The sequence below is a fragment of the Euphorbia lathyris genome, chromosome 7, assembly GCF_963576675.1.
Source record: "Euphorbia lathyris chromosome 7, ddEupLath1.1, whole genome shotgun sequence".
NCBI lineage: Eukaryota > Viridiplantae > Streptophyta > Magnoliopsida > Malpighiales > Euphorbiaceae > Euphorbia > Euphorbia lathyris.
This window is the reverse complement of record NC_088916.1, coordinates 7,576,981-7,649,069: the sequence shown is the minus strand read 5'-3', so window position 1 is coordinate 7,649,069 and position 72,089 is coordinate 7,576,981. Positions and strand designations below refer to the sequence as shown.

Sequence of the window (72,089 nt, the reverse complement as noted above, 5' to 3'; positions counted from 1 at the left end):
ACCAATGATAACTTGCTGGATCCGATTTGATGATCTCCGCCGTAGTTACCTGCAAAACAGAACCGGAGACAGGATCTCCGGGAAAACTCTCCGACGATCAAGTCAGTTTTTGTAGGAGGGTTGGTAAATTGACAATAGTATTGTGGGAAAAATGTGAATGTACCTTTCCCCCTTTGGCCTTAGGGCTTTTTATAAGTGTTCTTAAGTAACCGCCGAGGGCGGTTACCCCTTCCAGGCCATGTTCCGAGGGCGGTTACTCCTTTTTAGGTCATGCCCCCTCTCGTGGCTTTCGTGGCAACAAACGTGGTATCGTTTGTCCTGAGTGGGAGTTTTAGTGCTCCATTTAGGAATTCGGGGCGGTTACTCACTTCACCCGCTTCCTCTATTCGGGTCCCATCCCATCTTAGACCATGGATCTAAGTATGGGCTGGGCCCGTGTAATGAAATCGGCCCGGTTTGGCTTCGCGGGTCATCACAGCCATACTCGCAGATTTCACTTATTTGACTTCATTAATATTTTCTAATAATTATATATTCTTGAATTTTGTAAGTAAGAAAAACAAACAAAAGAATTGAAAAAAAAATGAAGGGACGAAAAAAATAATTAGGAGAGAACCATCTTCCTCTCGGGGTTTTTTTTTTTTTTGAAAATAAGAGAGAATGTCGAGACATAAGCGTATAAAGAGGAGAGTAAAAATATTTTTTGCCCATTAATTAAATATTTTATTTTTTCTTAATAAAGTATTAAGTCCATAAATTAATTTTAGTTAAATAGAATTAAATCACAATTGTAACGATAGAAGGAGGCGATGGCGATGGCGAAAAAAGGAGATAGAAATGACAGAACCGAGGGGGCGAGATCTAGGGTTAGGGATGCGGGCGGCGGTCGTGCGGCGCTGGGGATTAGGTGTCGGCCGGTTGGCGCGGCCAAGGGAGGCGAGTCCGGTCGTGGTGGTTGCCTGGCGGTGGAAGAAAGGGACGCGGCGGATCTGGACGGCGACAGGCGTAGGGAGCGATCCCTAGATCGCGGTCGGCCGGCCATTGAGGAGGAAGCGGAGCAGATTTTGGTGCCGGGCTCAGGGTGCGACGGGGAAGGGAAGTCTTCGAATTCCCGAGAGTGGTGGGAGGTAGATGATGATATCCGTGGGGCAGGGGATGGATCGGGGCAGACGTGCGGGATGCCGGGTTCTGTTTCAGGTGAATTGGCGGTTTGTTTGGGGGATGGGGCTGAGAGGCGGCCTCCTACGGAAGGCGATGCGGGCCGCTCTGAGCAGAATAGTGTGCAGATTGAATCTGCGGCAGTGGGGGGTGCTGTGGATTCAATACATCCATCCAGGGCTATTGTTCAACCAATATTGTTGGATTCTGTACAAAACCCTAGAGTTGTTTGTGAGGCGAGTTTGATCCCGGAACCTGTTCCTTTAACTCAAAGGACTATGGACCTAAACATATTAAAATCTAATGCTATTACTAATCCTAGTAAACTGAGTACTGTAGTGAATAATTTTAATGTGGAAAGTGAGATAAGTAAAATTTCCTGGAGGGATAAGGTGGTAGGGGTTGTTGAGGAGGAACCAATGCTGGAGGATGGTTCGAGTGAGGATGGATCGGAGGAGTTTTTCTCCGACTCTGATGAGGAAGATGGAGATCTTGATGATCCGCTGTGCCCAGTAATCCGTTTGTCCTCTGAGGATAAGCGATTTCTCAGATCAAAGTGGAAGTTAGCCTTGATTGTCACAGTCCTTGGTAAAAGGATTGGTTTCAATTACTTTGCCCAGAGGATTCATGCTCAATGGGGAAAGCAAGGAAAAGTTTCCATTACAGACCTTGAAAATGATTACTATGTAATCAAATTTACTAGTGCTGAGGATTACAACACTGTTGTTAATGGAGGACCTTATATTATATCCAATCATATGTTGGCTTTGAGGCCATAGGTCCCGAACTTCAATCCTCATGATTGCTCTGTGAAAAGGATCCTTACCTGGGTTAGATTTCCATGCCTTCCCATTGAGTACTATAATGAAAGATTCTTAAATAAGATTGGTGGCCTGGTTGGGTTGGTTCACCATGTTGATAAAACTACCATTGGGGCAGTAAGAGGCAAGTTTGCCAGGGTGTGTATTGACATTGATCTCGCTAAACCTCTTCTGTCCAAGTTCTGTGTTAAAAATAAAGTCTTTCACATTGAATATGAAGGCCTACACAATATCTGCTACGAATGTGGCTTATTTGGCCATACCTATGATGGATGCCCACAATTGAAGAAAGTGGTGGAAGAAAGGGATGTTCCTTCCACAAGTAGAGGTGTAGATAATCAAGGTGAGGAAAGGAATTTTGGCCCTTGGATGCTTGCCAAAAGATCTAATAGAAGGAAACCTCAAGCTAACATTGTTAGGAGTCACTCTCCAGATATCAATAAAGAATTGTCCTCTCTCCATATTGATTTTGAGTCAAAGGACAAGGCTCCTGTGAGCAAAATGGGTGGTGGTGCGGGAAAAGGTTCAGATGCTGGCTCAGGGTCTAGGTTTGGGGTCTTGTCTATGGAGGAGGGACAGGAGGTGAATCCTGCTGTTGGACATAAGGAGTCAAGTATGCCAAGTCTAGTGTCAACCGAGCCCGCTTCCATTCTAGGTAAATCTATTAACCCCCTATTTGTTTCTAAAGTTGATTCTAAAGGGATTCTCCAGGCTAGCCCCTCTTTAGGGAAAGTGTTGGTTAAAGAGGTTAGTAGTTTGAATCCTCTTATTGATGTTCCTATTGGGAAGGCTATGGGATTTAAGAAGTTTAATATTAAGAAACCCAAAGCTAAACCTAAAAAGAACCAGAATCTGTTGGATTCTTGGGATAAAAGGGGACCTTCAGGTTCCTCTTCTAGGCTCTCCGGAGCCCCGAGTAAATACCTAATCTAGGGTTTTGGTCTCGTTTCAGTAGTCTTCCTTTCTGATGGATTTCTTCGTTTGGAATGTTAGAGGGGCGGCTAGCAAGGCTATCCGCATCCATGTTAATGATCTTATTAGGCAATTTAATCCTTCTTGCTTTGCTCTTCTGGAAACCAAAGTCAGTGGTTCCAAAGCAGATGAAGTGGTTAGAAAATTCAAAAACTGGAGTTGTGTCAGATCGGAGGCTACTGGTTGAGCTGGGGGGGATTTGGCTTTTTTGGAAGCCAGGTCAAGTTAATATTGATATTATCAATATGGATAAACAGTTCATCCATTGTAAGGTTGGTTGCCCTGGGAACAGTCCTTTTTTTTATACCTTTGTGTATGTCGACCCTGTGTCGTATAACCGGAAAAGGCTTTGGGAGTTCCTTTATTCTATCAGTACTAGTATGAGGGAAGCTTGGATGGTGGCAGGGGACTTTAATGGCATTGCCCTTATGAGTGACCAAAGAGGAGGGGGAAATCATTATATGAACCGGTGCCTAAATCACAAGCAGAGTATGGACTTATGCGGGCTTTCTGACCTGGGGGCCGCTGGTCATAAGTTTACCTGGAAAAGGAACAACGTGTTTGTTCGTCTGGATAAGGTTTATGCTAATACTGCTGCAATCTATAGATTCCCTGAGGTTTATGTGCTCAATCTCCCTTTTCGTCATTCTGACCACTGTCATATCCTTGTTAAGCCGGTTAAAAGCAATCGGATTAAAGGTAATAGACCTTTCAGGTATCTTGTTGCTTGGGACTCCCATCCTGAGTTTAAGAACTTTGTCAAAAATAATTGGCATCCTCACTCTGATGTTCTCCGTGCTGCTGAGGGGTTCAGGAGGAATGTGGAAAGGTGGAATAAAAACACCTTTGGCCACATTATCAGAAGGAAGAATAATCTTTTGAGAAGGATGGAAGGTACTCAACGTTGTTTGGAGATCCGCTTTGTCCACAGTCTGAGCTGCCATCTCAAATCTCTTCAAAATGAGTTGGAAGCTGTTCTTAGACAGGAAGAGCTCCTTTGGTTCCATAAATATAGGAAAGCTTAGATTAAGGATGGGGACCGGAATACCAGATTCTTCCACCTTTCAACGATTATCAGAAGACAGAGAAATAGGATCGATGCCATTAAAGACTCCAATGGTGTTTGGACTTTTGAGGATCAAGATATTCGGCGAATTGCCCTCGACTTCTATAAAGATCTCTTTAAAGAGGATGAGGTGGACTTGAGGTGTGCCCAATCTGGGATTTCCTTTCCTAGGTTGGGGGAGGAAGTTATTAAGGATGCTTTCCAGCCTATTAACCTGAAAGAGATTGATCTGGCTTTCTCCAGTATCGGTTCGACTAAAGCTCCAGGGATCGATGGCATCCCTGCTAGTTTCTACCATAAACACTGGGATGTTGTAAAGGAAGGCATTTACAACTTTGTGTTAGGTGTTTTTGGTGGATCCATTGATATTAGGCTGGTTAATAAAACTCTCCTAGTTCTTATCCCGAAAGTTGAAAAACCTTCATCCTTTCTTCAGATGAGACCTATCAGCCTTTGTAATGTGCTTTATAAGGCGATCACTAAAATTGTGGCTAATAGATTACGGTGGATTCTTCCGGATATTATTAGCCAGAATCAAGGGAGTTTTGTTCCGGGCAGGCAAATGATGGATAATGTCGTTATTGCCCAGGAGATGGTCCATTCTATGAAGGTTAAGAAAGGTAGAAAAGGGATTGTGGCTCTCAAACTGGACTTGGAGAAAGCCTATGATCGCTTAAACTGGAGCTTTCTTCTGGATAGTCTGATTAAAGCTGGTATCCCTGAAAACTGGAGGAAGTTAATAGAGAATTGTATTTCCTCTCCTGTCTTCCAGGTTATGATTAATGGAGATATGTCGGATGAGTTCTCCCCCTCCAGGGGAATTCATCAAGGAGATCCGATGAGCCCCTTTCTGTTTGTTATTGCTATGGAAAGATTGTCTCACCTGATCCTGGAGGCAGTGAGCAAGGGTCTTCTCCACCCTGTTTCCATCAATAAGCATTGCCCTCCCATCACCCACTTATTCTTTGCAGATGATGTGTTGCTGTTCGTTGAAGGTACTGAGGCTCAAATTAACGTGGTGATGGATATCCTTAAGTGCTTCTGTTCAGCGTCTGGCCAGAAGATAAATATTCAAAAATCTCGGATGCTTTGTTCTAAAAACATGGACAATGGTATGTGCAGAAGACTTAGTGATCTCTTTGGTATCCCCCTTACTCAGTCCTTGGGTAAATATTTAGGGGTGCCTCTTCATAGCGACAGAGTTTCTAAAGCTTCTTTTAAAGATACTCTGGATAAAGCTAACGGTTTGTGTGCTAGTTGGAAAGCTAATTCTCTTTCGCTTGCCGGCCGTCTTACTTTAATCCAGTCCGTCAACTGTGCGGCTCCGAACCATATCATGCAAGCCTGTAGGCTCCCTGAGCTGGTTCTCAAAGAGCTTGACAAGATTAACCGGCGTTTTCTTTGGGGAGAGGCTGAGAATGGGAGGAAGGTTCACCTGGTCCCTTGGAAGGAGGTCTGCCAGCCGAAGAGCTTTGGGGGCCTTGGTATCAGGCAAGCTAGAGATAACAATAAAGTCCTTTTGATGAAACTCCTCTGGAGAATGTGGCAATTCCCTTCCTCTCTTTGGGCTCGTCTCCTCTGTGGTAAATATCGAAAAGATAAAAATTTTGGAGGCCCTAAGGAGAGAGTTGTCAGTTGTTCTTTCCTCTGGAAAGGGCTTAGTACTGTTTTTGCAGAGTTCTGCACAGGAGTTGGCCTTGAGGTGGGAAATGGTCGTTCCATCAGTTTCTGGTATGACACTTGGTTAGGGGATAAACCGCTTATTGAGGTGTGTAACTCCCCTCCGCCGAGTTACATCCGCTGCTGGAAAATTGCCGATGTGGTAAACTCGGAGGGTGACTGGATCTGGTCTAAGTTTGATACCTTCTTTAACCTGGAGACCCTCTTGAAAATTAGAGGAGTGAAAATTAGTAATCAAGAGGAAGATAAGGACAAGCACTGCTGGGCCCTGACCAATAATGGTGCTTATTCTTGTAAATCTGCCTATGAAGCCTTTATTCCTAACAGGGATGATCCTCCATCGGATATCTGGAAGTCTATTTGGGCCCTTAAAATCCCTTACCGTATTAGGAGTTTCCTTTGGCTGGGAGTAAAGAATAGGTTGCTTACTAATTCGGAGAAGGCACTTGGCGGTTTCGGGAGCCTGTACTAGATGTAGAGACCATGTTGAAACCTTGTGTCATGCTCTTAGGGATTGCCCCAAAAGTAAAGAGGTGTGGAGTAAGGTTCTGCCCCACCACGTTCTCCCTTCCTTTATGGTTCATTCTGAGGCTGACTGGTTCTCGGAAGGAGCTAGTGGGAAGTTATTGGCAAACATGGACAATGGTGATATTTTCTTTGCTATAATCTGTCACCAAATTTGGAAGTGGAGAAATGAGGAGATCTTTGCTGAGAAAACTGTCTTTATTCCGGATTTATTTGATTTCTTCTCTAAAAAGCTCTCTATCATAACTGAGAGCTTTAAAGGGGATCCCCTGGTTGGAGCTACCCAGAAGAGAGAGGTCCATCTTGTTGGTTGGAGTAAACCTTGTGAAAGGGTTGTCAAGCTGAATACAGATGGCTCCTGCCTTAACAATGGGAAGATTGCTGCAGTAGGTGTTCTTCGTGATGCAGGTGGTGCCTGGCTGGCAGGCTTCACTCATAACCTAGGGTTGGGTTCCTCCTACTTTGCGGAACTTTGGGGTATCCTCTCTGGTATCAAGTTCGCCATTAGCCTGGGGGTTAGGAGGCTTTCTATTGAATCTGATAACTTGGAGGCGATCAACAGGATTTCAGATAACCGGGCTATTTGTCTTAAAAGCCAGAATCTTATCAAAGCCATTTTAAGGCTTCTCCCTTCCTTCGAGTTCTGGAAGTTCTCCCACATCTACAGGGAGCAGAACCGGGTTGCGGATCGCTTGGCGGAAGCTGGCCATGAGGGGATGTTAGGTGTTTCTACCCTTTCAGACCCTCCCCTCTTTCTCACTTCCCTGCTTCTTGAGGACAGGATTGGGGTCAGCCTTCCTAGGTTGATCCCGGGTTAGGTTTCTTTGTTTGTTGTTTTTCTTTCTTTACCTACCAAAAAAAAAAATCGCAATTGTAACCACTCAGTACAAAAAAAACGTTTTATAATTAATATGTGAAATTAATTATATTAATTAGAATCATTATGCTCAACATTTGAGAATTTGAAGAGATTCAAATAATAATATTTTCTTAATTAATATTTTTCAATAATTTGTTCTATGATCATATTTCATTTTCATCTGTTAAAAACTCTTGAAATACTAACAAATTTGTATGAACCATAATATAATAGTTAAAAATTATATAAGCCAATGTTGCAAAAGCAATTATCTCAATATCCATAATTAATGTACATTTTTAGGATTTTGAGCATCAAAATTTATTTTTATTTACCTTGATTTTGAATTCGTATCTAGCATAATCCACATTCTTCAAAAATAAACATCTTATCAAGCGTATTAGACGCTTACAATCTCATTGTCTAGAAAATTGGGAAGAAATAACTTCTTGATAATAATAATAATATAACATAATTTATATTGAAATAAACTTCATTGTAAGTATAATATTCCAATATCTCTTTAATATTTTATTTAATATGTATCAAACTTCAATGAACAACTATCGTGTGAAGCTTTATATCTATTTGTACCAAAATACATAAAAATAAAAAAATACAATCCATATCAATTAGCTAAACTCAAACTAAAAAAATGAGTGGATTTCAACATGTTCCGAATTAGAAAAATTAATCTAACTTCAATTAAAACTAAATTTGAGTTCATAAAAAGCCGAAAATCTAAATTTTAGTTAGAGTTAACAATCAAAACGATAACACATAGGAACATATACTAAAAAAGAATGCAAATATACAAAATCTTTATTTTAGTCATTTTGAAAAATAAATAAATAAAAAAGAAAACATGGATAAGGTAGCGAGAGGTATGGAATCTGGATAACGACAGAAATGGAATTTCATCTCTGAAAGATGAAACTATAACAATAATTGTTTAATAAAAATAAAACAACAGCACAACTGAGAAAGCCAAAAATTGAGTTCATATAAAGCCGAAAATCTAAATTTTAGTTAAGAGTTAGCAATCGAAACGATAACACCTAACAACATACACTAAAAAAGAATACAAATTTGCAAAATCTTTATTTTAGTCATTTTGAAAAAAAAAGACAAATAAAAAAGAAAACATGGATAAGGTAGCGAGAGGTATGGAACCTGGGTAACGACAGAAATGGAATTTCATCTCTGAAAAATGAAACTATAACAACTATTGTTTAATAAAAAGAAAACAACAACACAATTGAGAACAAAAATAACTACAACATATGAAAAAAAAATCGAATAATTACATTGAGAAACATAAGAATTTCTTGTAATTTTTGACACTTCTGCGTTTTCCGGTTTTAGTTGTTTATGCATCTTATATTTCTGTCGAATTTCTTCAATTGAAGCTATCAGTTTGGAAAAAAAAAAGAAAACATGGATAAGATAGCGAGATGTATAGAACCTGGGTAACAACAGAAATGAATCTGAAAGATGAAACTATAACAACTATTGTTTAATAAAAATAAAACAACAATATAATTGAGAACAAAATAACTACAACATATGAAAAAAACCGAATATTTACCTTCAGAAATATAATATTATCTATCGTGACCAATGAATATAATGGTGGAATACTATCTATCATGCTTTATATAGAAGTTTATTTGTGACTTTTGGATTTCATTTGCTTTGTGTTTTTTCATCTTCCCGTAACTCTTGCTTTCTTTTATTATTTTAATTAATAGGTTAGTAATTATTTAATATATTATAAATATAAATTTGTTATTTTTAATTAATTAAATATTTATTTTTAATTAATTAAATATTTATTTTTAATTAATTAAATATTTTTAATCTGATTTTTTACTACGTTGACAACTCATCAAAAAAACCTCTAAAACACTTCTTCTCATTTCTCTCTGCTTCCGTAATTATATATATATATATATATATATATATATATATATATATATATATATTGTATATAGATAGATATATTGTATATAGATAGATATAGATATAAATTAAATATAATATACGTTTCTTTAAAATTAATTAATAATACAAAAAAGGAGGACAAAAATGGAGAAAAAAAATACTAATTAAAATCATGATATTATTATATGATTTGAATAAAAAAATTAAATTTAAATTTTTTTTTATAATTTACAAATATATAACTTGGACAATGCACAAACATTCAACTAGTATAACCATATTAGAGTTGGTACAAAATCTATTGGAAAAACGGATTTTATTTGTCATTAACAATATTAATTCGTATTTAATTAATAAATTAATGTTAAATTTTATTTGTCATTAACAATATTAATTCACATTTAATTGATGAATTAATGTTAAGACTTTTTTTTCAAAACCTTTATTTAAATGAAATTTCTTTACCTTTTGGTAATAGACTTTACATATAAAGACAAACTTTTTCTCTTGCAAATTTTGTTTCCACTCCATACACTTTTTACTGCATCTATGTTTCAATTCCTCTTGTTTCGATGATAATTTCTCTATGCATGGTAGAGTTCTCTCTATGTTGTTGTTGAATCCTAAAAGACGGTTGGTGCATAACGAGCAAATTCCGTCTTAAGGAGATTGTTTTTGTGACATGCCTCAATAGTCCCTTCAACCGTTCTTCTCTATTCCTTTAAAGGTTAAAAGTTTCGAGTATTCTTATTATAATTGTAATTTTAGATTATGAATAATATTACGACTGTTACTTTATTTTTATTTCGTTCTCTTTCGGTTTCGGTTTCATCACAAAGCTTTCTCATATAACAACCTAGAAACAAATCAAATTATTGGACAACTCTAACATATTTATGGAGCTTTTACTGAAAGTTGAAAAGAATAAGCTACAAGATGTTCGTAGTCATGACAATGAGACTTTCTTCCGCTCAAAACTCCAGACATCAGTATTACAAAAAAATATGTGGTTCCATCACAAAACTCTGTAAATTCACCCATTGCCCAAACTAGTGACGTTCTAGAATTACTTTTATATAAATACTCATGTGTGAAGTTTTGAGTGGATAAGAAAGTCTCATTCCTATGGCTAGGAACCACATACAGCTCTTTTCTTGCAGCTTTCATCAAAAGCTCCATAAAAGTATTAGAGATGTTTAAACATTTGTGTTCGGATCCATCAATCTGATGTGCTTCTTGGTTGTTACGGGAGAATAATTCTTTTCTATCACCAGTTTGAACTGTTGGTGAATCTGCATCGTTTTGTGATGAAACTACAGAATTTTTTATATACGCATGTGTTGAGTTTTGAGTGGATAAAGAAGTCGCATTGCCAAAACCACGAACCTTAGATAGCTCCTTCCTTTCATCAAAAGCTCCATAAAATTATTAATCGTCTAAACTATTAAGCTTTTAAGCAGCTCTAATACTTTTATGGAGCTTTTAATGAAGGTTGAAAGGAACGAGCTGCATAAAGTTCGTAGTCATGGCAATGTGACTTCTTTATCCATTCAATACTCAAGACACGAGTATAGCAAAAATTCTATAGTTTCATCACAAAACGTTACAGATTCATCAAATGCTCAAACTGGTAATAAAAAAGAATTATTCTCAGGTAAATTATCAAGAAACGGATTAGATTAATGGATCCAAACACAATAGTTTAAATAGCTATAATACTTTTATGGCCTTTTTGACGAAGGCTCATAGTCATAGCAATTAGACTTTCTTATCCACTTAATGTTGGATTAAAATCCACATAATTTCTTATTTATTTTAAAATTTTAATTATTATCATCAATTATTCAAATATTTAACATATATTACTTAAGGAAAATGTAGAAAACAGTAAAAATGTGAAAAACAAAAAAACAAAGGTGAAAATGAAAAAAAAATGGGAAAACACGAAAAAAATCATGAAAAACAATAAAAAAAACACGAAAACAAACGCAAAAAAATGGTAAAAAGGTAAAAATGCAAAAAAAAAAAGTGAAAAGAGTAAAAGCACAAAAAATGAAAATAAATATGCAAAAAACAGTAAAATTGAAAAACGATGGGAAAAACAAAAAAAAGGGCAAGAACTAGAAAAACTTGGAAAATGTTTTCACTAATTTTCACATGTTTTCTATTTATTAAATTTATTTTCGTTTTCTGCATTCTTACCATTTTCATGTTTTACTATTTTTCACGTTCTTTATATTTTTCTTGTTTTTACGTTTTTCACACTTTTTCTTGCTATGACTATGAGCCTTCGTCAAAAACTCCATAAAAGTATTATAGCTATTTAAACTATTGTGTTTGGATCCATTAATCTAATCCGTTTCTTGATAATTTACCTGAGAATAATTCTTTTTTATTACCAGTTTGAGCATTTGATGAATCTGTAATGTTTTGTGATGAAACTACAGAATTTTTGCTATACTCGTGTCTTGAGTATTGAATGGATAAAGAAGTCACATTGCCATGACTACGAACTTTATGCAGCTCGTTCCTTTCAACCTTCATTAAAAGCTCCATAAAAGTATTAGAGCTGTTTAAAAGCTTAATAGTTTAGACGACTAATAATTTTATGGAGCTTTTGATGAAAGGAAAGAGCTATCTAAAGTTCGTGGTTTTGGCAATGCGACTTCTTTCTCCACTCAAAACTCAACACATGCGTATATAAAAAATTCTGTAGTTTCATCACAAAACGATGCAGATTCACCAACAGTTCAAACTGGTGATAGAAAAGAATTATTCTCCCGTAACAACCAAGAAGCACATCCGTGATGGATCCGAACACAAATGTTTAAACATCTCTAATACTTTTATGGAGCTTTTGATGAAAGCTGCAAGAAAAGAGCTGTATGTGGTTCCTAGCCATAGGAATGAGACTTTCTTATCAACTCAAAACTTCACACATGAGTATTTGTATAAAAGTAATTCTAGAACATCACCAGTTTGGGCAATGGGTGAATTTTGCAGAGTTTTGTAATGGAACCACATATTTTTTTGTAATACTGATGTCTGGAGTTTTGAGCGGATAAGAAAGTCTCATTGCCATGACTACGAACATCTTATAGCTTATTCTTTTCAACTTTCAGTAAAAGCTCCATAAATAATTTGATTTGTTTCTAGGTTGTTATATGAGAAAGCTTTGTGATGAAACTGAAACCGAAAGAGAAAGAAATAAAAATAAAATAACAGCCGTAATATTATTCGTAATCTAAAATTACAATTATAACAAGAATACTCGAAACTTTTAACCTTTAAAGGAATAGAGAAGAACGGTTGAAGGGACTATTGAGGCATGTCACAAAAACAATCTCCTTAAGACGGAATTTGCTCGTTATGCAGCAACCGTCTTTTAGGATTCAACAACAACATAGAGAGAACTCTACCATGCATAGAGAAGCTATCACCGAACCTAATATCCTTCTTGAACCTATGTGCCCATCTTATGGACTTGACACCTTTTTTTTAAGTTAGGTCCTTGACCAAAACAACGTCATTTTGGTAAAGGGCCTAATTAAAAATAATTTAAAGTACAGGATTGGGGGATACATGGCCTAATCTGTAACTTTTCCGGTTTTTTTTCTCATAATTGCTTTGCTAATCTTTTTTTATTATTTTTTTTCTCCTTCCTCTTTTATTTTCTTCTTCTCATTCTCTCTTCTTATCATTAAGATTGACTGTAGGTTAAATTAATTTAGAAGTTTTGTTTGATCTGTTTAAATGCATGGATTTTAATTTAAGAGTTTTTTTGCTTGTGAATTTAATTTAGGGGTTTTAATGTATGAGATTTTTTTATTTGAGAATTTAATCTAATGATTTTAATTTAGGGATTTTGATTCGAGGATTTAATTTAGGGTTTTAATTTAGTGATTTAATTTAGCTAGTATTATTTTAATATTTTAAAATGATTGAATTGGTTTAAAATGTATGTTTTGAGACTAAAATGACACGTAATAGGTTCACATGCGGCAAAAGCTAAATAAATAAAAACTAGTGAGAGAATGTCCTCTAACCTTATCACTTTCCCTCCCTTGCCTTTCATCCGCCGCTGCCCTCTCCCTTCTCTTCTCCTCCTTCTTTTTGGAAAATATCAGTTTTTCCCCTCTTCTTCATCTTCCTCACAACAAAGCCTAAGTTGTCTCTATCTAGTTGATGAGGAAGAAGGAATCCTTCCCCTGTTTTTATTTTTTTCTGTGTGTTAGTTGTTTTTCTTTTGGTATGTATCAGTTTATTTTGGTTGGATCTATATTCTATCTCATCTCTGGATCCGTTTGAAGTATATCTGCTGGTTAAGATTTTTGCTTTTGTAACCTTTTCTATTGTAGCAAGTACAGAAAAGGTAGATCTTATCCGTAGATCACTGGATCTACTTGGTTGCAAAAGAAGAGACATAGATCCGAAGTTTCAGAATGGTTCATAAGTATGAAGATTGGACTACGGTTGTTCTGCTGCGTATCTGGGGTTACGATAAATATATGCTTCAATGTTTTTCTATTTTAGTTGTACCTTTAATGGTCTTTTTTGCTCTTCGTAGTCTTTTTCTTGCCCTTGTGGATCTTGTATTAGGCTTAGCCTATATGTATGTGAGGTTTTACTCCTTACTATTGTCATCATGTACTATCAATCTTATCTTTTAATGAAATTTTAGCATTCCTATCAAAAAAAAAATTGACACGTAATAGAAAAAAAAAGACAAAATTTTAGGGTAATGGAGGCTGAAAAAAATTTGCCACCCTTACATGCTGGATTTACCTTCAACCACCGTAGGACTAAAATTAGTTCCTAGGAATGAATTCCTACGTCCGCCACCGGACCTAATAACATCCATTTTCAAATCTATGTAGCCGTGATCCATGAGTAACACAATAATTCCACCAATTCTTCAACAGTGAATTGAGGAAAATATAGCAGATGTGCCAAAGATTGAAGATGATACTATTAGGTCTTTTTTTTCCCTTTTCTTAAACAGCACGAGTAGGCGATGATGTCTTTTTTTCCAAACGGAATAAGGTGTAAAAATACTCTTAATGTTTATAACCAATAGCAATTTTATCTGTAACGTCTAAAATGGTATAATTTTACCTTAATGTTGGCGGCTAAAAGTAATTTTACCACTAATGTGGACAAGTTGGGACAATTTGAAAAATAATTCATCAAAATGTCTTCTCGGTCATGAATTTTATCATTTATACTTCACATCTACGTTATTTTATCACTAATTAGTAATAGATAACAAACATATGATTAGACGTCCAAAACATGTAAAAAAAAATTTAAGAAAATATAATGTCTTCTATATAAGTTGGACAAAAAAAATTCATATATTTCACTAAGTTTGTAAATATTAATTTCCAATTTTATTATTAAATGATAAAAAATTATGAAATCTTTTTTTACAACCAATGGATATGTAATTTGTATAGAATAAGAAACAAAAATATCCGTGTTTTATAATAATATCAGAAATTGACCAAACTTACTAGAATAAAATTGCTCTATGCTGCCAACGTTAAAGATAAAATTGCACCATTTTAAACATTATGAACAAATTGCTCCTAATTATAAACGTTATTGGGTATTTTTTTACTTTATCCCTTTCCTAAACCCTGACCTCAATTCCTTGAAATCCCCATCCGAAATCCTTAACGGGACGTTTGGTATTTCAGGGGATAGAGATAGGGATAAAGGTTGAGATAAAGATAAGGATAAATGATTGAGATAGGGATAAAAATATGATGTTGGAATTTATTATCTCATGTTTGTTATGTGAGATAGGGATAAGGATAAAATAATGCATTTTACTATATTACCCTTATTCAATTTTAAATACATTAAATTGAACTGTCTTCAGGGATAACTTAGTTTTTCCATCTAACTCTTCTTATCCCAGATCTAATACCAACCCCGGGTGTTTGTTAGAAGGGATATAGGAGGTGGGATAGGGATAAAAAAACACGAGATAAGTTATCCCGTGTTTGTTTGGGAGATAGAAGAGTGAGACATGTGAAGGATAAGCCTTTTATCCCTCAAATCCTATACCCAAGAGGGGGTGGTATAAGGAGGTAGGATAAGCTCATGCGATTTTAATAGGATGGAAAAATTCATCTTATCCATCAAATGAATGTTATGTAGTTTAAATAAGGTTAAAATAGTAAATGTATTATTTTATCCATATCCCTATCCCACATACCAAACATTGAATAATAATTCTTGACTATCATATTTTTATCCTGATCCCAACCATTTATCCTTATCTCTATCCCAACCTTTATCCTTATCCCTATTCCAATAGAATACCAAATGCCCCGTTTAGGTATAAATTAGATGGGATAAAATCTTTATCCCTCTGTCTCATAAAAAACAAAACATGCTCTTATCCCCTCAAACAAACGGCCCGTAAATCCTCTGATCTGAAATCGAAATCCTCAAATCAGAAATTCCTAAAACCATTCAGCTTTCACTAGTCCATTTCGACATCACCGATCACCGGTCACCACCGGTTCCAGGCTGCTTTACTACAATTCGTGTTTCCCAAATAATGGTTTCATCTCATGAGCCATCTTTGGGAATTTCTAGCTTTTTAAAAGGTTTGGTTTTCGTATTTTTTGTTTTGATTGAATTTGAATATTATTGTCTCTGTTGACTATTGCTTGAATAATATCAAAACTAGAGGAATTATCATATGTAGAAATAGGCAACCCTTCTTGTAACACCCTGGTCATGTAGATATTGTCCGCTCTGGCTCAATTCCAACACATTGGCCTCACGGCTTTAAAACGTGTCTGCATGTATTGGATTCATCCCTTACTAATAAGCCTCAATCACTTCCTTTCCATTTCCGATGTGGAATCCAGTTCATTCTGGCCCCATCGCCATCCCTTAGGACCGCTCCTTGCTCAGGCCTTCTACCCTGGCGCCACCCATTCCAGACCGGGTAGTTACACCTCTTCCATCTTCATCATCTCATGATCCTCTTTAATGTTTGAAGTCATTTTTATTACTCAATTAATGATTTTGTTTGGATATTATATAAGAGTAGTAGGGATGTTAATAGGGTGCAAATTCCCTGTTGCCATCGGTGATTCGCCCAGATAGGGATGGGAATCCCCGATAAAAATCCGCACAGGATGGGATAGGAAAAGGTATCTCCGCCACAGGGATGAGAATTCCCAATAAGGATCTCCATATGATAGAGATGAGGAAAGGTACCCCTGCCCCGCATGGATCCCTGATTATTCCACGTGATAAAAAAATTTAGGTGATTGGTTGTTTTCAACTTTTAGTTTTTTTATGGTTTGGAAAATTTGAGAATGATTGTTAATACTTGGTATTATTAACTACTGTTTTTTAAACATTTTAGTTTTTACTGACTTTTTAACATAAACGGTGATTCTCCATGGAGAACGGGAAATGGGAATGAAAATAACATGTTTGGAACATTTATAAACGAAAAATGAAGATCTCAGCTTAGTTCATGGGGACAAGGATGGGGAACACGGATAGAAAATGCATTTCCCGCCCCGCCCTAAATGTAGTGATCTTTATGGATGCGGTTAGTTCTCGTTCTTTTAGGTCACTTTCTAGATTTACTCTAAAGCATTTTTTTTTGTAAGTTGAGCCTCATGCCTTCATGATAATTATTGTCATCTATGAAGCTAATTAGCATTGTCATAAAAATTAGATCGGACTGAACTAGCTGGTTCGATCCTGAACCAAAAATTGAATTAAACTATCGTGAAAAAAATTGAATTAAACTACAATTAAAGTTAAATATTATACCTACGATACAAAAGAATTACAATCTATGTTAAACAAAAATTGAATTAAACTATAATTAAAATTAAATATTATATCTATGATACAAAAGAATTATAATCTATGTTAAAATGGAACGAACATCAATATATTATGCTATAAACTATTACAATCAATAATTTTCTAGTGTTGCACATGAAGAAACTTCATCAATTCAATATGTTAGATATAAAAAAAATTCATAAGAATTAATCACAAATTCATCTTAATGATAATCATTTTGCTTGATGGAATTTCATGATCGCCAAGCATTTGAATTCAATTATTTATTATGCTACAATAACCCAATATATCCAATTCAATCAGGTTTTTTTTTTTATTAAAGATTGGTTAGCGAGGAAGGGTAAGCGGCGGACATCCCAGCTATGCTGGCACCCCCACCACAGACCCAAAAAAGCCCCGAACCAAATTTATTAAAAAAGTAAATAAATGTCATAATACAAAAAGAAAAAAGAATAAAATGAAGCTAAAGAATTAGGAAAAGCGATAAACGCAACGTCCTACACGATCATGAAAAAAGACCGATCCACAAAAATCTGGGACAACATCCCACCAAGTCGAAGCTGTTGCCGTCCGTCCATAATTTGCAAGCGAATCCGCAACATGATTTCCTTCACGAAAAATATGAGACACCACAAAAGCCACAGAATCGGTCTGATTTAAACAATTGAACCATTTTTGTCTAAGCAACCAAGGGACCGAACAAGATTTAGATTTGAACATCTGCACAACATACATTGAGTCGCTTTCAAGTCAAATTTTCCGCCAACCTTTGCTGATAGCCATGTCAATGGCGAAAATAGCAGCAGATAGTTCAGCAAGATAAGCAAAGGAACTTTCAATCGGAAAGGCAAACGCACCAAGGCACATGCCAGTATGCGAGCGATAAATACCTCCGCATGCCAGTATTCAATCAGGTTAAGATGATGATTTTTCCTATTTTCATCTCGTAATATCTTATCAAGACATTCAATCAATTTGTTCTTCATTTTTTCACTATATAGAATATCAGTCCTGTTCGCAGATATCACTTATTTTACTTCATTAATATTTTCTAATAATTATATATTCTTGAATTTCGTAAGCAAGAAAAACAAACAAGAGTGAAGGGACAAAAAAGATAATTAGGAGAGAACTATCTTCATTTCGGGTTTTTTTTCGAAAGTAAGAGAGAATGTCAGGATATAAACATATAAAGAGGAGAGTGGAAATATTTTTGCCCATTAATTAAAATATTTATTTTTTCTTAATGAAGTATTAAGTCTATAAATTAATTTTAGTTAAATAGAAGTAAATCGCAATTGTAACCATTCAGTACAAAAAATTCATTTTATAATTAATATGTGAAATTAATTCTATTAATTAGAATCATTATGCTCAACATTTGAGAATTTGAAGAGATTCAAATAATAATATTTTTTAATTAATATTTTCCAACAACTTGTCCTATGATCGTGTTTCATTTTCATCTGTTAAAAACTCTTGAAATACTAATAATTTTGTACAAACCACAATATAATAGTTAAAAACTATATAAGTCAATGTTGCAAAAGCAATTATCTCAACATCTCATAATTAATGTACATTTTTAGGAGACATGGAACCTGGGTAATGACAGAAATGAAATTTCATCTCTAAAAGATGAAACTATCACTACAAGAAAAATGGTCTATTACGACACTTTTTAGCAACGTTTTTTGGAATGTGTCTCCATATTTTCAAATTTAACCACACTTTTATATTTGTGTCGGGTTTTAGGGTCACTTAACGACGTTTTTTTTATTATTTGATGGTATTTTATAAAAATTGACTACACTTTTAAAAAAACTATTGGCATTTTTTGAAAAGTTAAAGACGGTTTAAAATTTTCGTCGTCAAAAAATGTCATGGTGTTTTACATTTTAAATATTTTTTTATTTTTTATCCCGTATTTAAAAATTTAACCATGCTTTTTAATTTGCGTCATCTTTTTATAATTACTTATGACGCTTTTCATTTTTTGTTGGCATTTTTTAAAATTAACTACACATTTAGAAGAAAAAAAAGCGTCGGTATTTCTTAAATTTAAAGACAGTTTAAATTTTGTACCGATAAAAAGTGTCTTGCTATTTTAAATTTGAAAATACTTTTTATTTTTGTCCTACATTTAAAAATTCAATCATGTTTTTTCATTTGTATCGTCTTGCTTAATTAACAACAATTGTACTTTTTGTTGGTATTTTAAAAAATTTAACTACACATTCGGAAACAATGTAAAAAATATTTATAGAGAAATTCAGAATAAAATCCATTGCTTTATTGTTTCTGTGTTTAGATTTTTTTTTTTGAAAAGGTGGTGTGTTTAGATTGTTTTTTTTTTTTTTTGAAAAGCCTGATGTGTTTAGACTTAAAACAATAATAAGAATAACATTTAAAATTTTCTATAAATTATGATTTTTTATTAGAAAAGGAATTAAGAATTATATTAATATTACCATATAGTAAAATTTATATTTTAACTCTTCATGCCTCTGCTCTTTTTTGACATTGTCTCTCCACCAAATACAAATCACATTCTGTTCTCTTCTCTTCTCTCCATTATCGATAGCCTTTTATGAACCCTAACCATTTTCAGCCTCTTTGACAACAGAGGATACAGGTTAGAGCGTCTCATCTTCTGGATAATGAGATCCGTATCCTAAAGGTGTGAATTCTTATCATATTTGTTTATATTACAGTTTTCATCGGAAAGTATTGAATGGTGCTAATTCCGGCCTTTCTTTGTATTCAGGAAGAATCATAGAGAACGAATTGAACCCTAGCCTGAATGGTTAGTGAAATTTGGAATATTGGGGATATTTTTAATCCTAGATGCATTAAGGAAGCCAATGTATGAAATGTCGATTCACCCTTATCTCTACTAGAGGTAAAATGTCGATCTGTTTTATCCCACTCCCATTCTTCTTCTTACCTTCAAGGATTGCACCGTCATTCAACTTGGATTTCTAATATGACAATCTCCAAACTCTCTAACCAAGCAAATCTTTAGTTTCAGTCTCCTCTCTAAACCATATTCTTAATTTTTTAAAATCGTCATTTTTAGAGTTTTCTCTCTCTAAACATTATCTTTCGCTCTCATAAAAAAAACAACACCTAAATGGCCTCAAACCTAAAAAGTTGAAGAATTAAAGTTGCTTAAAATATCATTTAACTCTTGAAAATTTTCATTTCGAAGTCGTTATCGATCAAATTCTGACAAAGTGAACTCAAATGCAAAATTTTGCAAACCACAAGGTTGCGTTTGTAAAAAAAAAAAATCATAGGTAAAGGTCTACAAATCGGTCAAACCACAGGATAGTTATTTGTAATTAACCCTTAGCATCATGATTACCATTCTAAATTCCTTCTTATTTTTAGTCATGGATTCCATATTATTAATATAATCAAAAAGTTCTTTTGCTGACTAGTTAATCAAGAAGGGGTTTGACAAACCACTCTTTTATACTTTTTAGGTTTTTTGTATTTTTTAACAAAGATTAATACAATATTAAGCAGATTATTAAAATTATTAATTTACACTTATTAGGTTTTCCCCCGAAACTTTATTTTTTTAATGTAAAAAAATTCTTAATATCTATACCTTAATTAGAATAGTTTACGTCAATACTAAACTTCTTCTTTACCATAAATAAGGGTAAATTTAAGAAAAAAACTTATCAAAACGTTCATTAGTAATATAAAATGTTATATAAAAAAAGAGCAAAATAATAATCTTTAAACCACAAATAGAAAAACCCAAAGAAAGTACTATCAAATAGTAATTTTGTTGAGATTTTTATTTTTTTTTATTTTTTTTAAAGAGAAATGGTTAGATACTTTTATTAAAGCAACTCCCAAATACAAGAAGGAATATAGTATTAAAGCAACTTTAGAAACAATCTTATTTAAGATACAAAAGTTATCAAACTATTACAAGAAAGACTAATAGAAAGACAATTTTGAAATATATTTCTGATTGAGGGTAGACAGGAGGAGAGAGCCTTACGACATGTTTGGTTTAGTTGTTTATATTTACACTTACGTAAGATTAAAAAGTGAATGAACTTTGTCCTTTCATATGGTATCTAACATTTTTCTCAGATATAAGTAGTTATCTTTTTTGCTCTTGACATTTTAATTATGAAGTGAGATGCAAATAAAAATTGTTAGATTGCAATTATGCCATAAATACTTCTAATGAGATTTTAGAAATATCTATACTGCATATATTTTTATCATGCAAGTCATTTTCAACATTTTGGATTTTGTTATATTCTTGTCTCGAGTTTTGAGTGGATCAGAAATTCTCATTGCCATCACTAGAAACTTCAACCTTCATCAAAAGCTTCATAAAAGTATAGAGCTATTTAAAAATTGTGTTTGGATCGATCAATTTGATCTGTGTTTCTGGTTTTTTATCTGAGAATATTTATTTTCTCTCATGAGTTTTAAGCAAGTGGTGAATGTCCAAAGTTTTTTGATGGAACCACAAAAATGCTTGCAATACTCATGCGTGGAGTTTTAAGTGGATAAGAAAATCTCCTTGCCATGACTATGAGCTCCAAGTAGCTCATTCTTTTCAACCTTCATCAAAAGCTCCACAAAAGTATAAGAAGTGTTAAAAATATTCTATTTAGATCCATTAATCTAATTTGTTTATAGGTTGTTGTAGGTAACAACCAAGAAACACATCAGATTGGTGGATCTAAACACAATAATTTAAACAACTCTAATACTTCTATGGAGCTTTTGATGATGGCTGGAAGAAAAGAGCTACCTGAAATTCCTCATCTTTTAGAACTATCTATACTGCATATATTTTTATTATGCAAGTAATTTCAACATTTTGGGGTTTGTTATATTATTGTCTTTAGTTTTGAGTGGATCAAAAATTTCCATTGCTATCACTAGAAACTTCAGCCTTCATCAAAAGCTTCATAAAAGTATCAGAGCTATTTAAAAATTGTGGTTTGATCGATCAATATGATCTGTGTTTCTGTTTGTTATCTGAGAATGTTTATTTTCTCTCATGAGTTTGAGAAATTGGTGAATGTGCAAAGTTTTGTGATGGAATCACAAAATGTTTGCAATACTTATGCGTGGAGTTTTGAGTGGATAAGAAAGTCTCATTGCCATAACCATGAACTCCAAGTAGCTCCTTCCTTTCAGCCTTCATCAAAAGCTCCATAAAAGTATTAGAAGTGTTAAAAATATCATGTTTAGATCCATCAATCTAATTTGTTTCTAGGTTTTTATTGGTAACAACCAAGAAACACATCAGATTGGTGGATCCGAACACAATAGTTTAAACAACTCTAATACTTCAATGGAGCTTTTGATGAAGGCTGGAAGGAAAGAGCTACTTGAAATTCTTGGTCATAGCAATGAGACTTTCCTATTCACTCAAAACTTCACACATGAGTATTTATATGAAACTAATTCTAGTATGTCACTAGTTTGTGCAATTAGTGAATTGGAGAGTTTTGCGATGGAACCACGTAGTTTTTACAATACTCGGGAAAAGTTTAAAGCAAGCCTCAGAAAATAGAGGATTACCTTGCTACACACTATCTATCTAGCCTCGTAACCATATAATGAGTGAAAAGAAGGAGTTATTGCTCATTTTGTAAGCAAAGAAGAAAGCGGAGTTTTTTTCTCGTTTTCTTTTTTTCTCGTTTTTCATTCTGAAAATGAGTATTTATGGACTACATAAAAGAAAGGAAAGGAAAGGACATGTCTAGAGTTTTGAGTGGATAAGAAAGTTGCATTACCGTGACTAGGAACATCTTGTAGCTCCTTCCTTTCAGCCTTCACTAAAAGCTCCACAAATGTGTTAATGTTGTCCGTCAATTTGATAAGTTTCTAGGTTGTTATGTGAGGATAATTCTTTTCTACCACTAGTTGCGCAATTGGTGAATCTGTAGAGCTTTCTGATGAAACTAAAATAGAAAGAAATAGAAATAAAATAACAGATGTTATATTATGTATAATCTGAAATTACAAATATAACAAGAATACTCGAATACTTTAAACCTTCGGCTGAATAAAGAAGAACAGTTGAAGGGCTATTGAGACATGTCACGAAAGAAATCCTTAAAACAGAATTTCCTCGCTAAACCATCTTCTAGGATACAATAACAATATAGAGATAACTCTACCATGCATATATAAGCTATCACTGGAACAATAAGAATTGGAATGCATTAAAAAGTGCAGGAAGTGGGAATAAAAATTGTGAGAGAAAAAGTTTGTCTCTGTGTAAAGTCTATTACTGAAATGCAAAGAAATTTCATTTAAATAAAGGTTTTGAAGCAAAAAAACGTCTTAACTTTAATTCATCAATTACATACAAATTAATATTGTTAATAACAAATAAAACATATTACCATTAATTCGCCAATTAAACACGAGTTAATATTGTTAATGACTAATATGGTTATATTAGTCAAATTTTTGTGCGCTGCATGAGTTATATATTTAAATTATATTTTATTAAAAATTCCTATATATATATATTGAATTCGTAAATTTATAAATAATTTTAAATTTAATTTTAATTCAAATTATATAATAATATCGTCATTTTACTTAATGAATTTTTTTTCACCACTTTTGTCCTCCCTTTAAATATTATTAATTTTAAATCATATTCTATTCAGTTTATAACTATATATATATATATAAAAAATATGTAAAAACTGAAACATTTTGCTTTCTCATAAGATAACAACCCATCATATTTACTGATACTAGCATTGTGCCCGCGCGTCGTGCAGGTGTTGACATGTTTACAACGGTCTTTTCTTTCCGTTCTTTTATAATATTTTTTCTATACAATCTTGCAATTTTAAAATATTTACTACACTTTTGTGACGATGTTTTTTCAATCAAATTCTAGTTCTCCTCAAAATTATTTTTATCTTGCTTTCTAAAATCTTTGATAAATCTATGAAATTGAAATAAACATGTCTTACTTTTAAAATTTTATTTGGTTTATAGGGTTATATATTAGTTTGGAGGTTTAAATATTGTGTTAATTATCACAACAAAAAAATTAAATGTGTTATTATACTATATGAAAAAACTTTATCAATTCAATATATTACATATAAAAAAGTAAAATTCATAACAATTAGTCACAAATTCATCTTGATGATAATCATTTTGCTTGATGGAATTTTATGATCACCAAGTATTCGAATTCAATTATTTATTCTCCTACAATAACCCAATATATCCGATTAAATCAGCTTAAGGTGATGATTTCTCCTATTTTCATCTCGTAATACCTCATCAAGATATTCAATCAATTTGTTCTTCATTCTTTCACTGTATAGAATATCATTCATGCTCGCAGATATCACTTATTTGACTTCATTAATATTTTCTAATAATTATATATTCTTGAATTTCGTAAGAAAAATAAATAAAAGAATAGAAAACAAAAATGAAGGGACAACAAATATAATTAGGAGAGAATTATCTTTCTCTCGTTTTTTCGAAAATAAGAGAGAATGTCAAGATATAAGCATATAAAGAGGAGAATGGAAATATTTTTTTACCTATTAATTAAAAATTTTGTTTTTTCTTTTTTTCTTAAATAAAATTTTTAATGAAGTATTAATTCCATAAATTAATTTTAGTTAAATAGAATTAAATCGCAGTTGTAACTACCTAGTACAAAAAAAAACATTTTATAATTAATATGTGAAATTAATTCTATTAATTAGAATCACTATGTTCAACATTTAAGAATTTGAAGAGATTCAAATAATAATATTTTTTAATTAATATTTTCCAACAACTTGTCATATGATTATGTTTCATTTTCATCTGTTAAAAAATCTTGAAATACTAACAATTTTGTACAAACCACAATATAATAGTTAAAAACTATATAAGTCAATGTTGCAAAAACAATTATCTCAATATCTCATAATTAATGTACATTTTTAGGATTTTGAGCATCAAAATTTATTTTTATTTACCTCCATTTTGAATTCGTATCTAGCATAATCCAAATTCTTCAAGAATAAACATCTTATTAAGTTTATTAGACGCTTACAATCTCTTTGTCTAGAGAACTGGAAAAATACAACTTAGATGAACTATAACAACTATTGTTTAATAAAAATAAAACAACAACACAATTGAGAACAAAATAACTACAACATATGAAAAAAAATCGAATAATTACCTTCAAAAATATAACACTATCTATCATGGCCAATGAATATAATGGTAGAATACTCTCTATCATGCTTTAATTTTTGAATTTCATTTGCTTTGTGTTTTTTCATTCCTGTAACTCTTACTTTCTTTTATTATTTTAATTAATGGGCTATTAATGATTTAATATATTATTTATTTTTAATTAATAAAATCTTTTTGATTTTAATTTTTTAATACGTTGGCAACTCATCAAAAAAGTCTCTAAATCGCTTCTATTCATTTCTCTCTGCTTCCACTATTATATATAGGAGATGTATAGAACTTGGGTAACGACAAAAATGGAATTTCATCTCTGAAAGGTGAAACTATAACAACTATTATTTAATAAAAATAAAACAACAACACGGTTGAGAATAAAAATAACTACATCATATGAAAAAAATCGAATAATTACCTTGAGAAACATAAGAATTTCTTGTAATTTTTGACACTTTTGTGTTTTCCGATGTAGTTGTTTATGCATCTTCTATTTATATTGGATTTCTTCAAATGGAGATATCAGTTTGAAAAAAAAAGACAAATAAAAAAGAAAACATGGATAAAGTAGCGAGAGGTGTAGAACCTAGGTAACATGAGAAATGGATGTGAAAGATGAACTATAACAACTATTGTTTAATAAAAATAAAACAATAACACAACTGAGAATAAAATAACTACAATATAAGAAAAAAATCGAATAATTACCTTCAGAAATATAATACTATCTATCATGACTAATGAATATAATGGTGGAATACTCTCTATCATGCTTTATATAGAAGTTTATTTGTGACTTTTGGATTCAATTTGCTTTGTGTTTTTTCATCTTCCTGTAACTCTTACTTTCTTTTATTATTTTAATTAATAAGCTATTAATTTTTTTTGGTAGGCAATTTTTAATTAATTAAATCTTTTTAATTTTGATTTTTTACTATGTTTACAACTCATCAAAAATGTCTCTAAAACACTTCTCTTCATTTCTCTTTGCTTTCGCTATTATATATAGTATAGATGTGGCTCTTAAATAATTTTATTTTAGTGAAAACTCTAAGAAAATTTACACGTGGCTCTTAAATGACATTTCCATTTTCCACAATTGAAAAATTAAGGGCCCGTTTGGTTTAGCTGTTAGCTGTTTGCAGTTGCAGTAAGCTGTTAGCTGTTTGCAGTTGCAGTAAGCTGTTAGCTGTTTTTCTTTTTTTTGGTAGAATTATATTGAACTGCTGCTGTTCGGATTTAAAATGTCTAAAATGGATATGTTTTAAATTAATCAACGATGAAATTATAAAAAGAAAATTGTGAAAAAATACCTATAATGTTTACAACTAGGAATAATTTTACTCTTAACTTCTAAAATGATGCAATTTTACCCATAACGCTAACAGCTAAGAGCAATTTTACCCCTAACATTGATAAGTTGGATCAATTTCAAATATTATTAGAAAACATAGATATTTTATTTCTTATTCTACACCAATTGCACATATCAGTAGTTTTAAAAAAGAGATTTCATATTTTTTGTGATTTAATAATAAAATTAAAAATTAATATTTATAAATTCGGTGAAATATTTGAATTTTTTTTATTTAACTCGTACAAAAGACAATATTTTTTATTTTCTTAAAAAAAATTCATGTCTAATCATATGTTTGTGATTTATTACTAACGATGATAAAATGGTATATAAAGTGTAGATGACAATATTCATGACTAAGAATGCAGTTTAATAAATTATTTCTCAAATTGACCCAACTTGTGAATGCCAAGGGTAAAATTGATTTTGCCTGCCAACAATAGGAGTATAATTGCACCATTTAGACGTTAAAGGTAAAATTGCACCTAGCTATAAATGTTAGGGGTATTTTTGCACCTTATCCTATTATAAAATAAAAAATGTGTTACACAAATTAATAAAAATAATCTATATAAAAAATTTATTGAACGCAACAAAACGTTGTTTTTTCGGTAATTATTTTGTAGAAATATAAATAATATTAAAGAATAAACATATTTTGTGAAAATAAAAAGGATAATTTTGTCAATAACAAATAACTACAAACAGCTGTTTATGAAAAGCTCCAAATGGGAGCTTTTCGTGAAACGCTCCAAAACGCTGCAGATTTCAGAAAAAAACGCTAAACGCTGCGGTTATATAAACCTAACCAAACGCTATTTTTTCTGCGGTTTGGAGTGAAACGCTAAACGCTCCTCCGAAAAGTTAAAACAAACACCCTCTAAATGTTACTCAAACAAAAACTATTCGGTTAGTCACGTTTTCTTTTTAAACCGCTACACAACATTAACAAACAAAAATTAATCGGTTATGTACTCTCTTTCTAAACCATCATACAACATTAACAAATTAATAAATCTATATACAATCTATAAAAAGTTACCAAATAATAAGTGAAGGGTTAAAAGCCAACATTTTAGATAGGTCAGAAGTGTAATAGTACTTTAAGCGGTTAAAATAATTATAAGCTAGTATATCAAATTTATGAAAACCAGTGGCGGAACCCCCCGGCCGGACACCGGAAAATCATGAAAAATAATTTTTTGAGCCCACTGCTATAGAGTGGTCGGAAACCTAAATCCTCAGCCCCTCTGTTCGACAAAAGGAGAAAAATGAAGTCTGTTTTATTTTTTGGCTTTTGTTTTTGTAAATGAATGAAACGACGTGGTTTCACTTAAGTGTGAAACGACGCCGTTTCATTTAATGAAATAGAACTCAAAATTAGGAAGCTCTGTCTGTCAACTGCTCGATTTCTTCTCCAGCTCTTGAGTCTGATCCCCTTCCTCAACACCAACGGTGACCTGGACTCAACCCCGACGTCCTCGTCGTCGTCGTCCACCAGGACTAAGCTAGTCGCCAACGCCACTGCTCATAATCTGTGTTCTTCTCCGGAATTGATCTTCAGGTAGGTTAGTTTAGTTGATTTGTATTTTGAATCCCTAGCCCTAGGTTTGTATATATATGATGTATCTTTTAATTTGTGTTTCAATAGGTTTTTCTTTCAATTTCACTTGATTGATTAACTGCTGATTAGGTGTGAATAGAATTGAAAGGATTAGTACTTTGTTGTTTTCGTTTTAGTTATTGAATTATGGAAAGTAGAAAAAAATCTGCTCAGAATTGAAAGGATTAGCATTCTGTTAAATTGTCAAAAGGATTAGTATATGTTATTTTCATTGTTGTGGAAATGGAAAGTATAAAAATTTCAGGTGAAAGTAGTTGTGGAATAAGTTTCAACAAAGGTTCTTAAGTCCATTCCATTGAATTTCAGGTGGCTATGAGTTTTTGGATATTTTTGGATATATTATTCTTATATTTATTAGTGTTATAAAAATTTTTTTGTTAAAAATTTGAGCCCCGGGTCGACCGGGATCCTAGTTCCGCCATTGGCCCTTCCCTATGTTCCCTTACATAGTTACATCACACCGCCTTCTCGTCCCTGCTTCTCTTTTCATGTGATTTTACAAACCGCTGCCTCCAGCTTTGACCTTCAGATTCAATTTCTCTTCCATATTCCAGTCTCCATCTTCAACTTTAACTCAATCTCCTCCCTCTCACTGTTGCGTTGCCTTCGCTGATCATCTTCCTAAGCCCTAAGCACGGTTTGTAATTCTTCGGTTCTTCCTGTCCTTGTTTATCAATTTGTTTGGGTTCTGTCCTGTGTTAATTTTTTTGTATGGTCTAGGTTCTCTTCTCCCCTCTGAAATCTCCCTTCTAGTTTTGCATATCTCTGTTTGAAAATTGAAAGATTAGTTTGCTCATCTATTTGTGAAATCACATAAAAAGTAACATAATTGATTTGTGTCAACAAAACAAACCAGTTATGGGCACAACTAATTTCTGTATAGAACCGACTAATAATTAATATATGTAAATATGCTGATACACACACAAACTGTTCTTTTCTACTATAAATGTCCTTCAATTAGTTGAATATATCATACTTAGTTATCCTTTCCATTCCAACACATTTCATAACAGACTTTTTGAGAATGCAAATGAAATGAGAAAATCCAAAAAGTTAATTAACAATGATGTCCAAAACTAATGGCAGAAGCACTGAATTCCAGTCCACAACAGAATATTAATTATAATAAAACATTTAGTATTTTTATGTTGCTTTCTATATTACTGTGCAAATGTTATTAGAATTTGATTTTTTTAGTGCTCCATTGCATTGCATTTTTAGAAGCTGATGATTTTGTTTCAATTCTTGATTTAATTTAAAGTATGAGATAACTCTAGTGCAGTACTATCCTTTCATTTCTATTTGAAATCTTCTTAATCGATATGCACTTCTTTAACATACTCTAAACTGCTCTTCTTGAAACCAGTTCAAATAATTTGATTTGTTCACAAAACTGCTTGTTTTGGCCCATCTATAGAAATCATTTCATAATTTAGCTAGTAGTTGCAGTTCAAATAATCTTAGTAAATATTTGCACTTATAATGTTCTTTCGATAATTTCTTCTTTTAAATTTTATTAATTTATCACTTGGATATTTCCATGTGTCATGTAGTTACAACTCCCTTCATAGTTTGTGATGCCAAGTCACCAACTCATAATTGAAAACCCATGAACTCCCCCATTCTCAATCCAGCTAGAAATTTACCTAGAAGTATGAGCTTATAGGTAATGTTCTAAGAATAGTTTTTATAATCTCTAACATAACAAACACTAGTTGCGCGAACTCTTAGTAAAAGTTTGTTTAACAGGTTCTCCCTGTTTCCTTTTTTATTTGTAGCTATTCAACCATGGAAGGTCAAAAGCTTCAGGAGCACGCCAAATCTACCATCTCACGCCAGCTATTTTGGTTCTTTGGCATAGCAGCATGCATAAAGGTCCTACTGATTCCTTCATATCACAGCACTGACTTTGAAGTCCATAGGCATTGGCTTGCTTTAACTCACTCCCTCCCTCTCTCTCAATGGTACTTTGATGAGACTAGCCTCTGGACTCTCGATTACCCTCCTTTCTTTGCCTATTATGAATATGTTCTCTCCTTCTTTGCCCAATTAATTGACCCCAAAATTGTTGATATACATGGTGGCCTCAATTATAAATCAAACACAGTAATCTATTTCCAAAGACTCACTGTTGTCATCTCAGATTTGGTTCTTTTGTATGGTGTTTATAGATTGACTAAAACTCTGGAGCCAAGAAAGAGAATTTTGATGTGGGTATTGGTGCTTTGGTCGCCAGGCCTTATAATAGTGGACCATATGCATTTTCAGTATAATGGTTTTCTGCTTGGGATGTTGATGCTTTCCATTTCTTACTTGCAAGAAGGGAGGGATTTGATGGGTGGCTTCACTTTTGCAGCTTTATTATGTTTCAAACACTTGTTTGCAGTTGCTGCACCAGTTTACTTTGTGTACTTATTGAGGCACTATTGCTGGCAAGGGATGTTGAGGGGTTTTGGGCGGCTTCTGATGATGGGGGCTGTTGTTATAGTGGTTTTTACAGCTGCATACGGTCCATTTGTTTATCATGGCCAGGTAATTCGTATGACTAGTAAAGTTGAAATAAAGAAACACTTGTTTGATTTTTGTTACGTAGCTGTGATTTTTAGTTTCATTTAAAATGTAAATTAAGTTTGGGATGTTACCATGAAAAAGTACAGTTGCCACTGTCTCACGAGTTCCATCTTACTGCATTTTTATTGGCTGGTTTTATAATTAGCTTAGTATAATAATCTCTTGGTGACTTGTGTATGTAGTCGCACTGTTTTTCAACGTGTTGGATAGTTTTTGAGTTAGGTGGTATTACGCAACCAATTTTTTAAGCCGGCATTTTATTGTTGTTCTGGTTGTAGATGAACTGTGCAGATACACTCTATATGTGTATATTTTTCTCAATAGTGCATATATACCTATAAATGAATCCATGTGTTGTATGGCACGTGTAAGCCTTTTGTCATCAGATTTTACAGATTATTTGCCGTTTTTGTAAAAACAATAATGTGGTGAACCATTAATAAGACAATTCCCCAGCCATAGTAATCACGCACTTTACAACTTTCTGTTTAAGTGCTATATTTTACTCAATACTCTGGAAATTAACATCTAATGCTCTTGGAGATATTATTCGGTTTCTAACAGATACAGTTCAATTTGTTATGTACAGATACAACAAGTTCTCCACCGGATGTTTCCTTTTGGAAGGGGACTTTGCCATGCATATTGGGCCCCTAACTTCTGGGTATTCTATATTATATTAGATAAAGGCCTTGCAATCATTCTAAGAAAACTTGGATTAAACATCCAAGCACCAGCAGCTTCGTTTACTAGTGGGCTGGTGGGGGATTCACCGTCTTTCGCTGTGCTGCCTCAGGTAATTTTTCTCAATAATTTTGGTCAAGACCATTGATACTATGGCCCCTACTGACCTGATATCAAAATATTGCCGAACTGTATCCTGTGTATGATGTTGAACAAGTTGGCGTTTCTGTCTGGTTATTCTTATTCATTAATTGGTGACCTTTCTGCTTTTTGTCAGACATAGTTCTGCTGAATTACAGTCTATACTTATGCAATTATGGGTGAATTTATCTTATAATAGTATGATTTTTTCTTATTTGTCCTTCATTACATCAGAAATACAGAAAGTCTGGTATCTAAATTAATCAAATGGCAGATCACACCATCGACAACCTTCATTATGGTCTTGCTTGCCTTGAGTCCTTGCCTCTTGAAGGCATGGAAGAATCCCCAACCGCAGATGGTTGCTAGATGGATAGCTTATGCATACACTTGTGGATTCTTTTTCGGGTGGCATGTTCATGAGAAAGCATCACTCCACTTTGTTATCCCTTTGGCTATTGTTGCAGTGCAGAATTTAGATGATGCTAAGCATTACTTCTTGCTTTCAATAGGTATGTCATTCCAAAATTGTTTCAATTGGTTTTTCATCAGCTCACAATTATGCTTGATTTTGATTTTTGTTTATGTTGGAGAGCCAAATTCTTCTAAGAGTTAAACATCCAATTTTAACCCTAATTTACACTTAAATTCTTAAGGTTTCTACAGTACGATGGTACCCTCATTGTTTTTAGCTCAATTTTTTCCCCTTTTTCAAGGAATTCCATCAAAAAATGCCAAAATTGAAATAAGGTAAAAACATCCAATGTTGATGTATTTTCATCAGTATTTCCTTGTAAAAGGCCAAAATTGAACTAGGGTAAAAACGATGATGGAAATATCGTATCTTGAAAACATTAAGAGTTAAGTGTGTGTGCCCAAATACATTGGGTTGGGGGTATTTTTTACCCTTAACCCTTCTTATAAACTAGTTATATTTACTGTTTTACTTAAAGGCTGGGGATGATTGGTATCCAGTAAAGCTCAAATTATGACATTTGTTGGTAACGTTAGATGTAGGGTAAATAATTTATTAGTCCCTATTTTTTTACCTATTAGACTCAGGTCTCGTATTAGCAGAAATACATTATAAGGTCTCTAAATTTTGTTCTTGTCAACACTGTAGTCCTTCCATAAACAAGAATCCATTAGTCATAGTTTTAACTAACAGATTTTTGGATGATCTTTAAAGGTAGAGACTAAACTGTATACTGCAACAAAATTAACTTTGGGACTGATAGAGAATGCTTACAGAAAAAGAATAAAACACAAGAGATAATCACTATGAAATGAACTAGTGGTGTGAATTCTATTCCAGAGAAACAATAGAACAATAACCTTACAAAATAAGCTTAATGGCTAAGCAAAGTAAACCCAGGGACACAGTCCCCCACCCTCCCTGTCACAATACAGGTGGTCCCAAAATAGGTAAACAATTCCTGAAAAACAAAATAGCAGACCCTCTTTATTTATACTAGGACTGTAACTAACAGACAAAAGCTCTTTACCCTTCTCTTAGTTAATTTCCCACTTTACCCTTCTCCCTAGTGTAGACCCTTAGCACTCTTGGTCCTGCATTGTCATGATTTGGGTTGTTAACAGGGACCTTGTAATGTATTTTTGCTAATATGAGGACTGATTATTGGGGTTGCTAATGGGGCGGGGTGGGATGCGGACTGCTTCCCCTGTCCCTGTCTAATGGGGAATCCTCATCCCTATCTATAAAATGGGGGAAAATATAGCCTCGTCTCAAATTCTAAATAGCATTTTAGTGATTTAAAATTTTACCGGTATAATAGAGTTCCAGCAATTATAATTCTATAAAACATTAAACATACTTCAGACAAAAAATACATCAATCATAATTTCCAAGTAATACATCAATCTACCAAATATAAAAATAATCCAAATATAAAAATAAACATTTAGAAATCCATATGAACCATATGGGGATGGGGATCCTGATGAGGTGGGGAGAGAGGTCCCTGTTGCTGCCCATCCTTGCCTCTGGGGAATTTATTTCCCCATCCCCACCTCATGGAGAAAATAAACGGAGAATAGGATTCTCCGTTTTCCCGTTCAGGTGAATCCCCATCAAGAACAGATAATCTCCATCCGTTTGCAACCCTACTTACTAGTGTAATAGGTAAAAGTCCGGGTTTTAATGTATAAACTGATATCTAATATGGTGATTATTTATATGCAATGCAGCATCTTGCTACTCATTGTTTCCACTTATATACGAAGCTCAGGAATATCCCATCAAAGTCATGTTGTTATTATTATACTCCATTTTAACATGGTTGAGCTTCTCTGCACAATTCACCAAAAATGCAGCCACTGCCATGTCTGTATCATCAAAGAAAGGAGGTGGAAAAAAATTGGATTTACGGGGAAGCTCGAATCTTATTGGATGGGTTGGGAAGTGTTACATTTTTGGGATAGTGGCTGTTGAAATTTGGGGTCAGTTTTTGCACCCTTATTTATTAGGTGATAAACTTCCTTTTGTACCTCTTTTGTTAGTTTCTATTTTTTGTGCATTGGAAATTATGTACTCATGGATTTGGCAGCTTAGATGGATTTTGTTGTATTCTTGAGTTTTGAATTGTTGAGAATAGGAGTGGTAATTCAGGCAGGCGTGTTGTAGTCGTATTGTGTTATCTATATATTTTATGCGGTTATATATGATATAAATGCACTAAAAATGATAACATTTTTGTTTTCAAATTCTTGACTTGGGCAATTTTGTAGTGTCGTAATCTACAAATTTGTGAAATTTGTGAATTTCACGTATAAATTGTAACATTAGCTACATAGAACTATTTGAACCTAATGCATATTTTATTTGTTTTTTTTTTTTTTTTTTTTTTTGCATAATACGTCATTCATAATAATATATCGGCTTCCTAAACTTTGCAAGTGTCTCATCAGCTCCTTGAACTTGATTATTTCGTATCACCAACTTCCTGAACTTGTCCATCCATAGACTTTATATGTATCTCACCAACTCTCTAGACTTGTTTATTCCGTAACAACTAAATATAAAAACCTATTAAATCTAAATTCTAAAAATACATCTTCATCTATTCGAGAAGTAATTTTTTCTCTTATCATATCTTTCAACCTATTATAAGAGTTAGTAATAAATAGTCAGGGAGGGGCTGAATTATATCAAATGGATAGGGATTGAGAGTTAGCATCATGGTTTTTGTATTTAGTTGTTACGCAATAAGCAAGTAGGACACTTATAAAATTTAGGGAAATAATCTACTTTTATGGACAAGTTCGAGGAGTTAGTGATACGGCAAGGAGTTGATGAGACACTTACAAAATCCAGAAAACCAATCTACTATTATGGACAAATTCAGGGAACTGGTAATGTATTAAGCTTTTTTTTATATAAAAAATACATGAATGTGTTTGTTCACCTACTTTTTTTTCTTTTTGTTTCTCTTGTTCAATTTAAAAGGGAGAGTTTTAGATGTTTGGTTAGAAAAATCTTGTTTACCTTTTATATATAAAAAATATGTTTTTACCAAAGCAGAGAATCTCTGCTTTTAGACGAAAGTAATTTTTTCCAACGGTAAACATCAGATAAACAAAAGGACCTTATAACTGAGAAACTAAAATAAAATGAATTTTTCAGAAAAAAACTAAAATGAACATAGTAATCGTTTGCTATTATTTTTTTTTTGGGAATGTTGATTTACAAATATCAATCTAAACGCAAAAAATAACAAATTCTATTTGTCACATGATAACACTGTCTAATTAATTATGATAAATTTGATTTAGTAATTCACTCTTTATTCTTCTATTATTTATTAGATTTTGTTACAATTTCTCTTTACTCTTCTAAATTAGGTCCTACTTTCAAAAACATTATTGGAAACTCATTCATTGAGAAAAAATTACAAATTTAAATTACATTTTTAAGAATGGATAAATAATAAATTATATTTTGCTCTTCATTGCTTAATTTGACGAAGCTCCCAGCTGCCTTCACCATCAATAAGACGTAGTTCCCTTGAATGGAATGGTAGTAAAGCAGGTCGCTGCAACACATACAAGGAACAGAAAGCTTAAGCTGTTAGATAGGGTTTCAAGAATGGTGTTTCAAAAAAATAATTCGGTTTCTGGAATGGGATAAAATTCAAAATTTCACCTAGTATAGTATGCTTAATGTACGAAATGGTAAAAAATGACTAAATTAACTACTACAATCACATCTTCCAAACATTAATCATGTCTAAAATGTCGTGTCAATAAACAATCTGCCAAAATGTCACAACTAAGTCTACCACATATGATGCAAGTAAATCACACACACAAAAAAAAAACTGTTAAAGTGTCTAAAATACTAAATTACAAATACAGTTATAAACAACTTGTCAAAAATGCGCAAACATGTTTCGGTTTATCCACAAATTAAGGGTCAAAATGATCGCTAAAGTTGACAGTTAGGATCAACTTAGTTCAAATCGAATTTTAAGTATCAAATCAAACTCAACCCTGTAGTTGGAAAATTTTGATATAGTCCAAATTTTACAGAAAATGAGATTTAATAGGAGCAGGACCCCAAACATCTGAACAAATTAACTCTAACGGTTGTTCAGCAACAAAAGTGGATTTAATAAACGGAAGTTTATGAATTTTGCTCAAAGAATATGGTTCACAAAGAGAATGTGGTTTATTATCTGAAGCTAAAATAACATTTGAAGAAACTAGTTTTCTAACAACTGGAATTGCTGCATGGCCGAGACGGGCATGCCACGTTGATAAAGCAACAAAGTTTATTGAGACTGGAACTGATGTTTCAACAGGAAGATAATATAAGCCATCTTTACTGATAAGGATGTCGTTCCTTAGTTGTTATTACTCATTGTTAAACCTAGTTAGAACTATGTATAAGTCGGTTCTCCTAGATAGAGTTAGGTTAGGTTTTTGGTTCTCCTAATTAGTATTGGTTTAGGACTCTCTGTATATATATATTGGGTCTATTCTATTGAATAACAAAAGACCAAATTATCTCAGATATACTTAACTTACACTAGGCATTAAAATTGTTTGCCTTTGGGGCAATTTGTCAAAATTTACCAACTTGAGAGCTGAGTTGATACCTAAAATTCGGTTTGTGCTAAATCAATCTGACTGCCAACTTTACGGACCATTTTGACCCTTAATTCGTTTATTGACAGACTTGTTTGAAAGGTCTATGTGGCAGTCAAATAACGGTCAAACCAACACATTCAAGTTTTCCGTTCGATAGAATAAAACTGATCCTGCCTGAAAATGTTAAGAGTAAATTTTTACATTTCATATGTCAAGGGTAAATGTAAGTCTGCATTTTTTCGAAAACAAAAAACTAATTTGGAACTTATTCTTTCAAGAATGTATTCTATGTTCTCTAACACAGCCTCACATGCTATTGCTTCTTAGCCTAAAGCATGCACAAATAGTACGGGTTCACACCCGAACTCTAGACCTCTTTAACACCATATCAAAAAGAACAATTTAACCCAAATTTAACACTATAAGTAACATTCCGAAAATAGTTTTTATTATCTCTAACAGCACCAATTACCTGTGAGGATGTAACAACTGTGATGCCCATGTCCTTGGCAAGCTTATAAAGCTGTTCCTCAACATCAACACTTGTGGCACTGACAATAAAAGTATAAAATTAATAAGATAGACTTAATACATCCCTAGCCTGTGTACTCGTCCCCAAAAGTCAACTACCCCCTATACTTTAGAAACGTCCTATTTACCCGAACTTTTTTAAAGTGACTTATTGGAAGCTTAATTTTCTTGAAGTGCCTAAAAAAGTTATATGCATTTCAACTTGTCCAAAATTTCCGTATAGGGTAAATAGGACATTCCAAGTATAAGGAGACAGTTGATTTTTCTGGACAGGTAGGTACAAAGGGCTAGAAATGTATTAGACCAACAAGATACCATTATGTAAATTGCTAAACAACACGCTTATGATATGAAAAAAAAGTAGGGTCTAATTACTTGGTACACTGATCAAGGATGCCAAATTTCGGCTTGTGAAAGAATAGGCGGGCCTTGCACATAAGAAAAGCACCATATCAAGCAGTTGGGAGTATAAGTTCAGAACAGGTAATCCTGAGGTCCTGATCATTTCGATTTTAGTGGATTGAGCCCTGATCTTTTATTTCAATATCTTAAGTCTTTGATCTTTTTATTTTTAGTCACATTAAATCCGTGCTTGCCAAATTAGTTAGCTATGAACTAATTCAGCTGTTCTGGTCCATGAGCTTAATGTGACAAAAAATGAAATATCAAGAGCTTAATCCATCAAAATCAGAACTATCAGAGGCTCAGCATGTTTTTTGCCTTCAGAATATGAAGAATCGCGCAGTTTGAAATTCAATGTGATAAAGAAAAGCTTTACTCACCATGCCTAATCTCTGTTGTTCTCCAAGAGAGAGAATATCTTCCCAGTTGAGATTAGCATCCCAACCGCAATCCTCTCTTTCCAAAAGATAATTCAATCGAACATTCTCAAGAATAGTTTTCAAACGTTCATCCAGAAGTTTTGTGGTGTCAGCAGATAGTCTATCTGAAAGTCAATGCAAATGCTACTTCTCAAAGAGCAGAACATATAGAAAAGGGTTATCAAACATAAACGGTTCCCTAACTCTTTGGCACACAATCAATTTCCCCATCTCAAAAGATGCTATGTTTATAAGCCAACCTTATCCTTATGCCAAGGATTGGGTAAATTACATCCATGGCCTCTAAACTTTGGCCTTAATTTCTTTATAGCCCCTGAACTTCGCCTTTTACTAACATAAAAGTCTGTTATGAAAGTAAACGACCTCAAGCTGAAAAATTCGAAGAATTAAAGTTGTTTAGAATCACATTATCCATGGAACCACCATTTTCGATTTTCCAAATCACCCTTTTCAAATATTTCTCTCTAAACAGCTACTCTCTCCTAACCAAACAACAACACCTACATGACATCAAAACCAAAAAGTTCAAGAATTAAATTTGCTTAGAATATCATTCCATCAGCTCTACAATGCTAGGTTACGTGATATTGGAATGGTCAAAGGTTAAGGGACTTTTATGTTAATAAAGAGTGAAGTTCATGGACTTTTATGTTCGGTTTTAAAAGAAACCAATGGTCAAAGGTTAAGGGACTTTTATGTTAATAAAGAGTGAAGTTCATGGACTTTTATGTTCGGTTTTAAAAGAAACCATAAAGAAAATAAGAGCAAAGTTGAGGGCCATGGGTGTAATTCAACCGCCAAGATCACCTCACATAAGCTATTGGAAAGAAATTAAAAGCTACAAATGCAAAAACGATTGTAAAATTTTAAAAAATAGAAATTCGACAAGAAAAAGACTCAGAAACATTTTCTCTACATACTTGCACACTAAAGAAAACTATCAAGTAGTCAAACTATATTCAGAGTAAGCATCTTTAAAGAAAAGCGCAGTTTGGAACTACTAAGATTTGAATTTAAAGAAATAAGAAAACATTATATATTACCATCTCCAGACAGCTTTAATGTCATACGAGCTGCTTCATCACATGAGAGGGGATATATAATTTGATCTCTCAAGGTTCCTAAGCATGCATAGGGTCGTTGAGGAACGAAGAAGATACCGCAACCATATTCAGTCTCTTCGCTAAAATCTTGGGATGGTTTAACAATTCTCCCACTCGCAATGGGCCAAAGACCTTTAAGGACTCTGAAGATAGAACTTTTCCCACTTCCATTTGGACCTTAATCATTCATGAATGCATGTCACTTGTCAGTTCAAGCTTGATAAAGCAACAGATTTGGAGGGTAATTGATGTAACTTTGCATGCCATAAATGATAAAGATTTTAGTGAACTAACCTGTGATTAGAAGGCTGTTTCCTTGCACTATCTCACATGTCAACTTCCTCGCCAACAATTTTTGTGTGGGGGTTATGATATCAACCTCGAAGGAAATGGCATCTTTCTCATTAAGGTGGAGTTCCTCCGATAGAGATAATTTCTCAGTTTCCCAATCCCCTGTTAGCCCATAATTTAAAAAAGTAGACAGTAAACAAAGCATAGGTTTATACTCAGTCTGGATATAAATAACATAGACTAAATAAAGCAGTGATTCTTATTGGACGCTTTAACCAATAGTTTCTAACTCAACCTACGCTATATATGTATTATTGATGCTCAATTAACATTGATTTCATATCTCTGACACCACATGGAAAAAACATCAGAGACTTAGGATGTCTGCAATCATGAATAAAGAAATTTGCTGCAGATTTTCATCTACATTTTCCAATTCATTTCTCAATAGAAAGTACTATTCAGAAATTATTTCAAAAGGAGGAAGATAACTTCGTAGAAGGTTAATTTACAGTTAGTGGACCTGGCTTGCTTGAACAGGCATTGATTCTGTTGTGTTAGTTCCAATATTACATGTCATATGTGAATGGCCTATTCCCCTTTTTATACTCTTAATACTGCTTTGTTGAACACTTAAATGAGCTGTGATCTTAATCAAATTCAGGTCAGCTATATGGATCCATTACTTTCATTCTACGAGCTTAAGATATGCAACTCTAGAGAGGTCTAACAATCCAAATTTTATTGAAGGATTTTATCAGCAATCAATGCAGTTTATACAAATGAAAGTGCATCAAGAAACAATAGATGATACTCAGCACTTCTCCTGTGACTATGCACACAGTGTGCTATATAACCAGAATTATATCATAAATAGAGATCTATCTAGTGACCAATAGTCAGGCTAACGAAGTATTAGGGCAAAAAATGCCGTTACTTTGTTCAATTATTCTAAAAGCTTAATTTCTTTTTCTTTTACTGTTCTCTTCTTTTGTGTGAAGTAACTTGTTAAGAGAATGAAGAAAGGATCTACCAGATTGTGCAGCATCTAGAAACTCTTCAAGCTCAAAGACCCTATGTATACTGCCAGAGAGCTCAAGGAACTTCTTATGCAAGTCAAGGATGTCTCCAAATGCTAAGAAACTCTGAGAAACAACAGATGCTAAAAACCGCAATCCATGTGCCAGCTCGCCTGCACTATGCTCAGTAAAGATGAGAGAGAGAGTAAAGAGATGAAAAAAAATGCTAATTTAAGTATCAGAAAGATCACCTTGAGTTGCTACCATATCATCTTCTCCCTTGTATTTCAAAGCATATAACAAGCTCAAAGCCCAAGTTACATTATGTGGGAGTTGAGTTGTTACAAAGTCATCCAGGATACCATATAACCATTTCTTCTTTAATAGTGATAGAGAATGATCAAGAAGTTCCCTGAACCTTGACTCTATCATCTGTAGGAATCCAAGAACTATAATTAAGAATGCCAAACATATTATTTGTAGACATGTTATGAAAGTGAATATATTTTTAGAAGCACAGTGCAAAACAACAAATTGTCATAATCTGGAAATGCTGATGTAAAAATAAACAGTAATGGAATTGAAATGAAATAAAACGAATCAATTTGAGCTGAACATCTCTACTTTGCAAATTTTTAAGAAAATTCAGAATAAGACAAAACTTATTAATAACCATCAGCAAATGGACTTGTAAACAAAGCTTCACTTATCCTAAAAGCTACCTCAAAAGAGGAGGATTGACACACATATATAAGGAGTCATATAGCTCCCTAAGTAAGCAATGTGGGATATCTAACACACCCTCATGCCAGAACCATTTGGAGCGTGAAGCAAATATCCATCACACCGAACACTGCTAATACCATGTAAACAAAGGCCTAACCCATCCCAGAAGATACTTCAAAGGAGGAGGATTAGCCATATAACTCCCTAATTAAGCAATGAGGGATATCTAAAAAAACTTGTAATGCAATTCAAATTTGTAAAAACTGAAAGACCAGTTCTATTTAGAAAATACAAACTCTATTAATATTTCAAATTTATGTAGTCTTTAAACAAAAACAAAGACAGGAAAAATAAAAGAGAGAATGTCTTATGTGCAGTCAGTTTTGGAGTTTTATGTTTGTATAGGGAGTTTTAAAAAGAAAGTTAAGTGCATGGGATTCTAGGAGGAGATGATTTAGGTGATAATACAGTGTTCTGTAGGGAATGTTATCACGTGACAAATCATAAAGAGAGAACCAGAGAATTTGGATTTGTTCCAGAAAGTAATGACTGATAAAAAAAAGTACTGTCTCAGCTAAAAAGAAAAAAGTCACAAGCAATACAGTAACTGTTCTAATGTTAATCAGAAAACACTGAAAACATGTACACTTTAATGAATTTCAAAGTGTTGTATTCGAGCTGTAATGGATGATTCATGTCTAAGATCAACACCCAAAAGCACCAAAACATCCTTGTATAAATACAAGTTCAGTGGTCCGATATTAGTAGCTTACTGCTTTTTCTCGTGAGCCACCTCCAAAGAAAGCAATTGATTCTGCATGTGCACGCAGTCTTTCATGCATCAACCTAAACTTAAGCACAAGCAAAAGAAACTAGTTTGCATAAGAGCAAAAGGGAGCAATTTTAAAGAAAAATAAAGCACTGGGAGTTTAATGTTTCATGAACAGCTATAATACATATTATCTCCCCTTGTTAATGTGCAAAGTACAAACTGACACCAAATACACAAGGCAGAAGTCGATTACCTGAAAGTTCCATTAAGTTGTTGCTCTCGACTTACAAGATAACCGAAGTCAGGTGTAACTGCTCTCAGAAAACCCAAACCAAGCAACATATAAGCATACAGTATGGCAACACCCTTCTGACCTGTTAAAAGCTTCATTCTCCATGTGAACCTATCAAATTAAGCAGTAGGAGAAAAGAGGAAATAAAGCTTCTTAGAAAATTAGGTAGAGAAATAGGAAAATAATACCAAGTTGACATGTGTACCCACCACAAAATGTCAGCTGATGGCTTTATCATTCCAGTTACTAGTTTGGACAAATATGTTGTCAGCTTATCTAGGTCATGACTGATTCTCTGATCAGCATCAATATTTCCAGTTGATATATGGAAGACCTGATAGAAAATACATTAACCTAAGATTATCGCTACCCAAGGCTGATTAAGGAAGTAATTGAAAGATTATGCACATGTACCAACATTCAGAACCACTTCACAAATAAAATTCACTGAACTTGGGCATAAAATGGAACTGTTATATCCAATAGTGAATGCCAGCTAAAACTAGCATTCTTAATCCATTATATGATGTTTTATAAAAACATCAACACTGCACTCAGCTGGGAAACAAATTACCAAGAATTATTGATACTTCAAACCTATTTACCTTGTAAAATGCGTTGTTTCTCAAGTATTCTTTTAGCAGATGCTGAGTCAAATGAACCCTCCAACCAAGAGCCAACCCTACTTTCAAGTGCCTGTGGAAGAAGAAAGAATTTAACTAGGAGAAGGTATAGACCATAAAGTCCACCAAAACTCACCAAAATCAAAGATAGCTAATGAGAAGACAATTTGTTGCTGTCAGAACATGACATTTAGAGTGAACAAAGGATCATTTGCCTCACGAAATTTGGCATACAGGGTCATTTTGCTCCAGAATTTATTTAACAGCCCAACTCAGTCCACAACCAGGCATTAATTGCCAAATCCACAACTCAGTCCTCATGAATGTGTTAGAAGTCAGCAACCAGTTTAAATTTTGAATAAATAGCATCAGATTAGATAAGTTTGAATTTGAATTTGAATCTCATTTTGACTTAGTTAGATAGGATTTACTTGTTTTCAAATAATAATTTATCCCTTAGCATTAATTAGTCTGTATTCCTATTTAAGATGCTGCCTACTAAATGAAAAAGGGGATCAGAGTTGACTTTTGTCTTTCAAAGATAGATAGGGTTCTCACTAATGAGCCCCAACCTCATAACAAATAGGTCATAAGGGTAGAAAAACCAACAAACTAGCTTCCCCTATACAACCAGATTTTGTTCTTCAAGGCCCCATAACCAAAGACAGATCCAGGGTCCATAATGGATTGGTATCAGAGCCACTGGATATGGGGGTACAAAGTTCAATTCAGCAGCAGCTGAAGACCTTCACGGCTATGTACCAGGAAAATGGAGATTGAGATAGAGCAGAAAGATAAGCAATTAGAGCTTGGTTGGAAGGACTTGCAAGCGATTTAACTGCACAACATGAAGAAAGGGGTAACCCACAGAACCAATAAGGTTCTAGGCATGAACAGGCACACCAAGGAGGCGGTAATATGGTTCCTAATTTTTCTAAATTGGATTGTTCTCGTTTTGATAAGACTACTGGTTCTTTGGGCTGATGGAGCTGTTGTGAGCATTTTTTCAGTCATCAGTACACCCTGAAGAAGAAAAGGTTGGATTGGCTTCTTTCACCTTAGAAGCCAATACCTCAACTTTGGTTGGTTCCCCAAACTTGAAAGGAACAGGCCCCACTTGACGTGGACAGATTTCAAAAATTACTGTTGCATTCAGTTTGGCCCTCCTATCCACAGTAATAAATTGGGGAATTGACTAAACAAAAGCAAACAGTGCCAGTAGAGGATCACCAAAGACGGTTTGAACAACTGGAAGCCCGAGCAAGTAATTAAAAGGCTGATAATTGCACTCTATAGTAAATGTATATTCATGTAAAATATTGCACTGCAAAGGAGTATTAATTTAAATTTTAAACAGACGGACAAGGTTGAAGTTTGTGTAGAAATACTTTTAACAACATAGTCACCTCAATGAAGATGCAATGAAGGAAGACACTGCACTTTGAAGAATACTAACACCAATTAATCGAATAAAGGATGGTTTATCCTGCTCCAAAACAAACTTCACAGTGGCACCTACAAGAAAGTCGGTGCTTTAAAAAAAAAAGAAAATTATTCCCCAAACTGGCAACATGCATCCGACGACTCATTACTACCATTTAAGGATGCAATCTGATCTGAGACCCACGTTCTAGAGACAACAAGAAAAGAAACTGCAATTAATTGTGCTCCTTGATTACGAAGCAAAGTAGGTACCTGAAATGCAAGAATTAGAAAAACAACAAAACAATAAGTAAGCTACTAAAGAGCCAGCCAATGATATATAGAAATTAGGAATGACAAAAATCAGAAGCATTGTTCGTGGATGATGTCATTTTGTAGGTAGTGGAGAATGTGCATACAAGCAGAAGACAATAAGCATGTAATGAAGCCAATAGCAATTCTTAGTCCAACACAGATGGAGTATAAGAAGAAGTAGACTCATAGCAAATATAAGTGGAATATCCTGGGTTCAACACCAGTCCCTATAAAACACCCTCCCCTTCCCCCCTAAACAATAATAAAAAGAAAAGGAATGGATAACTAGCAAAACAACAAATACTGCTATGCTATGTACTGCAACATGTATGTTGCGCAAGCTTCGAGTCCAGATAAATCATATACAAACTTCATGATGTCAATATCTAATAGTTTTGGCAAATTTAGCATCAACGAGAATTACCTACCACACAATGGAATTTGAGAACTAAACAACAACAACAAAGCCTTAGTCCCGAAATGATTCGGGGTCAGCTAACATGAACCATCATATAAAACAGTGAAATCAAGTCAGATCAGCGACACAAATTCTCCCCCTCCACTCTGTCCTATCCACTACCATATTTTCCTCAATCCCCAATAAACTCATATCGCTCTCGATCACCCTCCTCCAAGTTTGCTTAGGTCTTCCCCTACCCCTCACCACTACATCCCTTTGCCACTCTTCAGTCCTCCTAACCGGCGCATCAAGCGCACTTCGTTTTACATGGCCAACAAACACAATGGAATTTGAGAACTAAGCAGTTGAAATTCATTAAAGGTAGTAAATTTGATTTTTACTGGAAATGTTTATGCCACAACTCGTTAAGGATTTATGGCTAATTTACCGCATAGAAGCAACTATTATCACACAAGTGAAAAAAATAATAATTTTAAAATTTCAATTATCTGGAAGTTTCCAATTCTGCAGAAATAAGCAAAAACTTGATGGAAGATGAAAACGAAAAAGAAGTGGAAACGACAGAGGTTTGTACACAACTGAAACCTACTCGACTAAGCTATAATCAGATCTAGTAGTCTAGCGCAAAATATAAACACAAGCATATTTTATACTTGTGTCTCTCTTTTCATGATGATGTTTATGATTCAGATTAAAAGCACTGCAAATTTAAATATAAAAAATCAAGATCATATGAAATGAATGTTGAAGCAATACTAATAGCCACTATGAAACTAAATGTCAATATTAACTTCATACACAATTATATAATGACGACCCACAACAAATCTCATGCTAATATAGCATAATTCTGAGTGAAGAAGAAAAGGAGTACCAGTATCCTAAACAGGGCAGCTACTCTCAATGCCAATGCCCTAGGAGGGCTTTGAAGTTCAGGAACAACTGGCAATAGGGATTCAAAATCTTCACGCGGGGATGTTGCTATTACCTCTGAAATATGAAACTCTGCCTTTGAATTTGAGAATGTCGAATCCTAGATAAAAGTAACATTGATTTTATGCTGAAAGAATCATATTCTTGACACACGGCAAATCGATATTGTCAAAAACAATATGTTCTTAGGTGCTACGTAGAGGTCACCGTATCAGTTGAAGCAAATGCATGTTGAACCACCATGGCATCACTTTGGCGATCAGTCTCAGATGCCCTTATGACATTGGTCCCAACTGGAGGCAAGGAAGAATATTCCTTCCTGATGTGTCAAGGATTTTAACAAACAAATAACTAATTTTTAGTCAAAAACTAGAAAACAAAATATAAGAAAAAGAAAGATGACCAACTAAAATCGAACCTTTTATAAAAAACTTGCCAGCCCCCTTCTCCATCCAAGGACAAAATGACATCATGAAATGCCACCAGAGCTGGACGATGTGATATAGTTATGCATGAAGTTCCCATATCTCGAACTTTTGCACAAAAGCGTTCTTCCATGTCAGTAGTAACAGAACTAGTACACTCATCAAGGATTGCAAACTTAGGCTTGTGATAGAATAGTCTTGCCATCCCTAACCTTTGTTGCTCTCCCAGAGATAACTCATCACCCCAATTAACCTCTTGTTCAGGTGGATAACGATCTAATAGATGCTCTAAGTCAACCTATAAAAAAATGGAGAAATGAAATTTAAACAGTATAAGATGCCAAGTTTGCAGTTCTGGAAACCAACAGAAAAATGAATATGACAAATCATTACATTTTTTAATAACTCCACCATTTCACTGTGTCTTAGTGGTTCGGTCTCTTGCTCCACAGTAAGAGGATAAATTAACTGATCATACAGTGTCCCTACGATTGTATATGGCCTTTGTGGCACATAGAAAATTTCCTTATTAAGAGTAGAACCGATACCAGGTTTTGTAATGTGGCCAGACACCAATGGCCAGAGGCCACCTAGAACCCGAAAAAGTGAGCTCTTTCCACTACCATTTGGACCTTCAGCAAAAAAAAATGACAAATAAACTTCTGAAATATTAACATTAAATGCTTGTCCTGGTCCAGTATATAAGGGTATTTTACAGATAAAATCTCCTCAACACCTGCCATTACATTGCAACTACATGTGTCACGGATGCTAGTTTTATTAATGAACATATCCTTGCTTAGGAAAAAATAAATGAAATCAAGTAGAACCATAAACATAGAACCATGATGAAAGGAAAAGAAGAAGTGGTGCAGCTAACATAAATATGTTAAAAAAGGAAAGAGAACATATCTAAGGTCATATAGGTACCAATAATCAGCAGATTAGATTCTGCTTCAACCTTCAAAGACAGATCTTCAACCAAAACGTTACCAGTTGGAGTGACAACCTAACAAGCAAATACTGTAAGAACAAGGAATGAGTACTAATAAAATAAGACGCTGAAATAAAAGCCATTAAGTTTCAAGTACCTTAACACCAGAAAACTGAATGTAATCAGCTTCACTGAAGTGGTTTCTGGTTCTACTGCTTTGCAGTGAAAATTCATCACTGTTTAACTCTCTTGATACAGCTATTAACTCATGAATGCGCTCAGCATAACCACTAATTAAAACAAACACCTGGTCAGAGAAAATGAAAAATACTTGAAAGCAGGTGCAAACCATGCTCAACATCACTCAACCAAGTTTCTTGATATTGATATTTTACAGTCCTCTCTTTATTCTCTTGCACATATTTTTGCAGATTGTGTTCCACAAAAAAAAATCCAGTAGATGAAATGGAACTTAGCAGGAGAGCAGTTTTGTATATGATAAGTTAAAAGAAATAAACAGAAAGAATGAAGCAAAATCCCACTTATACTAAGAGGCAACAGAGGCAAAAATCCTCATATTAGGGCTTAAATAGATGGGTGAACGATTTCTAAATACCTGACACGATTAAGTCGCCTTGAACTTATAGAAAGAGTACCCAAGGACTGAAAAAGTGATTTGATGACACTGGTATGATATCTTAAATTGCTTAGCATCGTTGCCCTTCCCATAATTGAAGCATCAGGTCTAAGATGACCAGAGAAAAAGGGCTCAATAATCAAAATAACAGCAACTGTAGCACCAAGATACTTCATGAGAAAATCTTGAATCATGCCAAACCACCAATTGTCATGAAGCACAACGCCTATGTGCCTAACAAGATCCTTAAACTTCTGCTGAATGTGAAATTCTTCTCTGTTTTCTCCACCATAAAATGCTATGCTTTCTGCATGGGTCCTTAAACGTGAATGAAGCCACTGATATTCACCTTCAAGTTCTTGTTCTTTGGACATCAGTTTCCCAAAAGCCGGTGAAAACCTTCTAATTATGGTACCTGCTCCCAATACATATGCCTGGGAACATTGATATCATGTGTCAAGTCGAAAACTCTGAAGGCTGCAACAATCTTCATATAAAGCTGTCAGCAGCCAGTCAAAAGAATTTACAAAATAGAAAACCTGATACATATTATAGATTGACATATAATTACCAGAATCCAGAAAAAGTATTTTGGGTTAGCATAAGAACATAGGCGCCAAGTATAGAGAAGACCATCAGTGACTGCAATCAAATCATCTTGCACCAGTTCACTCAATTCTGAACAGAACCTCGGTACGTCACTTGCAATTCGTTGTTCAGGATTACTAATACGACCATCAACATGTAACATTTTATAATATGCCATGTCCTGGAACCAAAATAAAAAGATCAATGCATCACCAAAAAGAAACCATGCCAAAATTGATAAAGGACGTCGTTCGTAAAGCAATATTTTGACCTATAGTGTTTTCACATGGAAAAATTCTAGACGCAACATATCTTAAATGGAAGAAATAATATATTTCAGGATTTCTTCACCAAAAATTATGTTTACTTCTGTTAACTAGAAATGTATTTTGGAAGTTTAGCATAAAAAACCTTTTACATCTCCACAGAAGTGCATGTATGTAGACGCATGCATTTACAAACCCTTTCAATGTTTACTGTTAATAAAAGGAAGACCAAGGAGCTCCTATGTGCATACCTCACCCAACCAAGAGTTCATCAAATGGGTGATCCAGACATAAAGTTATAAAAAAAAAATGAGCAAGAGGAGCTGGATGGAAGGAGAGAAAAGGATTTTATCTGAAAAAGTAAAAATAATTGATACAATATAATCAAAATATTATCATCCAGTACACATAAATAGATCCAGTTATTACCTTAAAATAATGCGCATGGATATGTTTTGTCAATATTTTTCTGAAACAAATACTTAGAGTCCCAGTAACGTATTTTGAAGTGGAATTCATGCTTGAGACAAGAAAACATAATAATATATTTTCAGATATCAGTCGGATAAATAAAGGTATACGTCGAAGAAAAGCAGCTCGAAAAAGGAACCCCTGAACTTTCGCTAATCTGTTGCTCAAAGCAGTTCTCAATATCTGCAAAGAAGTGTAGATCCAGAGTAACCATCCTATTCATGAATTAATAAAAGCAAAAGCACAATGATTAAGGATACCGTGCTAAATAGTAATTGCATGGATATTTTTATTATCTCTTTGTGTCTTCAAAAAAAAAAGTCGATTGATAAACAAAATTGCAATGAATCGCATTACATATATAGGTTAGCAAACAAAGAAAATGTAAAAGGTGAAAGACAAATTAGAAAATGAAGTCACGGATGACTGAACTGTCTACTTCACAAATGGTCAAGGTACTCTATTTTTTATTTTAATTCATGGTAACAATTGCAATGTTATACTCCTTTTATCTGCACTTAGGCATTGGAGCAATGGTTAGATGCCTCTAGATTAGCATCAAAAAGCAATACTACTTGTACCAACTACCATCTACTTTATCACCAAACAAGAAAGGTCCAAGAAAAATATGATGAAAAAGGAACCAAGATAATCATCAATTTTTTGTTACAGCACTTTGAGCTAGTTACATTGGCGAAGCCACAACAATGAACTCGCCTTGCAACAGCATTTACCACTGTGAAAGGTGTAATACAGACCATGTAATACACTAGGAATACATGGGATACCATGTAGATTAAGAGTCTACATTGATATATTCTATTTAAGAGCAATACACATATATATACAAGGTTCTCCTTCAATCAAGGAGACAAACTGACCCTACCAGCAGCTCTAGCAGCCCTACAGCAGCCTTAGGCATGCTATTCATTAATTACATTGACTTATACTCTAACAAAAGGGATTACTCAGTACACCTAGAACCTACCTCTATTAAGTTATATCATAGTACATTTTTTCAGATCCCCATCTTTTACCTTTCATATTAACTTAACGAGAATAATTCGACAATTAAAAAAAAATAAAAAATAAAACATAGTGGTCTCAATATGCACAAAGAAGAAATCTGCTCCTACCATGGTGAAATCAGTAGCTGTATTTCTAAGAAAATGAGAAAAAATTATGTGTTAATTTAAGAAATCCAATTTTCCTTGTAATAAAGGATTGAAAAAAATAGCTTCCATATAAAAGGAGAAAATGTAGACACAAATTGAGCGGGACTTTTTCAAATATTCATATCCTGTTGTGTGTGCCACAATATCAAGCAATAAGTTTCACTACGAGAAAAGGTTCAAGGATGAAATCACAAGAAAACAAAACACATTTGGGTGAAAACAGAATAAGACTTACTGCTATTGCTACCATGGCAAAAAGGTCCCTTGCACCCATTTTGCCCATCTCAGACAAAAGAACTGCTGCTAGAGTATGAAGTGATTTCGATCTTCCTTTCTTTCGTATAATATTCTTCACTCTATCTTCATCTGTACCCAGCTTATCTGACTTGCCATTATCATCTTTATGCACATTGTTATGCTCCAAAGAGCTAAATCTTATACAACTAAGCCGTGACTGCAAAAATGCAGCAGTTCCACCAGCAACTAAGACACCAGAAGCAAGCAGCAAATATCTCCTGTTTGGATGACAAACACATGCATTATGCATCAACTTGCTAAGTCTTTGAAAAAGACTGAACTGTCAATTCAGCTCTTACCTCAAATTAAACCTCGGGTATCAATTCAACTTGGCATTTTTGGTCAAATTAGTCCAAATAACACACGTCAAAAGAACCACGAATCATAGGCTGACACACCTTCCTTTTGGACTAATTTGACCAAAAATATCAAAATGAGGGCTAAATTCATATCCAAATTTCAGTTTGAGACAAATCATATGAGCTGAGTTGAAGGGTCAAATTGAACTTTTATTCCTTTGAAAAATGTAACATTTTCAGACCATAAGTATCCTCCAAGCATCTCATAGAAAACCTTTGGCTGTTCAACAATTATCATTTATGCCCTAAAAAGCCTTGCATCACCTAATTCAGTTCATCTTCTATGCTACTTCTATTACTAGTATTAGTCAATAATCTAAGATAACTTTCAAGCTTCAATAGAACAGAGAAGCAGAACCTGAGGAACAAATCTCACACGAATCCTAAACAAATGATAATAAATTGATTGAGAACCCCGTATTCATTAACTGTTGAAAAACAAAGCTAAACTATAGGGACGCAACATTACTCGTTTTATTCCCTTTTTCCCCCTTTCCTGCTATTATCCGTTTCTTTCCTTCTTCGTTTTTTCCTGAATTGAGTACAATTTCAAGCTTCTAATCGACGGTTCATACAGTGACACTAAAATTACAATACAAACAGGTTCACATAATCAAAAATGAAAAAGAAAAATAACAATAATGAACATACAAGACAAGCTAATACCGTCTTGAAGCAATAAAACTTCGACCATGCTCAGTTAGTTGCAACAATTGAAGAGAAGGCATGACTGCAAATGAGCCTTCCCCTACCAAAAGAGCTCGAAAATCTTCATAAGAAAATGAGCAAAACTGATTGGCAAATTCGCTTTCTGAGTCTCAAGTTGGTCCCCTTTTCCTAACGAGCTGTGATTTTTTCGGGAAAACAAATAAAATTAATAAAGAAAAAATCTTGAGACCTCTGATTTTTAAAAAGATTTATGGATTGAAGTAAATAACTTTTTAATTTTACACATTAATATCTCTCCATTAAAATTTGAAGCCAAAACATAATTAGGAAAATTATATTTTTAGACTCGTTGCAAAATATCTTATCAAACTAGACACTTTCATTATTAAGTTTCTCAAAATACCTTATTTTGTTTAAACCACCAACTCATCGTGTGTTGGACATTAGTCTTTGATGTTGGTGTTATGGGTAGGGGTGCAAACGAGCCAGGATGGTTCGCAAACTGTCCGAGCTCGGTTCGGTCAAAGCTCGTTCAAAGCTCGACTCGATAGAGCTTGGTTTGAGTTCGAGATCGGCTCGAGACATTCATGAGCCAAGCCGAGCTTCCTTAGGTTCGGCTCGAAAGCTCGTGAGTGGGCTCGATTGATTTTTAATTACTATATATATATATATATATATATAAATATTTAGTTTATAATATAACAAATAATAATAAAAAACAATTATCTTAATTGATCTTAAAAAAATATAAAGACATTCATTTTGTATTAGGCTAAAAAAAAGACATTTAAATGTTATATTTGTTTTTTTTAGTTTAAATTTGGTATTCCTTGATTAGAAGACTGGTTTTAGATAATAAAATATTAATCAAGTATAATTAAGTATATTCAAAATTGTTTTAAAAAAAATCAAAACTAGCCGCTCGACGAGCTTCAAGCTCGAGCCGAACCTATATCGAGCTCAAGCCGAGCTTCAAAATTTCAGGCTCGGCAAGCTTCGAGCTCGAACGGAGCCTGATCTCAGCACTTCTCGAGCCAAGCCGCACCCTGTTCGGTCTCGGTTCGGCTCGAGCGCACCCCTAGTTGTGGGAATTCCATATGGAAAGAATAAGAAGTAAAACTGTGTAGTTTATATTGTCTGTGACCATTTGTTAGTTTCAGTGCTAAATTTTGGATAAGATTAAACAGTTTTTTAACTATAACTTTTTTTTGTTATAAATATCCTTAATAATTCATATTTCTTTTACTATTGTGTTTTTATTTTTCATATACGTTCATAGGGAAATTAATGGAATTATTATCATAATGTTAGAGAAATCCTAAAGGAAACTTAGTCAGAAATTCAATAGCAATTGATAGTGAGGGCTAATATTTTCCTAAGGATAGTGATTAATCACGTCCCTATTTTCTCTTTGTAAATTTCTAACAATCTTAAGAAAATATTATGGAGAACTCACTGAAGAATGTTGATGATGCTGGTAAACTTGATCAATTTGATGGGACGAATTTCACTCGTTGGAAGGAGACTATGAAATTTTTTCTGATCACTCTGAAAATATTTTACATTCTAGACATTGATCTGTAGTCTATTCCAGAATTAAGCGATAAAGATACTGATGCACTCGTGGCTGAACGTAAGAAGCGAGAAGAAGACGAGGCTCTATACAGAGGATATATTCTGAACCATCTCTCTGATCGTCTTTATGATTTGTACATTCATGTCCAAAAGGCAAAGGATATATGGATCTCTTTGGAGACAAAGTATAATTCAGAAAAACAAGGTGCATTAAGTTTATCACTATGAAATTTTTTGAATTTACTATGAATGATTCTGAATCTGTACTTGAGCAAGTCCATGGATTTCTTATCTTGGCCTCAAAATTTAAGGATCTTACTATAGTCATTCCAAAGAAATTACTTGTGGGGGCAATTATAGTCAAACTACCTCCAAGTTGGAATAACTATAGGAAGAAACTGTTACACACTTTTGAGGATTTTAATTTGGAACATATTCAGAAGCATTTACGAATTGAGGAGGAAACTCGAATTCGTGATAAGAAACATGACGTTGCTTCTAGTTCCAAAGTTAATTATGTTAGTAATAATCAAAAGGGGAGCAAAAGAGGAAAATAAATTATCAGAATAACCCCAACACAACAAAAGGTTTAAGAAGAATTTGTTTGATGTTGTTTGTTATAATTATGGTGAAAAATGACACATCAAAAGATTATGTAAGAACTCCAAGAAGAATGATAGTAAAAACCAGAATAAGAAGGAGAGTGAGGATAAAGCAAATGAATGTTATTAAGCATGTTGACAATAATGAAATTATTATCATGGTTTCTGAGTTGCAGAATGGTATGATCCAAGAATTGCATATGGCATCTCTTACCATAAGTTTGGTGGTATAATTCTGGTGCAACTACTCATGTTTGCAACAATAAAGAACTCTTCAAGACTTACATTGATTCTTCTCTAAACCATTAAGTTCTTTTGGTTGATCATCACTCTTCCAAGGTTCGAGGAACTGGGACTGGTGAAATTCAGTTTACTTCTGGAAAGAAAGTTATTCTCACCAATGTTCTTCATGTTTCTCAAATTATGAAGAATTTAGTTTCTGGTTTTATGTTATGTAATAATGGGTTAAAGGCTATAATAGAATCTGATAAAGTAATTTTATCTAAGGTTGGAGCATTTGTTGGGAAAGGTTATGTTTGTGATGGAATGTTCAAATTGTCTATCAATAAAGTTGAAAATTCTGCTTATTTACGTGTGCATGCAATTGAATGTACTTCTTTTCATTTGTGGCATAACTGTTTAGCACATACCAATTATAGAACCATGAAATATATGTCTAAAAATGGAATGATAACTTATGGTAATGATCATGAAAATAAATGTGAGATATGTGTTCAAGCAAAAATGAAAAGGAAACTATTTCCTAAAATTGAAAGAAGTACAAAAATATTAGAACTTATTCATTCTGATATTTGTGAATTTAATGGAAACTTAACTAGAGGAGGCAATAGATATTTCATAACTATCATTGATGATAGTTCTCATTTTATCTATGTTTATTTGTTGAAAACAAAAGACCAATCAGTTCAAATGTTTAAATGTTATAAAGCCATGGTAGAGACACAAAAGAATAAGAAAATTAAAATTTTACGTAGTGATGGAGGTGGGGAGTATTTTCGTATAGAATTTTCATCTTTTTGTGAATCTAGTGGAATTGTACATCAGGTTAGTGCTTCTTATATGCCTCAACAAAATGGAGTGGCTGAAAGAAAAAATGGTGTTTTAAGGGATATGCTAAATGCAATCTTGTTAATGCAAATTTGTCATTTAATTTGTGGGGAAAAGCTTTGTTAACCGCATGTCATGTACACAACAGAGTACCTTCTAAGAAATTTAAAGTTTCACCTTATGAAATTTGGAAGGGAAGAGAACCTAATATAAGTTACTTTAGGATTTGGGGTTGTCTTGCATATTACAAGGTCCTAGATCCTAAGAAAACCAAGCTAGGACCAAGGGCTTTGAAAAGTGTTTTTGTAGGCTATGCTGAAAATTCAAAAGCCTATAGGTTTTTGGATTTAGATTCTAATGTTATTGTGGAATCACGAGATGCTGAATTTTTTGAAAATAAATTTTGTGGGGATTCCACAAGAACAGAAATCTTAATAGCACCACAAATTTCTTCAAACTCAAATGGGAAAAGAGTTGTGTCTAATTCTTTTAATGAACCTAGAAAAGAGAAGAATGTAGGTCCATATTTTATTAATTCTTAAGCCATTCTCTTTCTTGTGGAGGGAAATAGAAATGAGGTTACTAATAAAATACCCATTATATTTACCGTAGAAGATGATCCCAAAACTTTTCAAGAAGCAATGACTTTTACAAATTCAGCTTTTTGAAAAGAGGTTATCAATGATGAAATGGATTCATTAATATCCAACAATACTTGGTATATTACAAATTTTCCTTTGGGGTCCAAAACTATTGGATGCAAATGGGTATTTAGGATTAAGTATAATACATATGGATCTAGGAATTCTTTCAAAGCTAGATTGGTAACACAAGACTTTACTCAAAAAGAGGGGGTGAATTATTTTAACACTTGTGCACTCGTGGCTAGAATTACATCCATTAGAGTACTTATGGCTTTAGCCTCTATTTTTGGACTACACATACACCAAATGGATGTAAATACAGTTTTTGTAAATGGGGATTTAGAACTATACATGAAACAACCCGAAGGTTTTGTTCTCCCTAAGAATGAAAATAAAGTTTGCAAATTGGTTAAATCTTTGTATGGATTAAAACAATTGCCTAAACAATGGCACAAAAAAATTGATTCTGTTATTTTATCGTATGGTTTTACTTATAACTCAGTTGATATGTGTATTTACTTACAAAAGATTACGGTGTCATCATATGTTTATATGTTGAGGACATGTTAATCTTTGGAACCAATATGAAAGGAATTGATAAGATTAAGAAATATTTGACTTCATGTTTTAAAATGAAAGATTTAAATGAAGTTGATACTATCTTAGGTATCAAGGATATAAAACATGGTGGGGTTTTTTGCGTTGAGTCAATCTCATTATATTGAAAAAATGCTTAATAAATTTCAGCACTTAAAGTTTAACGAGGCTAACTCCCTGTATGAATCATCTTGTAAACTTAATAAAAATAAAGGAAGAGGTGTTGCTCAACTTGAGTATGCAAGTGCGATAGGAAGTATGATGTATGCATCACATAGTACTAGACCAGATATTGTATTTGCATTTTGCAAACTTTCTAGATTTACGAGTAATCCTGGTCGTGAACATTGGAAAGCAATTGATAGGGTTTTAGGTTACTTAAAAACAACCAAAAACCTTGGGTTGTATTATAATAAATTTTCAGAAGTTCTTGAGGGTTATTCAGATGCTAGCTGGATAGCTAGTATCGGTGATAATTGTTGAGCGATTTTCGCAAGTGCACGGTTTCGCTTGTAGTAATAAAAAGATATTGATCCCACAGGGAACGTTTTTTAACGAAAACTTATTTTAATTCAGTTTGATTCACGTTTAAGGTTTACAAATATGGAAAATCGTTTAATTGGATTTGGTTGTGAAATTGATAGAATAAGAATTAGATTAAAGTATGAAGAATGTTAGAAATCACTTCTGACTTAAAGATGAATTTACAAGACAGAAACGTTTAGTGCTTAGAAAAAGTAAATAAATGTATTCGTTTGCATTAAGCAAAGAAAACAACTTTAAACTTTGTATAAATTATAAAAATGTAATAACGTGAATTCCTTCAATTAAAAGGCTTTGAACCGCAGACAATCCTCCTACGGTCGGGTTAGATTGCTACCTTAACCAAATTAATACTTTTTCAAGATATCAATTTGTCTAAGTGTTCAACAAAGTTTCCTTGTAATGGTTTCGAATTCAACTACGTTTTAATGAAAATACCAGAACTCACTTCGGATCATTTACCAAAGTGCTACATAAAAATCTATCGAATAGAATAAACTTTATTAGATGAAGTATGAATTTGATACAAGTTTACAAAGAACAAGAAGCATGAAAACTTTCGACGACTTTCAAGCGAACGGGTTGTTAATCCTTTCCTTGAACCTCGTTAGAGTTTGTCAGACTCAGGGGCGGATCCTCTACTAAATCTTCTCGCTGAATCTTCGGAATAGAGACTGGTCTATCTACTACCAAAATGTAAACTAATATGAACAAAACTAAACGCTACTGTGTTTGTAATTATTTGATAAACAATGTGTGTACATCATATTGCTTTTTACAAAATCGAACTTCTAATCTCTGACTCATTTCTGAGTCAGAGTTTCTGCATAACTCATGCACTAATCTTAAAATCTAACTCTCTCATTATATGTTTCAACTCTTAATCAACTCTTTATTTATAGATGTTGAAGAGTCATGATTGAAGTGTCATGTCCGTTGTGAAGGGTCGTATCCTCTGCGAAGAGACGTTTCTATCCACCCGAATGAACGCGTTTCTTAGAATTTAAACATATGTATGTTGTTTTGCCAAGGCTGCTGATCTTACCGAGAATAATTAATTCTCAGCCGAGGATGAGGAAGTGATTTTTTGGTCTTCGGAACAAAGAAGATGCTTGGAAAAGGCCTGTCGCGACCGAGAATTTGGGATTTCTCGGTCGCGGCCCACAATTCTCTACCGAGAATTTTGGATTCTCTACCGAGAATTTGGAATATTCTCCCATTTCTGACTTCGTTCTTATCTTTCTTGTATCGGTGTGCTGATTTCTTCGTCTTTTGGCTCCTTCGTTTTTTACCTCTTGTCGTTCCTATTTGGATTTTACCAAATATTTAGGTACCTTGCATGAAAGAAATATATTCGGACGTAAAAGTACTCTAAATAGATATAAACAACACGAATTCATAGCAAAACTGATGTAAATATTAATGATATTTTAGATATATTTTGGGCTTAACAAATCTCCACACTTAATCTTTTGCTAGTCCCGAGCAAAATCTCACTGAATTTATTCTTTTACTAATCTCTTTATGAAAATAAAACATATATCTTTGTATTCTTTTTTAAATTAGTTAAGCCGAAAAGATTAACTTCGCATAGCAAATTTATACGCAAAATATCAAACTAACTAGTATAAATACGATATATCATTCGTCTTGTATTTTTTTAATTTTTGAATTGAAGTATTCGGGACGATATATAAGCACGCATGTTATTGAGTCTTTCGTCTCAAGGCATTTTAAAGCACAAAATTTCTTTTCCCAAACCTAAACTATTATATTTAAATGAGTAAGTATTTGGGTTAATTATTTACTTAGTTACGCCCAAGATAAGGGTGGTCCCGATCGTAACTTTATATTCTTTTATTTGTGTTCGCTTAAGAGGTACCGACCATGCCATGGGTGGACGCAATCGTTAATTTAAACTTAAACACGCTTAATAATAATTTTTTAAACGTTCCTTCCATACCTCGATTGTGATAAGGGTGTTCGCAATCGTGGCCAAAAGTAAACGGTACTTAATTTTCTTCCCTTTCATACCTCGATTGTGATAAGGTTGGTCTCAATCGTAGCCAAAAGTTAAGAATTCAACTAATTGATTAATTAATATGAATTATAAAATTTAAATTGTAAATTGGGAAAAAGAAAGATAGTACATTCATCCTATATTGACTTAAAATTCAACATGTATTATGGCTAAAGTTTCCTTAAAAACTTCAATTGGTGTTAATGTAAGACGAAAATCAAACCGAGCTAAAAATTGTTAGTTCAATTTAATGCCTATAAACCTAATTGAAAATTTAAAATAAGATTTATTGTATCATGAATTGCATGATATAAAATAGAGATCGAAAATAAAGAATTTATTTACTTAAAATCATTTATTCGAGACGTTTTTTACTTAAAATCGTATCGGAGACTTATGAAAATGTTTAAAAATATTGCCCGTATAGAAATATTAAATGATAACCTAAAAATAATCATAAGTTAAATATATTTTAAACATATGAAAATATATGGTTTATAAAAATAATGTTAAATAAATTGTGTTGCAATATATGTTGCATTTGCATAAGTGTTGCATTTATAAATTATTCTTATTCGTTACATAAAAATTATTCGTTGCATTTATTCGTACGAAAAATGATATATGAAATATCGCCTCCCACACTTAATTTGGACCATGTCCTCATTGGTGCAAAAATGGATAAAACACGAAAAATTGTACGAAATAAATCATACGAAAAGAAAATAGATAAATATGAAATGGATTTTATCCAACATAAATAGAATTTGAAATTTTACCAAACGTAAGCAAAAATAACATAAGAGATAAATGAGTTGAGAAAGGATAAGATAAAACCTATTCTTGTGAAGGTGAACCCGGTGGAGATGGTGTGGTCACTATGCCTCGATGTCGAAAAAATGATAACAACCTGCGTTGGGTTGACGTATGATCTATCCGTAAAGTATGGATATTGGATCCACCGCGTTGAATCGTGAACTCATCTCTGGTTTGTTCTCCACAATATCGTGGAAGCACAAATTCATTTGCCGATTGTGTGCATTCATATGGTTCAAAATTTGTGGCAAATTAACTTGAACATCAACATTGTGCGCTTCTTCAACAAGCTCTTGTGCTTGTGTTTCAACATGCTCCTCTTCCTTACCCTCGGCATCCTCTTCATCCTCATGCATATCGTCATCCCTACCAAAATGTGTCGGCTTATTACCATCCTCTTTAATACCATTACCATGTGAACTTGGAATTCCAACATCGAACTTGCAAAACTAACCAACATTAGCTAACCACTAAATGAATGTGTAAAAGTTGTGGCATAATCCAACATCGGAAAATAAGTAGGAGTAACTGATGGAAAACCAGTCCAAAATACTCGTAGCATCCAAAACAAGACCCGTAATCAAAGTACACATAGCAACGTGCTTATTGGTTGAAACGGAAGCATGGTTAAAATTGTCAAAAAGTAATCCACTGCTATCTACCATGAAAACCAACGAACTTTGATAACTTGTGGAAAAATCCTTGATCAGAGCACTTCCCTGTGAGGCGTCGTTGGGATCGGCCGGGGACACTCCGATGCCAAAGTCAGTAATATTTCTGAGAATAAACTGTAAGCACAAAAGTAGAGAATCAGTAAGTGTACCTCAATAGCTTGGGATGCAAGCTATTTATACTCATGTAGTTGTAACTCTTGGTAACTAGAAAGTCTCCATTAATGCCCCATTAATGGCGGTTACTGATCTTATTCAAGTATGACCGTTAGCTCATTAATGGATTATTAGTTGCCTTTATTGGGAATCGGCTTGGCCGTTCCTTGGGCGTATCGATGTTTGACGACGGGTCTCCCAAGGCGTTTGACCCTTTGAGGCGTGTTTGAGGAATCCATAGATCCGCCACCTATGAGTCTTGCTTTATACGCAATCTGGAGATTCGTCGGTGGATCCTTATCCATAAGAGTATTGATGGCGGATCCTTCATTCTTTGTCTAATTATCCTTTTCCCCATGTATGATATTTGGATGTTATGGAGATGTAGATGAACAGTCATATCATTACTCATCTTTAATTGCTATCAATTCTCCATTAATCTCAGCATTTATCCTTGAAACCCTTAGAGTTGAGGTATTCGAACAGTCAAGTCTTTATTCCGCTTTAATGACTATTAATTGCCATTTAATTGTATTTATTCCCATTCATGGATGGTAATAAAGGCGCCTTTTGGTATTCTTGGATCCGTCAAGGCGTATGTACGCTCTCCTTAAGAACAATGGCAGGTCTCCGTTACTCGCTCTCATCGGGCGTATCTCGTTATGGCGTATCTCGCCATGGTCCACGTGGTGTGGCATAATGCTAGAAACTCCTTCCTTTTCCTCATTATTTGCATATTCACCCCTGCATTAATCCTGCATTAATTATCATTAATTCCACATTAATCATGCATAAATATCTCTTTTAGAAGGAATAATGGTTTGTCATTATCTCTATTAATTTTCCCTTATTCCTTATTCAAGAATAATTTGGGTTGTTATCAGAAGCCCCCCCTAAAGGTATAAAAAGCTCTTTAGGGCTGTTTAAATGGTGTTTCATTTTTCTATCTTGGAGGAAAGTGGACCCGCCCTAGATGGGGGATCACATATGGATATGATACGCTTTTAGGGGATTTTGCTTCTTCGTGGATAGGTGGCCAACCGTATCCATTGTTAGCCTCTAGGGGCTTCTTGAGAGTTATATTTCCTTTAGAAAGGAATAACCTGCCCTTTATGGGACCATTTGTTCCTACCGCATAGGATTATGATTCGCCTTAGGGACTTCTTTTCTTCAGTTCTGCCATATTGAGGAGAATGACCCGCCCTTAGGGATCAGTAAGAATGATCAGCCATTTAGGGACTTTTGTGCATTTTGTGGGGGGTTTTGACACTCTAGGCATTTGCTTTTTTAGCCTTTACTCATTTTCCAAAGTGTTTTACTTTGCATTTGTGAAGGCGAGACTTCGTTATTTCTATGATGAAGATGAGGATTCATTACTTCGATGAAGACGAGGCTTCATTGTTTGGATGAAGACGAGGCTTCATTATTTGGAGATGAAGACGAGGCTTCATTATTTGGAGATGAAGACGAGGCTTCGTTATTTGGAGATGAAGACGAGGCTTCATTATTTGGAGATGAAGACGAGGCTTCATTATTTGGAGATGAAGACGAGGCTTCATTATTTAGAGATGAAGACGAGGCTTCATTGTTGGATGAACCCTTTTCTTTCCAGAACTATTTTTTACTAATGCATTATATCTTTTAGCAAGTAACTTTTTAGAATCTGGTTTAGGATTTCTCCGATTGTTTAGGGTAGGTGGCCAGCCGTACCCCAATGTATGAACCTTTGTGAAGGTTAGAAGCTTTTATTCCTGGTGAGGAAGTTAAGCTGCCTTAGGCGATCGATTTTGCTTCCTATCTTTGAGGTGAATCGATCCGCCGCCAGGTCTTGAGACTCTTCTTTGGGAAGAGTATTTGAGAGTGTAAAGTTCTCACGTCTGAGAAATGTTTTAACTCTGTCTCTGACGACGATCAATCGTTTCCTATCTTTGAGGTAGATCGATCCGCCGCTGAGATTATTGTTCTCCTATCTTTAAGGAGAAAGTTTAGGGTGTAATTTTCTCATGTTTGAGATAATTTTAACCCGCTTTTGATGGTGACCAATATTTTTCCTGTCTTTGAGGAGAGAGTTTGAGCTCATTTGAAAGCTCCTGAGGGTCTGTGCTTCTTATCTTTGTGGAAAGGGGATCCGCCCGTGATGGGGATCAATTGTCCTATCTTTGAGGTAATTGATCCGTCTGTGGAACTTTTCATTCGCCAGCCATTGGGCGTATATCAGGAATAAAAGCTAGGCAAATGAATATAAGAAGTATGGCGAGAAAGAATAAATTATAAAATATAGGATACTATAACAGTTTAATGCACATATAAGAATACGTAAAAATACTGATTTTTAGGCCTATGGTTTCGTCTTTTCTGAGCAACTAGAACTGCATCCTCAATGATGTTAAACTTATGAGTAATCACATCTGGGCTTACTCCTGTGGGGATCTCATTCTCCTATGCAAATAGGCTTTTAGACTCAATGAGAACTTTCATAACATCCTCCTTGATCTCAGGTTTTAATCCTTTGGCGATCCGCACCCGCTTTACATCAGCAATAAGGAGTGTTTCTGTGTCGCCCAAAGCCGTAGTGATAACTTCATCTTCCTCACCTTCGTCATCTTTGAATTGTGGGCGGATCGATAGCGACACCGAGTAGGTCTCTTGAACCGCCTTTTGGTTCCCGCTAATCATTATTCCTCCTTTGCTGGTGGGAATGTACATTGCCATACGACGGATGGAAATTAGGGCTGCAACCTCTGAGATGAACGACCGCCCAAGAATGATGTTATAAGCTGATTGTCCATTCATAATAGAGAACTCCAGATCACCAATCCACGCTTGATCATCATCCGCCAGCTTGCATTCCAAAGTTACCTGGTCCTTGGTCCGGATAGTGTGACCTGTCACTCCCATGATATCAACAATGGTTGTTTCTATTTGGATCAGATCAACCTTTAGTTTGGCGAATGCACCTATGGTGATGACATTGCAAGAACTGCCCGTGTCTACCATTACTCGCTTCATTTCATCTCCCATCCTTCAATTGTCAACGCATCTGTATGTGGAGAGATTACTGGACCTGTTTCTGCAAAAGGGGCAATTGAGGGATGTTTTATCCAGAACGGATATTTTTGCTTTTTCCATGGGTGGCTGATACACTGGTCCATCTGCTATGACATTAATGACACTTTTGAATTTCTTTTTGGGATCTGTCTTCTGCTTGTCGTCTTGTTATTTGTTATTCTGGACAAAGCTATCTAGTTTGCCAGCTCCCAGCAAGCTTCAGTGTGGTGGCCAACCTGTAGTACGCTTTGGCGTTTCTTCCAACGGTTACATGCTCCCCTCCTTTAGGTTCGAGGTATGTAATGTCCCACTTATATTGATTCTTTTCTTTTATATTGTGGCAAGTTGGAAGCTTTAATCATTTTTTCCGCCTCGTACCCCATGATTCGCGCTGTGAATGGCGAATTCCTGTTAACTGGATGGCGTATCTTTCTGCATTGTTCTCTTATCTATCCAGAGTGGCATGCACTCGCCTTTCAATCTCATCATTCGTGTGTTCAATGTTGAATCATAATGGTGAAGCCGACTCTTGATCTTGATCTCGATCATGTTGAGATTATGCTTGGAGCTATGGTTTAACGCGGATGGATGTGTCACAACTGTGGGAGCCATTTTATCTAGCTTCGAATATCTTGTCTCCACATCCTTCAACATTTTGCTAACATAATAGATGGAGAACTGATGACCTTCTTCTTCTTGAATAACCATGGTGCACATAGCTTTATCCATGACAGATTGATACAAATGCAGGTCTCCCCTTCAGATTGGTCTGCTCATCAAGGGTGGTTCTGCTAGGAATTGTTTTATACCTTGATATGCTTGTTGACAATCTTTCTAGTACGATGATCTGCCCGTTCAACCTTTGGATCTTTCTCACCCATATTGGGGCTTTCATTTAGGCGCTCTTTTCACCTTTTTCCTCGCATGGCTTTTATTTAGGCGCTCTTTTCACCTTTTTCCTCGCAGGGCTTTTTACTTTATCTGGATTTGCTCTAACTCCTTTTTTGCTAATGACATAGTCAAGGAATGTGATGACTTATGGAGAAATTCTGATCAGCTTCCGTCCCTGTGGGGGCGTCGTTGGGTTCGACGAGGGGAAGCTTCGATGCCAAAGTCAATAAGGAAGAACAAAAGAACGGACTGAATTGACAGAGGGTAAGTGAATGTGTACCTTGATAGCCTGAGACATAGGCTATATATAGTCATGAAGTTGTAACTTCTAGCAACTAGAAAGTCTCCATTAATGTCCCATTAATGGCGGTTACAGGTTACCCTTAAGTTGGCGGTTAGCTAATTGATAGCTCATTAATGGTCTTTATTGCCGGATCGGCCCAGCCGTTCTAATGGCGGATTGAGTGTTTATGGAGATTCGCCTCATAGGTTCGCCCGCGAGTCTCTCGTGGTGAGTCCTTGGAGATCCGCCCGCCCGATTTCTTTGTTTCAATACGCCGTGGTATTCCCGTATTAGGTGACCAACACGTGGCGTCCTTTAGGCGAATATCCTTTTTGATCCTTGGGATAATATCATAATGTTATCAGAAGCCCCCCCAAAGTTCCCTTAAAGTCCTTTAGGGCTTTTGAGCTTCTTTGCGCGCCGTCATGATTACATGCATTAATGAGCACTCTGTTCGATGCCAATCATGGAGTGACACGTGTAGCAGGCGCACCGCCCGAGGAGAGAGAAGACGCCTTCTTCATTTTTCCTTTTCTCTTTCTTCCTCATTCGTTCTTCCTCTCCATTTTCCTTTGCGATTTCTTTGCAGAGCTTCTTCGGAGTTTCAGAATCCTTTAAGCTTTAATTTTTCATGTAAGTTCACCTTTTTATTCTATATATTGTGTTTTTTGAATGTTTAGAAGCTCTTATTCATCTTCCGGGTCAACCTCTGAACTTTTTAATTTGACCTCTCCCTCTGAAATTGTAATTAGTTGGACCTCTTCTTCGTCGGAAAATTCTCTTTCCTCCGAGGGTACGGTTAACTCCGATTTAGCTGAGTTGCTCGACTCAGCATGTAATCGCGGTCGAACTCATTTAGGTAGTTGTAGTCAAAACCTTTCTAATCCTATCACCGGTATTGCTCCGGCCGTAGATTCTAGGGGATTTTTCGGGATGGTGGCCTCTTCTTCCGCTCCGCCTAGGAAAAAGGCACCTCGTGCGGAGTCTACCTCCTCTCGCATGAGTGCCACGGATCTAGCAGACCTGGCGAGTAGATTCCCATGGATAAATAACTACGAGACCCAACTGGCGGAGGCTTATCAACGACCCGCCTGTCCGACAAGCGGATTCTTGTCTGTGTACAGTAGTCACGTTGAAAGAGGATTCTGACTGCCTCTTCCCAAGATGATGGCGGACATCCTTGCTTACTTTGACATTACCGTTAGCCAATTACATCCAAATGGCTGGTTAGATATTGCTTTAGATTGTTACCTTGCCTCGAACTTAGGGGTAATCTACACTCCTCGTATCTTTCGAGCTTTTCATAAACCGTCGAAGAGAAAGTCTGAGTCTTTCCTCACCTTTGCAAAGTTTGGAGTGTATTCGCCATTTAGTGGCAAAATGTCCAACGTCCATTGTTGGGACGAAAAATTCTTCTACGTAAAGATAAACGAGGGCGAATCTCTAGGCTTCCCTACATACTGGAATCCCAAACCTTTGTATATGGCGGGAGATATGCGTATACTGACGAATAGTGATTAGGTAGTGGCGGAGCTCATGAAGAGTGTCAAGGCGGAGGCCTGGACATACGCTGACGCTTTAGACTTTATGATGAAATGATATTCCTCTGATTTGCCGAGAAGGGGATAAGTTTATTTACTCGAAGATTGCCCAGTTTGATCAAGGTAACTTTGTGTTTTCTTTCTTTGAACCTTGATCGCTTTATTGTTCTCTTTGGCAGGGGGTTTATCTAAGGGCAATCACGCTCTTGCAGAGAAGCGTAGGAAGTTGTAGGAAGATGAGGCTCACAAGAAAGATCAGGCGGCGGATCCCCAAAAGGGTGCAGGGAAACGTCTGGCTGATACAGCGGCCGATCCGCCTCTAAAAAGAAGGAATCCTGCAGCTTCTGGCGGTCAAAAGTTTATGGCGGATGCCATGAAATCCGCCGCGTCTTCGGTGGAAGGGGAACAGGCAAGTTGTTTTTACCTTAATCTTTTTGCCATACTTTGGATCTAAGATTTGATCCTCTCATTTTCATGCAGACGGCGAAGCCTGACCTAGGCGGTTATTGGTCCGCCAAGTATGGTACCAGGGGATCTTTGAGAAATGAATCTGTTATCAATGACCTGGATGAGGCCCTAGGTCAGTTGGGCGAGGTACAGAAGAACCAAAATCAGATCCCTGGATCAGCCCATGTGCAAATGGGAAAGATTGAGCTTCTAACGGTTAGTTCTTTCTATCCTTTGGCTACAAGTGATCCTTTTTTATAGCTATTGAATGAACCGTTTCGTCTTTAACAGATGTATACTCGCTTACGCGCCATGGAAGCGGAGCTCCTTCAAGGTGTAGCGGACAAGGCTACTATAGAAAAGTTGGAGAAAGAAGTCGCTGATGCCAACGCGAAAGCTGCGTCCGCTATTGCCCTCAAGGATGCCGAGATCCAAAAGCTAAAGGAGAAGATTGAAGCAGATGCTAAGGAGCATAAGGATGCATTGGGAGATGCGGAGTACATGGCTGGGGAGCAAGCTTTCTATTACGGCGAACTGATCATGGCGTATTTCCAGCTGGCGTATCCCGAAATCAATTTTACCGATCCGCAGTTCGCCGTTCCGGAACTAGATGATGTTTTCAAATACAACAAAATCCCGGAGATCAAGGACTACCTTCGTGATTACGTTCGAAAATGGATGAAGGGACCTGTCGAAGAAAGCAAGCCTTCCGCCAATGTCAAACTAGTGGATCTCAAGGAAGTATCTCCAAAGGCAGGTGAGGAGCTGATAACCGATGGCACCCTTCTTTCTGCGGAAAAGGAAGTCTCTTTGGTGTGCGTATCTGGAGCTGTTGAGAAGGAAGCTTCTCAAGCAGGTGCCTCAGGTGAGGAGAATGTTAAGGAGAATGCTCCTGTTAATGTTTAGTTTTGTTGTTTGTAAAACTTAAGTACAATTGTTTAATCCTTACGGTTGCTTTTTACCTTTACGTTTGCGTAAGTAAATATATATAAGCTTTTAGGATTTATTTTGGAGTAGGTGGCCAGCCATACTCCATTGTGCGAACCTTTGTGAAGGTTTGAAGTTGTTTTATTCCTTTAGAGGAAGTAAAGCTGCCTTTAGGGATAAACTTGCTACCTATCTTTGAGGTGAAGCGATCCGCCTTTAGGACTTGTGAACCCGTCTTTGGGAAGGGTGCAAGAGAGTGTAAAGACCTTGCGTCCAAGGAATGTTTTAACTCTATCTCGAATGGTGATCATCTACAGATGGATCCGCCCATGAGATTGTTCTCCTATCTTTGAGGAGAAAAAGTAGCTACGAGATAGCAGTACTTTTTAATGTGGGAAGCGTTGATGCCCCCCTTCTTTTTGAGACTGGAATATTTATATTGCTGCAAGAAAATACTTAAAAAGAATATGGACAATAGAACAATTGCTTTTTATTGATAGAAGATACGTTTTATTACAGCAAGCAGGTCTCATATGTGAGCCTCAATTAAACCTTTAATAAGAAAAACCTTATGGGAAAAAAGCTTATTAAAGGAAAAAGAGTACTTAAGACCTTGTTTACATTCTATTTTCTGGCGAAGTATTTGCGGAGATTTTGGAGATTCCAAGTGCGCGGCAATGTATTTCCTTCCATGTCTTGAATCTTAAATGTGGCGAACCCAATCTTGTCCACTATTCGATATGGACCTGTCCAGGTGAGCCCTAGCTTGCCCTTCCCTTCTCTAGATTGGATTTTTTTGGCCTTATGGAGCACGAGATCTCCTACATTCAGGTCTACAAGTTTGGCGTTCTTGTCATGATAAGCCGCGATCCGCTGCTTGTATGCCGCCATACGTACATATGCCTTGTCTCTCCTATCCTCCACTTGATCAAGACTTTCTTTCAATCTCTGACTGTTTTCATCCTCGCAATAGAATGCAATTCTGTCACTTGGAACCAATATCTCGACTGTGATTACAGCTTCCACACCATGAGAGAGGGCGAATGGGGTTTCGCCCGTGGCCGTTTGAGGAGTAGTACGATACGCCCATAAGACGCTTGTTAACTGATCCGCCCATTTCTTATCATGCTCACCCAGTCTTTTCTTTATTCCTTTTACGATTGTCCGATTCGTGACTTCGGTCATACCGTTGGATTGTGGGTAATATACGGAGGCGAACCTGTTTAGAATGCCCAATTTTTCACAGAAAGCTTTGAACTCACCACAGTTGAATTGCGTTCCATTGTCAGTGATGATCGTGTGTGGAACTCCGTATCTTCCCACAATATTATCTCTGACGAACTCAACCATTCGTTCAGCATTGATGGAGGAGACAGCTTCAGCCTCTACCCATTTAGTGAAATGATCTACTGCCACTACCACGTACTTCCTCTGTCTGCGAGTTGGGGGAAATGGTCCAACAATGTCAACTCCCCAGACAGCAAAGGGTCTACCTTCAATGATGGGCCTCTGGAGATGTTTGGCAGTATGAGAGTCATTCGCATGAATATGACAACTATGGCAAGATTCCACCAGTTTCTGTGCATCAAGTTCAGCTGTGGGCTAATAAAATCCTGCTAGCCTAGACTTCTTCAAGATGGAAGCGAATGCCTCATGGGCTCCACATGTTCCCTCGTGCAGCTCTTTGAGAACCTGTTGTCCCTCTTCTGGCAAAATGCATTTTAACCAAGGGTGGCTAAAAGATTTTCTATAGAGGCAATCATTTATCATGGAGAAATAGGCCGCTTTCCTGACTATCCGCTGAGCTTCCTCCTTGTCCGTAGGTAGTGCTCCGTCTAACAGATACTGGCGGATGACCGACCTCCAATCACCTTCTACTGTCGTGAGTAGGGATACTTCCTCTGAGGCGAAGGCTGGAGCTGCTTTAACTTCGAAGGGACATTGTGGATCCGCCCAGTTCTCCTTGCTGGAAGCCATTTTAGCTAGATGATCCGCTTCAGTGTTTGATCCGCGAGGTACATGGATCAACTCCCATTTAGTTTCTTTGGCTTCAAGGTGATCCAGCAATTTTTTAACTTCGGCAACGTATTTGGCCAAAACGTCATCCTTTACCTCGTAATTTTTTATCACTTGGTTGACCATCAACTTGGAGTCATTATAGATCACGATCCGCTCGGGAGTGATTTCTTTCAGCAGACGCAGTCCCAATATTAAGGCCTCGTACTCCGCTGCATTGTTGGTTGCAATAAAATCCAATTTTACTGCGTATCGTAGTTTTATATATTGGGGACCTATGATTACGATGCCTATACTAGCTCCATCTGCCGAGGAGGCTCCATCTGTATACATCGTCCATTCTTCGACTGGAGATTTAGGGAGATTTATCCCTTCTTTAGTGAATTCATTCACAAAGCTTGCCAAGACTTGACTCTTTAAGGCTGACCTACTCTCATATCGTACATCAAATTCTCCAAGGCGGATTGCCCACTCCATCAATCTCCCTGAAGTTTCCGACTTTTGCAATACCTTCCTCATTGGTATATTCGTTCGAACTATAACAGTATGAGCCTGGAAGTAAGGCCTAAGGCGGATTGCCGTGGTGACAACAGCCAACGCCATTTTATCAAGCTTGGAATATCTGGTTTCAGCATCCTTTAATACTTTGCTCACGTAATAGATTGGATACTGCTGGCCATCCTCTTCCCTTATCATGACCGTGCAAACAGCTTTATCTGTAACCGAGACATACATGTAAAGATTCTCACCTTTCAGGGGTCGGCTCATCAAGGGCGGTTCTGTGAGAAACCGTTTGATTCCCTCGAAAGCTTTTTCACAATCCTCAGTCCATTCGAACGCCTTTTGCTTCTTGATCACCTCATAAAAGGGCTGACATCTACGGGCCGAACATGAGATAAACCTGCCCAAGGCTACGATCCGCCCGTTAAGGCGTTGCACTTCCCTGATATTTCGTGGCGCTTGCATCTCCAGAACGGCCTTAATCTTGTCAGGATTTGGGCTCACTCCTTTCTGGCTAATCATGAATCCCAAGAACTTTCCATACATTGCACCAAAGGTACATTTTTCCGGATTCAGTTTAATATTGTGACGTCGGAGTACGCCCAGTACCTCCCTTACATCATCTGCATGTTTTTCCACAGTGGTACTCTTGATGATCATGTCATCTATATAGACGGAGTAATTATCACCTTTGCTTTCCGCGAATATTTTGTTCATCATCTGTTGATAGGTTGCACCTGCGTTCTTTAGCCCAAAGGGCATGACTTTGAAGCAATAAGTGGCCTGGTGAGTCACGAACGAGGTCTTGATTCTATCTGAAGGCTCCATTGGGATTTGGTGATAACTCGACTTTACGTTTGTGAAGGAGTACATAGCGTGTCCTGCGGTTCCATCTACGAGGATATCAATACACGGCAAAGGGTAGTTGTCTTTGGGACAAGCTTTGTTGAGATATGTAAAATCAATACACATGCGGTATGATCCGCCCGCTTTCTTGACTAGAACTACATTCGCCAGCCATTGTGTATAAAGTACCTCTTCAATGGCATCCGCCCGCTGGAGCTTGGTGATTTCTTCCTCTATCACCTTCTGCCTTTCAAGGCCATGGTTTCTCTGTTTTTGGGCAACCGGTACCGCATCTTTGTCGATGTTGAGTTTGTGAGTGATCACATCTGGACTAATCCCGGGAAGGATCTCATCTTTCCATGCAAAGACGTCTTCTGCCTCATGGAGAACTTTGGTGATTGCTTATTTAATTTCTCCCTTGAGCCCTTTAGCCATTCGTACCTGTTTTTCATCCGCCATGAGGAGAGATCTCTGGGCCAACATCTGCAAAAGGGCGATTAAGTGATGCCCTGTCAAGAGCAGTGGTCTTTGCCTTTTTCAGTACAGGTTGGTACCCAGGTCCGCCTGCTATGACATTGATGGTCCCTTTTCCTTTCTTCTTCGGATCATCCCTGGATCTATCACCATCTCCCTTCTTAGCATCATTTTGGACGAACCGATCCAATTTGCCTCTCTCAATGAGACGTTCTATTTCTCTGGCCAACTCCCAACATGCGTCTGTGTCATGGCCATTTTTCCTGTGGTATTTGCAATAATTTTTGGGATTTTTACCAGTGTTGGTGTACTCCCCCCTTTTTGGTTCGGGGTATGAAATGCTCCGTTTATGCTGACTGTTCTCGATCCATATGAGCACTTCACTTTTAGAGGCATTGAGTGGCGTAAATGATGAAACAAATGTCGATTTATTCTTAAAGCCTCTTCGCCGACCTCTAGAGGATGAATCTTGGTACTTATCTTTCTCCTTCTCCTGACGGCGAGATTCGCCTTTATCCTTTTTGAGCGGAGAAACTGATTCTCGGCGGATATCATCCACCTCCATGAAGTCTTTGCAGCGTTCCATCAATTCTGCCATGCTGCTGGGCTTCTTTCGAATTAGATCCTCCTGCAAACTCTTACATGTTGTGTTCTTCACCAAAGATTCCACTGCCATGGAGATATCCACATCAACAATTTGTATACACAATTTGTTAAAATTGTT

The 72,089-nt window shown here is 35.3% G+C and overlaps 2 protein-coding genes across 4 annotated transcripts; one reads left to right on the top strand and one right to left on the bottom strand.

Annotated features, from left to right (window-relative positions):
• Positions 1–27,817: 27,817 nt before the first annotated feature.
• LOC136200932 (dolichyl pyrophosphate Glc1Man9GlcNAc2 alpha-1,3-glucosyltransferase) lies at positions 27,818–34,126 on the top strand. Of its 2 annotated transcripts, XM_065991433.1 has the most exons (6): positions 27,818–28,020; positions 29,637–29,749; positions 29,862–30,615; positions 31,244–31,450; positions 31,754–31,991; positions 33,688–34,126. In XM_065991433.1, exons 3-6 carry the CDS (start codon positions 29,872–29,874, stop codon positions 34,071–34,073), a joined length of 1,575 nt encoding a protein of 524 aa, XP_065847505.1. In that variant the 5' UTR covers positions 27,818–28,020; positions 29,637–29,749; positions 29,862–29,871; the 3' UTR covers positions 34,074–34,126. The 2 variants fall into 2 exon arrangements, with proteins under 2 accessions (XP_065847505.1, XP_065847506.1); XM_065991434.1 differs by lacking the exon at positions 29,637–29,749 and having other exon boundaries at positions 27,820–28,020.
• A 1,153-nt stretch (positions 34,127–35,279) lies between these two features.
• On the bottom strand, positions 35,280–51,900 carry LOC136235412 (ABC transporter D family member 1-like). Of its 2 annotated transcripts, none has more exons than XM_066025071.1 (25): positions 51,697–51,900; positions 50,610–50,889; positions 49,158–49,382; positions 48,446–48,643; positions 47,854–48,308; positions 47,395–47,527; positions 47,234–47,312; positions 46,697–46,935; positions 46,297–46,601; positions 46,086–46,197; positions 45,820–45,978; positions 44,383–44,482; positions 44,194–44,302; positions 42,770–42,860; positions 42,374–42,498; positions 42,126–42,275; positions 41,874–41,946; positions 40,626–40,806; positions 40,389–40,547; positions 39,359–39,517; positions 39,005–39,241; positions 37,902–38,065; positions 37,495–37,547; positions 37,061–37,139; positions 35,280–35,531 (listed from the first exon to the last, which is right to left on the bottom strand). In XM_066025071.1, the coding sequence occupies exons 1-25, from the start codon at positions 51,756–51,758 to the stop codon at positions 35,445–35,447; spliced, it is 4,014 nt and encodes a 1,337-aa protein (XP_065881143.1). In that variant the 5' UTR covers positions 51,759–51,900; the 3' UTR covers positions 35,280–35,444. The 2 variants fall into 2 exon arrangements, with proteins under 2 accessions (XP_065881143.1, XP_065881144.1); XM_066025072.1 differs by having other exon boundaries at positions 51,682–51,888.
• Between the last annotated feature and the right edge of the window lie 20,189 nt (positions 51,901–72,089).

What these genes read in the sequence shown, in the direction of transcription:
- LOC136200932 (XM_065991433.1), top strand. Translation starts at nt 29,872, where the DNA reads ATGGAAGGTCAAAAGCTTCAGGAGCACGCCAAATCTACCATCTCACGC. An exon ending in CATTTGTTTATCATGGCCAG is followed by an intron (nt 30,616 to 31,243) that starts GTAATTCGTATG and finishes TGTTATGTACAG; the next exon opens with ATACAACAAGTTCTCCACCG. An exon ending in CTTTCGCTGTGCTGCCTCAG is followed by an intron (nt 31,451 to 31,753) that starts GTAATTTTTCTC and finishes ATCAAATGGCAG; the next exon opens with ATCACACCATCGACAACCTT.
- LOC136235412 (XM_066025071.1), bottom strand. Translation starts at nt 51,758, where the DNA reads ATGCCTTCTCTTCAATTGTTGCAACTAACTGAGCATGGTCGAAGTTTT. An exon ending in GAAACAACGCATTTTACAAG is followed by an intron (nt 42,499 to 42,769) that starts GTAAATAGGTTT and finishes ATTTTCTATCAG; the next exon opens with GTCTTCCATATATCAACTGG. An exon ending in AAACAGCCTTCTAATCACAG is followed by an intron (nt 39,242 to 39,358) that starts GTTAGTTCACTA and finishes TGAATGATTAAG; the next exon opens with GTCCAAATGGAAGTGGGAAA.